The sequence below is a fragment of the Mustela lutreola genome, chromosome Y, assembly GCF_030435805.1.
Source record: "Mustela lutreola isolate mMusLut2 chromosome Y, mMusLut2.pri, whole genome shotgun sequence".
In the NCBI taxonomy this organism is placed as follows: domain Eukaryota; kingdom Metazoa; phylum Chordata; class Mammalia; order Carnivora; family Mustelidae; genus Mustela; species Mustela lutreola.
The window spans coordinates 3036248-3108336 of NC_081309.1; positions in this window are offsets into that span (position 1 = coordinate 3036248).

Sequence of the window (72089 nt, forward strand, 5' to 3'; positions counted from 1 at the left end):
TTTGATTGCTGTTGATAGGAATTTTAATAATATGTTGAACAAGAGTGGTGAGAGTGGGCACCCTTGTAGTTTTCCTGATCTCAACAGGAAGGCTTAATGCTTTGTGCCATTGAGGATGATATTTGCTGTGGGTCTTTCATAGACAGACTTGACAAAGTTCATGAATATTCCTTCTATCCCTATAGTTTGAAGCGTTTTAATCAGAAATGAATGCTTGATTTTGTCAAGTGTTTTTTCTGCATAAATTGAGAGGACCATGTGGTTCTTCTCTCTTCTCTTATTGATTTTTTGTATCACATTGATTTGCGAATGTTGAACCATCCTTATATCCCAGAGATAAATCCCACGTGGTCATGGCGGGCAAAATTCTTAATGTGTTTTTGGATCCTGTTTGATAGGATCTTTTTGAGAATCTTAGCATACATATTCTTCAGTTATATTGGTCTGAAATTCTCCTTTTTGGGAGGGTCTTTGGTTTGGGAACCAGGGTAATGCTGGCTTCGTAGAAAGAGTCTGGAAGTTTTCCTTCTGCTTCAATTTTTGAAACAGCTTCAGAAGAAGAGGTGTCATTTCTTCTTTGAAAGTTTGGTGGAATTCCCCAGAGAATCCATAAGGACCTGAGCTCTTGTTTTGGGGTCATGTTTGATCACTGCTTTAATTTCGTTACTAGTTATCAGTCTATTCAGGTTGTCAAAGTCTTCCTGGTTCAATTTGGGAGTTTTAACATTTCCTGGAATGCATTCATTTCATCTAGGTTGCTTAGTTTTCTGACATATAAGTGCTGATAATAACTTCTGATGATTGTTTCTATTCCCTTGGTGTTAGTTGTGATCTCTCCCTTTTCATTCATAATTTTATGAATTTGGGATTTCTCCTTTTTTTTTTTAAGATTAGTGTAGCCAAAGGTTTATCCATCTTATTGATTCTTCAAAAAAAACCGCTTATAGTTTTATTGATACTTTCTACTGTATCTCTGATTTCTACCTCATTGATCTCTGCTCTAATCTTGATTATTTCCCTCTTATGTGTGAAGTTGGTTTCAATTGTTTTTGATTCTCCAGTTCTTTAAGGTCTAGATATAGATGGTGTAGTCTGCTTTTTTTTTTTTTTTTTTTTCATTTTGTTGAAGGAGTCTGGATGGCTATGTCTATGAATCCTATTACCCCCTTAGGACCGCCTTTTCTGTATCACATAAGTTTTGGACCAAAGTGTCTTTATTCTCATTGGTTTCCATTAATTGTATCAGTTCTTCTTTGATCTCCTGGTTGATCCAAGCATTCTTAAGCAAGGTGGTCTTTAGCTTCCAGGTGTTTGAGTTCCTCCCGAAACTTTTCTTGTAATTGATGTCTAGTTTCAAATCATTGTGATTTGAGAATATTCAGGAAATAGTATCAGTTTTTTGGTATTGGTTGAGTCCTTATTTATGACCCAGTATGTGGTCTATTCTCCATAAGGTTCCATGTGCAGTTGAGAAGAATGAGTATTCTGTTGTTATAGGGTGAAATGTTCTGTATGTATCTATGAGGTCATTCAATGCTCCTGTTTCATTATGGATTTTCTGTTTGGATGATCCATCTATTTCTGAGAGAGGCGTGTTACGATCTCCTACTATTAATCTATTCATATTAATATGACTCTTTATCTTGACTAACAGTTTTCTCATGTAATTGGCTGCTCCCATGTTGGGGGCATAGATTTTTACAATTGATAGATCATCTTCATGGATAGTCCCTTTAAGAATTATGTAATGTCCTCTGTATCTCTGACTACAGTCTTTAGTTTAGAATCGAATCTGTTTGATATGAGAATCATTACCTCGGCTTACTTTTGAGGCCCATTGTCATGAATGATGTTTCTCCATCCCTTCACTTTCAGTCTGGGTATAACTTTCCATTAGAAATGGGTCTCTTTTAGATACCATATGTATGAGTCCTGTCGTTTTATCCAATCTGTAACCCTGTGTCATTGTATAGGCCCTTTTAGGCTATTCACATTAAGAGTGATTATTGATAGATATGTTTTTATTGAATTGTGTTAAATTTGAAGACTTTCTTTCTGTAGATTGTCTCTATATTTCTGTTCAATGCTATTCTTAGGATTTTTCCTCTTTTATAGAACCCTCCCTTAATATTTCCTGCAGTGTTGGCTTGGTAGTTGCACTTTCTTTTAAGCCTTGCCAGTCTTGGAAACCCTTTATCTCTCCATCCATTTTGAATGTCAGTCTTGGTGGGTAAAGTATTTTTGGCTGCATGTTCTACTCATTTAGTAACCTGAAAAATCTTGCCAGCCCTTGTTAGCTTGCCAGGTCTCTGTAAACAGGTCTTACATTATTCTGATGAGCTTTCCTCTGTAAGTAAGGAGGCTCTTTGTCCTAGCGTCTTTCAAGAGATTGTATCTACACTTTTCATTTCTCATTTTTACAATAAGGTGACTTGATTGTTTCTGAAATCTATAATCTTGGGGGGAGACTGTTCTGCATCTAATATATGAATAACACTCTTAGGGGATGGTGTGTCTCGCTCATTACTCAGGCTCTGATAGCAGAGCGTGGGGCGAGAGCACGAGGCTGGGCTTTCACACAGCTCTCTCAAGGGAGGGTGAGTGGCGTGAGCATCTCAGGCTTAGATAGCAAGGCTGTGCATTATGTTGGTGGCTAGGCTCCAAGCACATCACAGGAGATGGACCCCATGCATTCTCGGGTGCACTGGTGGCTCAGAGTCCAAGACCTAGTTTCTTAGCCACACTCTCTCTGTCTCAGCAGCAAGGGAGACCGTCCTAGGTCAGGGGACTTTAGCCCCTGTCCTTAGTCCCTTAATTCCCACAATTTACCCCCATGATTATTTGCACTTTTTCAGTGCTTTCAACCAGACTGCAAGTTAATGCTGGTCCCCAGACACAGGGCACTCTCTTATTGGGGTATTACATTCCAATTGGTCAGCTCTGGTGGCTCGTTCACCACTTTTGTTTATCTTTCAATATCAGTCTGACCTTCCCACTCCGCTCTTCCTACCCTGTAGAGATGTAGACATATAATTCTGTATTGCTGATTTCATGGGTGATCAGAATTCTTTGGTAGGTAATCAGCTCACTTTAGGGTACAGGTGGAAATGGCACCTCCTCCTACTTCCCATTGTCTCATCTCACATAACACTCATAATGAAATATCAAGATATAGGAAGTCGGTCTTTTTTGGATAGCAATTCAATGTGAAATGCCTTGAAAACTCAAATCCCATCACTTTCAGGCATAATACCTGCAAAAACCGTCAAATTTAGTCTTCTTTTATGAACATGCATTCTCACTAAACTGCCTTGAAAGACACACATGTTAGAGTCATATTGTTTGTCCCCTTTTCCCTGCTTTTTCACATGTTTCGTGACTAACGTAAGAGAATGAAATCATACGTTATTTGTCTTTCTGAGTCTGACAGATGTGACGTAGCCCAATGCTCTCCACAACTCTGCAACAAGTGGCAAATGGCAATAATCCATTCTTGCTTATGCATTGGTAAGAGTCTGTGGTGCTTTTGAAAGACAGTGAGATGGTAGTAGTGTCTGGGAACTAGAGGCTTGGGCTTCAGCCATGAACACAACTGGAGGACTAAAATATGAACTGCAACTTGGCAGAAATTGACCCAAAGCCTACAAATCACTCTACAGCAGAAGAGAAAAGAGTTGCATAGACTATGAGAGAAGATTGGAGACATGGTTTAGGAGAGACATGGGCAGTTGGTGCTTTAGAGCCAGTAAGACAATGCAAAAGACAAAATCACAGGAGAGAGGAGCACTCTGGAAACGCACAAGGAAAATGTTTCCCAATACCATTGGCTGTGACAAGCAGAGGATCTGAATGGCACGAGTTTTTGCCAACAAAGGGTCTTGATGCCTGGAGATTTCAGATCAGCAGGCTTGGCAGACATCGACTCAAGGGAACATTGTGTTTCCCCTGGAGAGGACACCAACAAGCAACCAGGTGCAGAGAGCCTGAAAACCATGATCAGATACAATACCAGGAGACACAGTGGGAGATGGCTTCGGGCAATGCATCCGTGAAAGGCAGTGTTCGTAGAGATGACCCAATGGGGGCAAAAGAATATTTGGTCTCTCCACCCAGCAGCATGAAGACTGAGCTACTGGCCAAAGACAGGAGGGTGAGGACATTAGCTGCCTCATCTGCAAAAACGAAGTCCCTAATGTGGAATACGTAGAGGACTGACTTTCTCAGTCCAAATTTCTTAGTCCCAGGAGAAGAGACTCTTCCATAGGATACTAGAAGAAAGCCCTGCCCACATTCTCTCTTTTGACAACAGAATTCTTCAGACCTTTGTTCTGTTGAGTTGGTTGGACATCACCTTTCACAGGCACACCAGAGCACACCAAGCTAAACCTCACCATATTCAGTCCAAACAACAAAACTCAAAATGGCAGACAAGGAGAGCCTCAGCAGAAGACTGCCCTCAAGGACAAGGGACAAGCATAACACAACAGCAGAAGGCATGCATGCCACACAACCCGAGACCCCTCCAGGGCTATCATGAGATAGTGATATCATATGTCTTTTCTCTTTCAGACACGGATAGATATGACGTAGCCCACAACTCTAGCACATGAGGTAGTGGCAAAAATTCATTCTTGTAGGCTTGTGTAAGAGTTTGTGGTGCGTTTGGAGGACAGTGAAATGGTAGTAGTGTCTGGGAACTCCAGTTTGTCTTCAGGACTGAACACAACTTGGAGATTAGCACATCAAGAGCAATATGGCAGTAAATGACCTGAAGGCAACAAACAAAACTCCGCAGCAAAAGAGAAAATAAGTAGCAAATACTATGGGTGAAGTTGGAGACATGGCTTTGGGGAGACCTGGTCTGTTGGTGCTTCAGAGGGCAATGAGCCAACGCAAAAGCCAAAGGCACAGGAGACAGGAGCACATGGGAATCCACAAGGAGCATGTTTCCAGAAGCCATTGGATGTGGCCATCAAAAGGTGTGAATGGCATGAGTTCTTGACAACAATGGGTCTTGAGGCCTAGAGATTTAAGATTAGCAGGCTTGCAGACATAGACTGGAGAGAACACTGAGTTACTCCTGTAGAGGAAACCAACAAGCAAGCAGGTGCAGACAGCCTATAAACCATGATCAGAGACAATACCAGGAGACACAGTGGGAAGATGGTGGATTCTGGCAGTGCATCCGTGAAAGGCAATATGCAGGGAGATGACTCATTGGTGGCAAAAGAAATTTTGGAATCTTGTAAGAGCAGCATAAATACCGAACTACTGTCCAAAGACAGGATGCTGAGGACATTAGCTGCCTAACCTGCAAACACAAAGTCCGAATTGAGCAACACTGGGGGACTCTCTTCCTCAGTCCACGTTGCTTAGACCCAGGAGGACAGACTCTCCCATAGGGGAAAAGAAGAAAACCCTGCCTACATGATCTCTCCTGACCACTGCATTCTGCAGGCATTTGTTCTGATGATTTGGTTCAACATCTCCTTTCACAGGTACACCAGAGCCCACCAAGTTAAACCTGAAACCATTTTACTTAACACCAAATACTCCAAACGGCGGGCAAGGAGAGCCTCTAAAGAAGACTGGCCTCAAAGACAGGGGAAAGCCATAACACAACAGCAGTTGGCATGCTTGCCACACACCTGTGAGACTCTATCAGGGACCAGCCCTTGAGCAATCCATGATCTCTTATTCCAAAAGAAATTACCTTCAGTGTAGAAAACAGAATGGGATTTTTGAATACAGAGAACAAGTCAGAGAATTAGATCCAATGCAAAGATGGACGAATGAATTGATGCCGAAGAAAAAGAGCAAGAAATAATCATGGCCAGGAAATCAAAGTGAAACCTCTACATGTACAATGCCTGCCGAAGGGTTGCAAGTAGTTATTGTCTATAATAAGGAGGTATTAAAAGACAAAGATTGGATCCCATGGTGTGTCCATCAGTTCAGAATAAGCCTTCAGCTCAACACATGATCCCAGGGTCATGGCATCGACTCTGGTCTCAGATTCCCTACTCTGGGAAAAGTCTGCTTCTCCCTCTCTAGCTCCACCCCGATTGTGATCTCTCTGTCTCTCTGTCAAACACATGTATGTTCATCATTTGCCAAAAAGACAAACACAAAAACAAAAAGAGTTTACAAGAATTTATTGGGGCCAGAGAATGGTTTATTTAATTTGGACCTCAGTCCCTATGGAAGGCAGCCAGTTACAGAGCACCTCCCACCATCCTTAAATGCCAGACCTTTGCTCTGTGCTCTGTTGTTAATTCTCTTGTTCTTTGTCTTCCTGTAACTCCTCACCAACCAGTACAATCCATTGTCTATCCCGCTGTCATGACCCTTTGTTTTCACATTGTTCAACCTCTTTTGGCTCCATTACAACAAGACTGTATTCTGCAAGAGGCATTGTTTGGTTATCACATGAAACCACTTGAGGGATGGTAATGAGCAGGTTAAGGCAAGATTGTGCTGCCACTACTCCATTCAGTTCCCCAGTGAGTAGTTGCACCACCCTGTGGGAATGCTCATGGTTCTTTGACATTCAAATCGACTTCAATGAGGACTTTTGGAGATACATGTTGTCATCCTAAAACGGGCATGGAAGCCTTTTAGATGGCTTGGCTTTGGCTATGGGTTTCTTCCAACATGCTCCACGCTTACTCACGTGGACTCCAAATACATGCGTCCATTCTGGGCCTCACGTTCTATGTTGCAGAGTCTGCTTTTGGTGCTTGGTCAGTTTTGATGATTGGAAGACTGTTTTGGCATGATTTCTGGAGACACTGGAAGTTCTCGAGTACTTGCTGTTGAAGACTCCAAACATGTGTTTGGCATAGTTGTGGGTGTTCCCTGGGAGCTTTCCTTGGGTGGCCCTTTTCTCTGTCAGAAGCACCCTGATTGGCTGGGAGGAACATACCTATGTGTGGGACGTGGTGTTCCTCACCTGAGTCTTTCTTTGAGGCCTGATTCTTTCTTGGCCCTTTGTGGGTAAGATGGAATGGTGGATTCTTGCCTTTCTCTGGAGTCCAGAGGGCTGGTGCTGACTGTCATGACCAAAGACTACGTATTCGGCCACAGAGAAGATGATACGGACTTGTTTTGCAAACTGCCTTGGTGAGAGACCCAGGCAGATCCAGCTGTTTGGAAGGGCTTGTGATCCTCTTGGCCCACTCATGACTACTCCAGCCAAGTGTAGTGATCAGGCATGGCTATGACCTCAAAGCTTTGTGACATCACAGAAGCTGATTTCACTGAAGCAGCAGTCCCTCTCTCATAACCTTTGAGTCCTATTCTTTGAGAAAAGCTACTGGAAGTACAGATTAACAGCCCTCTGAGCCTGATCAAGAACTCAAGTAGTTTTGTGTGTTAATTACCCACTTCCCCTTTTTAGACAAAGAGAAAAGAAAATAATGACCAGTATACGATCCTTTGGGCTAACATTTCTCCAGAGACGGCAAGGATTTCCTATTTCCACTGCAATCTAGAGATCTCAGTAAACAATGAGGCCTCTTGGGTATCATCAGATCTCTGTGGGGTTTGTCATTCTGTGGGTGAGAGAGTCCTTTCTCAGCATCTTTTCACTACGGGTCAGTGATGACTAAGGTATGGAAAGTTCCCTTACAAGGAAAAATGTTAGGACATGGATGTATTGTGCTGTGTGTGTCCTCATATTCTACTGTTCTGAAACCGAAGTCATAAGGGATTAAGGCTCTATCTACCTGGTTTTGCCTTAAACACCTTTTCAAAGGCTTCAAGGAGAGAGACATTTTGCATGAGAGCTAATGCTGAAGGAAGAGCCCTGGACAGCACTCCTTTCATCATTAGTTAACTTACCTGATGTGGTATTGAATATAGACATGTTGACTAAGTCTCTTTAATCAGAGGAAAAGGAATGGCCTATATCAATGGCCTGCAATGCCACTCAAGCAGAACTATGGATTGAGCCACAATGACCTTGCAAAGACTAGTGGATAAAGAAGGTGTGGTCCATATTGGCAACAGAGTATTCCTCAGCCATCAGGGAGGAAGAACACCTGGTACTTGCATTGACATGAATGACACAGGACTGGTTGATGCGAAATGAAATAGGCAAGCATAAAAAGCAAATATCATATGGCTTCCCTCCTATGTGCTGCAGGAGAAAACCATAGCCCTTAGTAGATGGAAGGGAAAACTGAAGGAGAAGACGTCAGAGAAGGAGACAAACCAGGAGTAACTCAGGTATCTGAGAACCAATCTGAGGGGAACAGTAATGAGAGACATGCAGGCATGTGGGAACTGGCTAATGGGTCTTGAGGAGTTGTGGCATATCTTAGGATAAACACTAGGTCGTACATGGAACTAAAGCAGCAATGCATGCTGTGTCAAAACGTATTATGGTTGATAGGCTGGCTTTCTCAATATAACAAAAAAATAAAATAAAATCAAACTGGGTCTTTCAAAAGCAGATGAGGACAGACATAGAAAAGGAAAGAATTATATTTTTATTATTCTTACTTATTAAAACAGCATGGAATTTGTTTCCTTATTGGGTCTTTATATTTGGAAAATAGAGTCTCCCAGCCTCCTTCATTTCTCGAATCGATTTGAAGAAATGAGATTGCCTTCATTAAATGTCTAGAAGTGTTTACCAGGAAAATGATTTGGATCTGGCCTCCTGTGTGATGCGAGTTGTTTGATTATGCTTCAAATCCTTTAGTCACTAATAAAGAGCTCAGATTTTGTAGTGTTCCTGACCTAATCTTGGGAGTGTATATGTGTCTGGGAATTTATTCTTTTCTTTTAGTTCTTGGATTTGGTGGCATATGTTGTAGAGGGGTCTTTTAGGTTATTTTTTCCCCTTTCTATTAGATGTCATGTGGTCTCATACTTTCAGTTTTATGCTTGTCTCCCTATTTTATCCAGGTAATGGTTCCTCCAGTTTGTTAACTTTTCAAAACTGACATGTGAGTTCCCCTGATTTCTTCTTATTGGATTGTTTGTATTTCTTTTATTTCAATGATCCTATGTATTATTACACGTCTTTTTCTGTTTAGGATTTTATTTCTTCTTTATTTAGTTTCTTATGGCATCCAGTTAGGTTAATTTTTTTGGTGTTCTTAATTTTTGGAAAAACACGCATTTAACCCTATATTCTTTCCCGATAAAATTGTTTGACATCATCCCAAAAGTTACTTTACTTTCTTTCATTAAAGGTACTTTATGATTTTATTTCTTTGATTCACTGCTTGTTAGGGAGTATGTTTTGTTTTCCACCTATTAGTTTCTGGCTCTGTTTCCCTTTAGTAAGTAATTTATTTACGTTTTCATACTTTTGTGGTCATAAGTACACATTATAGGAATTAAATTCTCTTCTATTAATTAAGGCTGGCATTGGACATCAGCACTGGATCTGTGATAGACAATGCTAAGTCAGCCTTTGGGAAGAACTTTTCTTATGGTCCTCAGAGACACAATCTAATGGTTGTGTCCCCAAAGCTCAGGTGGTCTAGAGAGAGCCCATTACCACGTCTGTTATTACTTACCACCTTTCCATCTGCATGATCTGTCCTGTGCTGAAAGTGGATATCATAGTCCCCAACAATATTGGAATGTGCTGACCATATCCCTTCATTTCTTTTAATATGCTTCCAACATTTAGATACACCCACGTTGCATGTGTATGTTGGCAATTTGTCCAAGTTCCTGATGTTTTGATGCTCCATCAAGACAAAACACTTTCTGGTAATCTCTTGTCTCTCGAAGGCATAATCACTCTATCTGCCATATGCACAATCACTTTGGCTCTCTTCTCCTTGCCAATTGCATAACCAATGTCTTCCAGTTCCCTCACTTTCAAGCTATGTGTATCATTATAGTCAAAAGAAATCTCCTATGGGCAACATATGTTTGAGCTCATTTTGTTAAGTTTCATTTCTTGTTGACTTTTTTTGCCTTTTTTAAAATTTTTCTTCCAGTCCAACAATATGTTTGTAGTCATAGGAGACTTAGTCCTGAATACTTGAACTTATTATTCATAAGTACAGAGTTACCTTTCTCATTTTGGTTGATTTCTGACTTAGATTCTCTTTGCCTTTCCCCCTTATAATATTTTCTTTCAGGTTTGCTTCTTTTGGTGTGATTCCTCAATTCCTTCACATCTTTTGTCGTCTTATCTGTGTGTGTGTGTGTGTGTGTGTGTGTGTGTGTTTGTCTGTGTGCATGTATATGTGTGTGTTGACTGTGTGTTTCACATAACACTTATTTTTTTTAATTTTTTATTATTTCTTTTCTGCATAACAGTATTCATTGTTTTTGCACCACGACCCATGCTCCAGAAATTCATGCCCTCTTTCATACCCACCACCTGGTTCCCCCACTCTTGAATCCCCGCCCATTCAAAATGCTAAGATTGATTTTCAGAGTCCATAGTCTTTCATCGTTTCCTCCCATTCTAGTTTCCCTCAACTCCCTTCACCTCTTTATCTCCCTTTGTCCTCAGTGATATTTGTTATGCTCCACATAAGTGAAACTATATGATAATTGACTTTCTCTGCTTGACTTGTTTCACTCAGCATAATCTCTTCCAATCCCGTCCATGTTGCTACAAAAGTTGGGTATTCGTCCTTTCTGAAGGAGGCATAGTATTCCATAGTGTATATGGACCACATCTTCCTTATCCATCTGTTCGTGGAAGGGCATCTTGGTTCTTTCCACTGTTTGGTGACCGTTGTCATGGCTGCTATAATTATTGGGGTAGAGATGGCCATTCTTTTCACTACATCTGAATCATTAGGGGAAATACACAGTAGTGTAATGGCAGGGTCATAGGGACGCTCCATTTTTAATTTCTCGAGGTATCTCCACACTGTTCATAGTGGCTGCACCAACTTGCATTCAACCAAGAGTGTAAGAGGGATCCCTTTTCTCCACAACCTCTCCCACATATGCTGTTTCCTGTCTTGCTAATTTTGGCCATTCTAACTGGTGTATGGTGGTATCTAAATGTGGTTTTCATTTGATTCTTCCTGATGGCTTGTGATGAACGTTTTTTAATGTGTCTGTTAGCCATTTGTATGTCTTCATTGTTGAAGTTTCTGTTCATATCTTCTTCCCATATTTTATATGATTGTATGTTTTTATGTGTTTTGTTTGAGTTCTTTATAGATCCTGGATATCAACTTTTTCTCTGTACTGTCATTTGCAAAAGTATCTTCTCTCATTCCATGGGCTGCCTCTTTTTTTGTTGACTGTTTCCTTTGCTGTACAGAAGCTTTTGATCTTGATGAAGTCCCAAAAGTTCATGTCCACTTTTGTTTCCTTTGCCTTTGGAGACATATCTTGAAAGAAGTTATTTTTGCTGATATCAAAGAAGTTACTGACTTTGTTCTCCTCTAGGATTCTGATGGGTTCCTGTCTCATGTTGAGCTCTTTTATCCATTTTGAGTTTATCTTTGTGTAGCATGTAAGAGAATGGTTGAGTTTCACTATTCCACTTATAGCTTCCCAGTTTTCTCAGCACCATTTATTGAAGAGACTGTCTTTTTTCCACTGTATATTTTTTCCTGTTTTGTTGATTATTTGTCCATAGAGTTGAGGGTCTATATCTAGGCTCTCTACTCTGTTCCACAGGTATATGTGTCTGCTTTTACACAAGGACTATGATGTCTTGTTGGTCACAGTTTTGTAGTAAATCTTGATATCAGGTAACACAATACCCCCAGTTTTATGTTTCTTTTTCAAGATTTCCTTAGCAATTTGTAGTCTTTTCTTATTTCATACAGATTTTTGGATTATTTTCTCCAGTTTTTTGAAGAATATCGGTGGAATTTTGATTGAAATGGCATTAAAAGAATAGATTGCTCTAGGCAGTATAGATATTTTAACAATGCTTATTCCTCCAATCCAAGAGCATGGAATGGTATTCCATGTATTTGGGTGTTCTTCAATATCCTTAATGAGTGGTTTGTAGTTCCTTGAGTACAGTTCTTTACCTCTTTGGTTGTGCTGTATTCTGTAGGATTTGTAGTTTGCGGGTGGAGTCTTTTGGGTTTTCCATATAATCAATCATGTCATCTGTGAAGAGAGAGAGTTTGACTTTTACATTGCCAGTTTGGATATCATTTATTTCCCTTTGTTGTCTGATTGCTGTTGCTAGGACTTCTAATACTATGTTGAACACGAGTGGTGAGACTGGGAATCCTTGTCATGTTCATGATCTCAGTGGGAAGGTTGCCATCTTTTTCCCAATTAGGATGATATTTGCTGTGGGTCTTTCATAGGTAGATTTGATGAAGCTCAGGAATGTTCCCTTTATCCCTATACTTTGAAGTGTTTTAATAAGGAACAAACACTGGATTTTGTCCAATGCTTTCTCTGCAACAATTGAGAGGACCACGAGATTCTTCTCTCTTCTCTAATTGACTTGTTCTTTTACATTGATTGATTTGTGAATGTTGAACCATCCTGGTAGCCCAAGGATAAATCCCAGCTGATCATGTTGGATAATTTTTTTAATGTGTTGTTGGATAATGTTTGCTAGGATGTTGTTGAGAATCCTAGCATCCATATTGATCATGATATTGGTCTGAAATTCTTCTTTTTGTAGGATCTTTGCCTGGTTTGGGGATCAGGGTAATGCTGGCTTCCTAGGAAGTGTCTGGAAGTCTTCCTTCTGCTTCAATTTTTTGAAACAACTTCAGGAGAATAGGTGTTATTTCTTCTGTGAAAGTTTGGTTGAATTCCCCAAGGAATCCATATGGTCCTGGGATCTTGTTTTTTGGGACTTTTTTTTTTATCACTGCTGCAATCTCGTTACTAGATATCGGTCTATTCAGGTTGTCAATTTCATCCTGGTTAAATTTTGGGCGTTTATAGTTTTCTAGGAATGCATCCATTTCATATAGGTTACTTAGCTTACTGGCATATAACTGTTAATAATAACTTCAAATTATTGTTTCTACTTCCATGGTGTTAGTTGTAACCAATTTTCATTCATTTTTATGAATTTAGGCTTTCTCTCTTTTCTTTTGGATTATTGTGGCCAATGGTTTATTGATCTTATCGATTCCTTAACAAAGAAACAGCTTCTAGTTTCATTGATACATTCTCCTGTATTACTGGTTTCTACCTCATTGATCTGTACTCTAATCTTGATTATTCCCCTCTTATGTGTGGAGTTGGTTTGATTTGTTGTTGATTCTCCAGTTCTTTAAGGTGTAGAGACAGCTCGGGTATTCTGGATTTTTCCATTTTTTGTTAAAGGATGTTTGAATGACTATGTATTTCCCCCTTAGGACAGCCTTTGATGTGTCCATAGGTTTTGGACTGAAGTGTTTTTTTTTCTAATTGATTTCCATGACTTATTTCAGTTCTTCCTTGATCTCCTGGTTGATCCAAGCATTCTTAAGCAAAGTAGTTTCTAGCTTCCATGTGTTTGAGTTCCTTCTGAACTTTTCCTTGTGATTGAGCTCCAGTTTCTGAGCACTTTGATCTGAGAATATACAGGGAATATTCTCTGTCTTTTGGTATCAGTTGAGTCCTGATTTGAGATGCAGTATGTCGTCTATTTTTGAGAAGGTTCTATGTGCACTTGAGAAAAATGAGTAGTCTGTTGTTTTAGGGTCGAATATTCTGTATATATCTATGAGGTCCACCTGGTCCAATGTGTCATTCATGCTCTTATTTCTTTATGAATTTTCTGCTTCAATTATCTATCTACTTCTGGGAGAAGCATGTTAATATCTCCTACTATTAATGTATTCATATCAATATGACTCTTTATCTTGATTAACCGTTTTTTATGTAATTGGCTTCTCCCCTATTCGGGGCATAGATATTTACAATTATTAGGTCATTTGGTGGATAGTTCCTTTAAGAATTATGTAGTGTCCTCCTTTGTCTCTGACTACAGTCTGTAGTTTAAAATATAATTTGTCTGATATGAGGATTGCTACCTCAGCCTTCTTTTGAGGTCCATTGGAATGAAAGATGTTTCTCCATGTCTGGGTGTATGCTTAGCTTCAAAATGGATCTCTCATAGACATAATACGGATGGGTCCTGTCATTTTATCTGATCTGCAACCCTATGTCATTTTAAGGGCACATTTAGGCCATTCACAAGAGAGTGATTATAGATAGATATGTTTTTATTGAAATTGTATTACCTTTGAAGACTTTCTATCTGTAGATTGTCTCAATATTTATGTTCAATGTTATTAGGATTTTTCTTTTATAGAACCCCCTCATAATATTTCCTGCAGTGTTGTCTTGGTGGTTGTATGATCTTTTAAGCCTTAGCAGTCTTGGAAACTTTTTATTTCTCCATCCATTTTGAATGTCGATCTTGATGGATTACGTATTCTTTGCTGGATGTTCTTCTCATTTAGTACCTGAATATATCTTGCCATCCCTCTCTGGCTTGCCAAGTCTATGTGGACAGGTCTAACGTGATCCTAATGGGATTTCATCTGTATGTAAAGAGCCTCTATGTTCTAGCAGCTTTCAAGATATTCTATCTACACTTATGATTTCTCAATTTTACACTCAGGTGCCTTAATTTTTTTTTGAATCTATAATCTTGGGGGGTGACCGTTATACCTCAAGTACATGAATGTTGGATCCAATCACGAGATTGGCAAAATTTTCATGAAGATCTTGTTCCACTATATCTTCTACACTTCTTTCTTTCTCCTCCCCTTCAGAGATCCGTATAATTCTGACGTTGGAAACTTTATTTCCCTGATTCTGTTTTAATGGCTTCTAAGCTGTTTTTTTTTTTTTTCAAGGCTTCCTCCTCATTCTTTCTCTATATGTATTTGTGCTCCAGATTACTAGTTCTATCTTCTTTTGCAGTTAACGTAGCATCTAGAGAATTTAGATTAGATTAGAACTCATTGAGAGCAGTGTGGACCTCATCCCTGGTGGCATTCAGTTCTGCCCTATTCAATTCATTTTGGTCATTCATGGCTTTCTGCAAACTAACTATTGCCTGGATAATTGTGAGCCTGAACTCTCTTTTGACATATTGTCTATGTAGATCGCCATTAGCTCTGTTGCAGAAGGTCCATCCTCTGTATTTTTCTTCTGTTGCACGTTCCTCCTCCTAGTCATTTTGGTGAGAGATAACTGAATGGATATAGCTGGATGTATCGAATGTGGTACAGTCAACGTACACCCTGGAATGCTTCTGAGCAATGAAAATTCCCCATTGAAATGAGTGAAAAAAAGTGAAAAGAGAGAGAGAGAAGAAAAAAAAAAAGTGAAGATAACAGAGAAGGTTTAGCCCAAATGGGCCCAAAGGAAAGATTTATGAAGTTTACTAAAAAAAAAAAAAAAGAAAAAAGAAAAAGAAAAGAAAAAGGAAAAGACTGATAAAATATATGACAAGAGAAAATATTTCTCTTTCATATAATTTTTCAGTCTTTTTGGTAGTCTGTCTATATAGATATATATCTATATCTAGGTAGGCATAGGTATATATCTATATAGACATATATATCTCTATATAGAGATATATGCCTGGATATATATCTCTATATATCTCTATATAGATATCTATATCTATAGATATTTATATCTATCTATATATATATATATATAGAGAGAGAGGCATATATAAATGTCATATATATGCCTGTAGATATATCTAGATATCTAGATATACATAGATATACATATTATAATCTATATATATCTATTATGTAAATCTATATATGTATATATATTATTAGTAGTGATAAATATCTACACATATGTGTATATATATATCTATATATGTGCATATATAGATATACATAATAGATATAGAGATTATATAGAGAGATATATAGAGATTATGGATATATAGAGATATATATATGGATATATAGATATATATAGAGATTATAGGTCATAATATATATATCTATATCTACATTTATAGTTATATCTACAGGCATATATATGACATTTATATACATATATACATTTATATACATATATACATATGTAGATATATAGAGATTATATATCTGTTATGTATATCTATATATAAATTATATATAATATATATTTATCTTTATTTAGATATATATATATACCTAATTAGGCATATATATCTATATATAGATATAGATATAGATGTAGATATTTAAATAAAGGAAGAACCTCGTCAAAAAGAACCCCAAGTAAAAAAAAAAATAAAAAATAAAAAAATAATAAAAAAAAAGAACCCCAAGTATAATAATTATATACTATCAGGACAAACACTAAAACACCGAAACACTGGTGAAACAAAAGATGGGAGAGTGGTGACAAATTCTCAGTGTGGGCAAGGAAGTTTATTGTGACACTTCGTGGATGTATCTTGATATCTTTGATATCTTTGTTAAAAAACTCTACTTTTTTAAGGTAATGGGGGATTAAAAATTGGTTTACCTATAAGGATAGCATTGATTGGGGAAGGGGATTACCTTGAAGTATAACTCATGTGAACATTATAAAATAAAAATAAAAAAGGAATAATCTATTCTTTGGGTGTTGAGTTTGCTAAGTTCTTTATAGATTCTGGACACTAGTCCTTTATCTGATATGTCGTTTGCAAATATCTTCTCCCATTCTGTCATTTGTCTTTTGATTTTGTTAAGTGTTTCCTTTGCTGTGCAAAAGCTTTTGATCTTGATGAAATCCCAATAAGTTTATTTTTGCCCTTGCTTCCCTTGCCTTTGGCATTGTTCCTAGGAAGATGTTGCTGCGGCTGAGGTCGAAGAGGTTGCTGCCTGTGTTCTCCTCAAGGATTTTGATGGATTACTTTCGCACATTGAGGTCCTTCATCCATTTTGAGTCTATTTTTGTGTGTGGTGTAAGGAAATGGTCCAATTTCATTTTTCTGCATGTGGCTGTCCAATTTTCCCAGCACCATTTATTGAAGAGGCTGTCTCTTTTTCCATTGGATATTCTTTCCTGCTTTGTCGAAGATTAGTTGACTGTAGAGTTGAGGGTCTATTTCTGGACTCCAAAGAACAAATAATTCAATCAAGAAATGGGCAGAGGACATGAACAGACTTTTCTGCAAAGAAGACATCCAGATGGCCAACAGACACATGAAAAAGTGCTCCATATCACTCTGCCTCAGGGAAATACAAATCAAAAGCACAATGAGACCTCACTTCACACCAGTCAGAATGGGTAAAATAAACATGTCAGGAAATGACAGATGCTGGCGAGGATGCGGAGAAAGGGGAACCCTCCTCCACTGTTGGTGGGAAAGCAAGCTGGTGCAGCCACTCTGGAAAACAGCATGGAGGTTCCTCAAAATGTTGAAAATAGAACTGCCCTATGATCCAGCAATTGCACTATTGGGTATTTACCCTAAAGATACAAACGTAGTGATCCAAAGGGGCACGTGCACCCGAATGTTTATAGCAGCAATGTCCACAATAGCCAAACTATGAAAAGAACCTAAATGTCCATCAACAGACGAATGGATCAAGAAGATGTGGTATATATACACAATGGAATACTATGCAGCCATCAAAAGAAATGAAATCTTGCCATTTGCGACAACATGGATGGAACTAGAGCGTATCATGCTTAGCGAAATAAGTCAAGCAGAGAAAGACAACTTTCATATGATCTCCCTGATATGAGGAAGTGGTGATGCAACATGGGGGCTTAAGTGGGTAGGAGAACAATAAATGAAACAAGATGGGATTGGTCACCATAAGTGACTCTTAATCTCACAAAACAAACTGAGGGTTGCTGAGGGGAGGGGGTTTGGGAGAAGGGGGTGGGATTATGGACATTGGGGAGGATATGTGCTTTGCTGAGTGCTGTGATGTGTTTAATCCTGGTATTTCACAGACCTGTACCCCTGGGGGAAAAATATATATGTTTATAAAAAATTTAAAAAAAAGGAATAAACTAGACTAAACCAAACTAAATTTAAACAAAAATTTTAAAAATAGGATGCAAAATAAAAACAAATATGTATGTATCAAAAAGTTCAGGTTAGAAGGTTAATATGGAATTTGATATACTGGACATCCCATGTGATGGTAAATAGGTTAAAAATTATCTATATAAAACAAATAAACCAGAATAGTTGGGATGAGTTAAAAATTAATGTTGTATATATGAAGTAGTGGTAGTTTTTCTCTTGTCTTTTTTTTTTTTTTTCTTTCCTGGATAGTTTTCTGGTGTAGAGGCCTGCCCAGTTGGCTTTCAGTCAATAAAGTTCCCTGATTTAAGTCCTCCCATAGGAGTGGGCTCTGAGGAATCGTGTTTTTTTCAGGTCTTTATTCTATGGAAGTATTTATGTTTGTTCAGTTTTTTTTTTTCTCTTGCCTTGACCGCTTTTGATGGTTTTTGGAGGTTTAGGAAAAAGCAACCTGCACCCCGATATTCCTCTCAGAGAAAAGCCTCAGTCTGCGCCCCTGTGGGTGCTTCGTGCCCATTTAATTCATCCTTGACCACTGGCAGAGCAGATTTTGTGCCACAGTCCCAGGGAACGCAGAATTTTCAGCTTGTACCCAAAACCATGGCAGCAGCGTCTTTCTGGGCAGCTCCAGATTGCCAATAAGTTCCAATCAGTAATCCCACACTGAGATTTTTACACTGGTCTGTGCTGGAAGTGCCTGGTCATTCTCTGTGTTCAAGTTATGGGCTTGCAAGCATCTCTCTCAGGGGAGTGTGTGGGGCGCACGTGTGTCTCATGGTCTGATAGTATGGCGCAGGTCTAAGAGCAATGTGCTGGTTCTTCACACACCTCTCTCAGGGGAGGCTGAGGGGTGCATGCCGCTCAGGCTCTGTTAGCAATTCTCATTGATATGCTGTCTGGCGAGGCTCCAAGCCCCTAACACTTGCTGGACCCCATGTGATCATGGGCGTGCTGGTGGCTCAGGGACAAAGACCTGGTTTCTCCAACCAGGGAGCGGTAGTAAGTCTGGGGGCTTAAGAACCTGTCCTTAGTTGCCCTTATTCACACAATTTACCCCCAGTATCATTATCTCTTCTTGAGTGCTTTCAACCAGAGTCCAAGTTAATGGTGGTCCCCAGACTCAGGGCACACTTGTATTGGGGTGTTACTTTCTAATCGGTCACCTTGGGTGGGTCCCTTCCACTTTTGTTTATTTCAATATCAATCCATTGTTCTTACTCCCCTTTTTGTGCCCACTATGTCTCTGCCCTGGTATAGATCCAGACATGTATAATTCTCATCTCAGGCTGATTTCATGGATGATCTGAGTTCTTTGGTAGGAAATCAACTCACATTGGGGTACAGGTTGAAACGGCGCCTCCTCCTACTCCCGCATCATCTTGTCTCATCTCACAAAACACTTATAATGAAATTTCAAGATATAGGAAGTCGGCATTTTATGGGTAGCAAATCAATTTCAATGTGCCCTGAAAATTCACATTCCATCACTTTCAGCCACATTACCTGCAAGTACATCCTATTTAGTCCTCTTTTATAAACACGTATTACCACTAACCTACCTACAAAGAAAGACAAAATTTTATGTGTCTGGTTGGAATTGTATTGCTTGTCTCTTTTCCCCTGCTTTTTCACATGTTTCTTTACTAACATGAGAGAGTGAAATCATATGTTATTTTTCTTTCTGAGACTCAGGGATGTGACATAGCAAAAAGCTCTTCACAACTTTGCCACATGAGGCAAGTAGCGAGAATTCATTCTTCCTTAAGGCTGGATAAGAGTCTGTGGAGACTTTGGAGGACAGTGAGATGGTAGTAGTGTTGGGAAACTCCAGGCTTGTCGTCAGCCATGAACACAACTGGAAGATGACTACATCAACTGCGACTGGTGGAAATTGACCTGAAGCCTACAAATCAAACTCCACATCAAAAAAGAAAAGAAGTCACAGAGACTATGGGAGAAGATTGGCTTAGGGAGAAGTGGGTGCTGGTACTTCAGAGGGCAGTGAGCCAATGCAAAAGACAAAAGCACAGGAGAGAGGAGAACACTGGGAACCCACAGGGAGCGTGTTTCCCAATGCCACTTACTGTAACCAGCAGAGGATATGAATGCAATGATTTTTTGCCAACCTTGTGTCTTGAGTACAGAGTTTTAAGATCATCAGTGTTGGCAGATATTGATTTGAGAGAATACTTTGTTTCTCATACAGAGGACCTCAACAAACAACAAATGATCTGGAAGCCATGATCAGAGACAATACCAGGAGACACACAGGGAAGATGGTGGGTTCTGGCAGTGGATCTGTGAGAGTCAGTGTTCGTTTAGATGACTCGATGGGGGCAAAAAAAAAAAAAATGGGGCTCTCACATAAGCAGCATAAAGACCGAACTACTGGCAAAGAAAGAACGGCTAGAACATTAGTTGCCTCACGTACAAAAACAAAGTCCCAACTCTGGGACATTAGGGGGACTGTGTTCCTCAGTCGAAGTTGCATAGTCAAAGAAGAATAGACTCTTCTGTAGGGGACTAGAAGAAAGCCCTTCCACCATGCTCCCTTCTAACCACAGAATTCTGCAGGAGTTCATTCTGTTGAGTTGGTTGAATGTCTCCTTTCACAGGCAAACCAGTGAACAGCAAACTAAACCTCACCATATTCAGCACATAAACCATACACTCAAATGGAAGGCAAGGAGAGCCCCTGCAGATGACTGCCTTAAAGCCAGAGGACAGCCACAACACAAGAGCAGAGGGCATGCACCCCACAAACACCCGAGACTCCCTCAATGGCCAGCCCTTGGCCAGTCCATGATCTCTTCTTCCTATAGACATTACCCTCAGGGTAGAAAACAGAATGGGCTTTGTGAATAGAGAAAAGATGACATAGACCTTGATGGAAGACTCAATTGATGCTGAGGAAAAGAATAAGAAATGACCATGGCCAGGCAATCAAAGTGAAACATCTAAATGTAACAAGCCCGATGGAGGTTAAAAGCAGCACCCAGGATACTCACTGTACATAGAAAAACACAGAAGACGTCAGGGAGTCTCGAAGCACAGAGATAAAAGTTATGAAAAAAAAAAAATAAAACATAGGGTCCCTGATGAAAAGATTGGTAGCAGACTGGATGCAAGGCCAGGAAGCTGGCAGAAGCAGAGGATCAAATTAGTGATCTGGAAGAAAAATACTGGAAAATAAAGGAAGATAAGCAAAAGAGAGAAGGAAGAATGATGGATCATGACAATGAGCTTAGGGAAATCATCGACTTCAAAGAATGGAAAGAGTTGCCTATTCTAGGAGACCTAGGAGTGAGAGAATAAAGAAGGCCAAATATTTCCTTGAGAAATCAGAGATGATAATGTCCCTCACTGGGAGAAGAAACAGAGTTCCATATTAAAAGGCACAGAGGACTCCCATCACCATCAACAGATGCAAAGCAACACAAGACATACTGCCATTCCCCCTGCAAAATATAGCAAAGGAGGAATTATCATTACTCAAATATGCATGGGAGATTAGTGTCTCCATAGTTAAGTCACTGACTTCAAGACTACAAGTTATACCAGCTCTCATAGCAGGTCAGATAGAGCAAGCAACACCAGTCCAAGCCAAAATCCATATCCCCAGCATTTGTGAACAATGACAGAGTCGTGGTCCTTGTCTAGAACTCAGAGCTATTAATAAGACAAAGATTTGGTCCTGGGGTGTGTTCATCAGTTCAGAAACTGAGCCTTAAGCTTAGCTCATGATCCCAGGGTCATGGCCTCATCTCTGGTCGCAGGTTCCCTGCTCAGGGACTACTATGATTCCCCTCCCCAACTCCACCCCTTGAGAGTGATCTTTCTGTCTCTCTCTTAAGTAGGTTCATGTATATCATTGACCTAAAACAAACAAACAAACAAAAAACAAAAAAATCAAAAAGCAAAACAAAACAACAACAACAACAAACAAACAAACAAAAAACCAGAACAAAACAAAACCAGTTTACAATGATTTACTAGGGTCAAAGGATGGTTTATTTAATTTGGACCTAGGTCCCTATAGAATGCAGTCAGGTACAGAGCACCTCCCACCCTCTTAAAATGACAGGCCTGCGCTCTGTGTTCCCTTGTTCATTCTCCTTTCTTTGTCTTCTTGTATCTCTTCACCTACCTGTATCATACACTTTCTGAACCGCTATAGTGGCCCTTTGTTGTCATACTGTTCATCCTTTCCTGGCTCCATTAGAAAATGCCCATCTTCTGCAAGAAGCACCGATTGGTTATTGCATGAAACCATTTGGGAGATGGTGAATAGAGGGTTAAGGCAGGCTTGTGCTGCCATATCTCCATTGAGTTACCTAGAGGGTAGCTACACAACCCTGCGAGAATGCTCAAGGTTCTTTGACATTTGTATCCTCTTCCATCTGTCATTTGGAGATAAACGTTTTCATATTGAAACGGGCAAGAGTGTCATTCAGATGGCTTCACTTGTGCTATAGGTGTCCTCCAACATGCTCCATACTTGCTCCTGTGGACTCCAAGTAAATGAGTCCATCCTGGGCTGAGGTTCTAGGGTGTAGAGTCTGCCTTTGGTTCTTGGTCAGTTTTGAAGATTGGGAGGCCATATGGCACGATTCCTTTTTGTTTTTTTAACATTTTATTCTTTTTAAAATTATGTTCTGTTAGCTAGCATATAATACATTATTAGTTTTTGATGTAGTGTTCAATGATTCCTTAAAAAATGTTTATATTTTATTTTTTGTTTGTGTTTTATTAATTATATTTATTTATTTTCAGCATAAAAGTATTCATTATTTTGGCACCACACCCAGTGCTCCATGCAATCTGTGCCCTCCATAATGCCCACCACCTGGTACCCCGACCTCCCACTCCCCGCCACTTCAAACCCCTCAGATTGTTTTTCAGAGTCCATAGTCTCTCGTGATTCACAACATCTTCCAACTTCCCAATTCCCTTCTCCTAACTCTTCATGTCCTCCATGCTATTTGTTATGCTCCACAAATAAGTGAAACCGTATGATAATTTACTCTTTCTGCTTGACTTATTTCACTCAGAATAATCTTTTCCAGTCGCGTCCATGTTGCTACAAAAGTTGGGTATTCATCCTGATGGAGGCATAATACTCAATTGTATAAATGGACCACATCTTCCTTATCCATTCATTCGTTGAAGGGCATCTTGGTTTTTTTCCATAGATTGGTGATCATGGCCTTGATGCTATAAACATTGGGGTACAGATGGCCCTTCTTTTCACTACATATGTATCTTTGGGGTAAATACCCTGTAGTACAATTGCATGATCATAGGGAAGTTCATTTTTAATTTATTGAGGAATCTCCACACTGTTCTCCAAAGAGGTTGAACCAACTTGTATTCCCACCAACAGTGTAAGAGGTTTCCCCTTTCTCTACTCCCCCTCCAACACATGTTGTTTCCTGTCTTGTTAATTTTGGCCATTATAACTGGTGTAAGAAGATATTTCAATGTGGTTTTAAATAGAATCTCCCTGAGGGATAATGATGATGAACATTTTTTCATGTGCCTGATAGCCATTTGTATGTCTTCATTTGAGAATTCTCTGTTCATAATTTCTGCCCAATTTTTTATATGATTGCCTGTTTTGTGTGTATTGAGTTTGAGTAGTTCTATATAGATACTAGACATCAACCTCTTGTCTGTTCTGTCATTTGCAAATATCTTCTCCCAGTCCGTGGGTTGCCTCTTTGTTTTCTTGACTGTTTCCTTTGCTGTGCAGAATATTTTGATTTTGATGAAGTCCCAAAAGTTTATTTTTGCTTTTGTTTCCTTTGTCTTTGGAGACATATCTTGAACAAAGTTGCTATGGCTGATATCAAAGAGATTCCTGTGTCATGTTAAGGTCTTTTATCCATTTTGAGTTTGTCTTTGTGTACGGAGTAAGAGAATGGTCGAGTTTTATTCTTATACATATAGCTGTCCAATTTTCCCAGCACCATTTATTGAAGAGACTGTCTTTTTTCAATCGTATATTTTTTCCTGTTTTGTCGATTGACATAATTGACCATAGAGTTGAGGGTCCATATCTGGGGTCTCTACTCTGTTCCACTAGTCTATGTGACTGTTTTTATGCCAGTACTATGCTGTCTTGGTAATCACAGCTTCGTAGTAAAGCTTGAAATCAGGTAACATGATGCCTCCAGCTTTATTTTTGTATTTCAACATTTCCTTAGCAATTCAGTGTCTCTTCTGATTCCATACAAATTTCTGGATTATTTGCTCCAGTTCTTTGAAGAATACTGGTGGAATTTTGATTGGAATGATATTAAAAGTATAGATTGCTCTAGGCAGTATAGACATTTTAACAATGTTTCTTCTTTCGATCCAAGAACATTGGATGTTCTGCCATCTTTTTGTGTCTTCTTCAATTTCTTTCATGAATGTTCTGTAATTCCTCGAGTACAGTTTTTTTTACCTCTTTTGTTAGGTTTATTCTTAGGTATCTTATGGTACTTGGTGTTATAGTAAATGGAATCGATTCTCTAATTTCCCTTTCTGTATTTTCATTGTTAGTGTATAAGAAAGCCACTGATTTCTGCACATTGACATTGTATCCTGCCACGTTGCTGAATTGATGTATGTGTTCTCATAGTTTGGGGGTGGAGTCTTTTGGGTTTTCCATATAAAGAAGCATGTCATCTGCGAAGAGAGAGAGTTTGACTTCTTCATTGCCAATTTGGATACCTTTTATTTCTCTTTGTTGTCTGATTGCTGTTGCTAGGACTTCTAATACTATGTTGAAAAAGAGTGGTAAGAGTGGATATCCTTGTCGTGTTCCTGATCTCAACGGAAAGGCTACAATCTTTTCTCATTGAGGATGATATTTGCTGTGGGTCTTTCATAGGTAGATTTGATGAAGCTCAGGAATGTTTCCTCTATCCCTATACTTTGAAGTGCTTTAATAAGGAACAGATGCTGGATTTAATCAGATGATTTTTCTGCATCAATTGCTAGGACCATGGGGTTCTTCTTTCTTCTCATAGTAATTTGTTGTATCACATTGATTGATTTGCAAATGTTGAACCATCCTTGTAGCCCAGGGATGAATCCCACCTGGTGATGGTGGATAATCTTTTTAATGTGCTGTTGGATCCTGTTTGCTATGATCTTGTTGAGAATCTTAGCATCCATATTGATCAGTGATATTGGTCTGAAATTCTCCTTTTTGGTAGGGTCTTTGCCCGGTTTGGGGATCAGGGTAATGCTGGCTTCGTAGAAAGAGTCTGGAAGTTTTCCTTCTGCTTCATTTTTTTTTTTTTAATTTTTTTTTTATTTTTTTTTTGGGCCATCTTTTTTTTTAATTTTTTATTTTTTATAAACATATATTTTTTTATAAACATATATGCTTCATTTTTTTTCAAACAGCTTCAGGAGAATAGGTGTTATATCTTCTTTGAAAGTTTGGTAGAATTCCCCAGGGAATTTGTCAGGTCCTGGGCTCTTGTTTTTTGGAAGGTTTTTGATCACTGCTTCAATCTCGTTACTAGATATCAGTTTATTCAGGTTGTCGATTTCCTCCTGTTCCAATTTTGGGAGTTTATAATTTTCCAAAATGCGTCCATTTCATCAAGGTTGCTTAGCTTATTGGCATATAACTGTTGAAAATAACTTCCGATGATTGTTTCTACTTCCTTGGTGTTATTGGTGATCTCTCCATTTTCATTTATAATTTTAAGAATTTGGGCTTTATCTCTTCTCTTTTGGATTAGTGTGACTAGTGGCTTATTGATCTTATTGATTCTTTCAAAAAACTAACTTCTATGTTTATTGATACATTCTAATCTTGATGATTTTCCTTCTTATGTGTGGAGTTTCTTGGATTTGTTGTTGATTCTCCAGTTCTTTAAGGTATAGAGACAGCTGCTGTGTTCTGGATTTTTTAATTTTTTTGAGGGAGGATGGCTATGTGTTTCCTCCTTAAGACCTGATTTCCTGTATTCCATAGGTTTTGGACCGAAGTATCTTCATTATCATTGGTTTCCATTAATTGTTTCAGTTCTTCTTTGATCTCCTGGTTGATCCAAGCATTCTTAAGCAAGGTAGCCTTTAGCTTCCAGGTGTTTGAGTTCCTTCTGAAATTCCTTTTGTGCACTTGAGAAGAATGAGTGCTTTGTTGTTTTAGGGTGGAAGGTTCTTTAGATATCTATGAGGTCCATCTGTTCCAATGTGTCATTCAATGCTCTTGTTTCTTTATTGATTATCCTGTTTCAATGATCTATTTCTGAGAGAGTTGTATTAAGATCTCATACGATTAGTGTATTCATATCAATAAGACTGTTTATCTTGATTAACAGTTTTATTATATAATTGGCTGCTCCCATATTGGGGGCATAGATATTTACAGTTGTTAGATCATCTTGGTGGATAGTACCTAAGGATTCTGTAGTGTGCTTCTGTATCTCTGACTACAGTAATTAGTTTAAAATCTAATTTGTCTGATATGAGCATCACTACCTCAGCCTTCGTTTTAAGTCCACTGGCATGAAAAATGCTACTCCATCCCTTAACTTTCAGTCTGTGTGTATCTTTAGGTTAAAAATGGGTCTCTTGTAGACAACATATGGATGGGTCCTGTCGTTTTATCCAATCTGCAACCCTGTGCCATTTTATGGGTGCATTTAGGCCATTCACATTGAGAGTGATTATTGATAGATGTGTTTTTAATGACATCATGTTTCCTTTGAAGTCTTTCTTTCTGTAGATTGTCTCTATATTTCTGTTCAGTGCTATTCTTAGGATTTTTCCTCTTTTATAGAACCGCTCTTCATGTTTCCTGCAGTGTCGTCTTGGTGGTTGCATAGTCTTTTAATCCTTGCGGGTCTTGGAAACTCTTTATCTCTCCATCCATTTTGTATGTCAGTCTTGCTGGATAAAGTATTCTTGGATGCATGTTCTACTCATTTAGTGCCCTGAATATACCTTGCCAGCTCTTTCTGCCTTGCCAGGTCTCTGTGGATAGGTCTGACACTATTCTGATTGGCTTTCCTCTGTAAGTAAGGAGCCTCTATGTACTATTGGCTTTCAAAAGGTTTTACCTTCAATTATGATTTCTCAATTTGATTATCACGTGCCCTTTTTTTTTTCTTTTTGGAATCTATAATCTTGGGTGGGGACCGTTCTGCTTCCAGTACATAAACTTTGGTTCCATTCACGAGATTGGGAACATATTCATGAATAACTTGTTCCCCTATATCTTCTAGACTTACTTCTTTCTCTTTCCCTTCAGGGATTCAAATAATTTTGACGTTGGAATGTTTCATGACATCATTTATTTCCCCGATTCTGTTTTTTGTGACTTCTAAGCTGTTTGTTCCAGGCTTCCTCCTGATCCTTTCTCTCTATATGTTTTTCCTCTGATCACTAATTCTACCTTCTGTCTCAGTTACCCTAGCTTTTAAAGAATTTGTATTAGTTTGGAACTCATTGAGAGCATTGTGAACCTAATCTCTTGTAGTTTTCAGTTCTCCTCTAACATTGTGAACATCATCCCTAGTTGCTTTCCTATAGGCCCTAATAAATTCCATTTTGTCACCCATGGCTTTCTACAACCTAGCTATTGCCAGGATAATTGTAAGCCTGAATTATTTTTCTGACATAGTATCTAGGTTGATAGCCATTAGCTGTGTTGCAGAAGGCCCATCCTCTGTATTTTTCTTCTGTTGGGCATTCCTCCTCCTACTAGTTTTGGTGAGAGATGACTGAATGGATGTAGCTGGATATATCGATTGTGGCGCCATCAAGACGCACCCTGGAATGCTTCAGCAATCAGGATTCCCCACCCAATTGAGAGAAAAAAGAAAAGAAAAGAGAGTGAGTGAGAGAGAGATACAGGAAAAAAGGGAAGAGAAAAGATAATTTCAGCCCAAATGAGCCCCAAGGAAAGATTTATTAAGTATACAAACAAAACAGACAAACAAAAAGACTGATAAAAATATATGACAAAAGGAAAAAAATATATATGCAAATAAAGGAAGAACCTCGTCAAACGAAATCCAAATATAAGATTTATATAGTATCAGCACAAACACAAAAACACAGAAACACTAGAGGAAGAAAAATAATGGAGAGTGTTTACAAATTATCAGTGTGGGCGAGGAAGTTTGTTTTCGTTCTTCCTGGATGTATATTATGTCTTTGTTAAAGGACTCATCTTTCGTAAGATACAGGGGGATTAAAAATTGGTTTTCCAATAAGGGTAGGATTGATTGGGGAAACAAGATTTCCTTGAAGCTTAACTCTATATGAATAATGGAAAATAAAAATAAAGATGAATAAACTAAATTAAACTAAAATTAAAAAAATAAAAAAAATTGAAATTCAAGAGAAAATCACAGGTGTATGTATCAAAAAGTTCATGTTAGAAGGTTTTTATTAAATTTGATGTACTGGACATCTCACTGTGATGGTAAATAAGTTAAAAATTATCTATGTAAAAAAATGAACCAGAATAGTGCGAACGTGTTAAAAATGAAAGTTGTATCTATGAAGTAATGGTGGTTGTTCTCTTGTAGTCTTTTTTTTTTCCCCCTTCCTGGTTGGTTTTCTGGGGGAGGGGCCTGCCAGGTGGGTTTTCATTCAATTATGCTCCCTAAGTAAAGTCCTCCTGCCCCCCTCAAGGGGGCGCGTTATGAGGAAACCGGTTTTTTCAGGCTTCTGTTCTCTGGAGATTTTTATGTTGTTCACTTTATTTTTTCTCTTGCCTTGACCACTTTTGATGTCTTTTTGGAGGTTTAGAGGAAAGCAAACTGCACCCCAACCTTCCTCTTAGTTAGAGGTCCCCTGTGGTGCAGAGCCCATGTAAATTTCCCCCTTGGCTGCTGACAGAGCAGGTTCTGAATCGCGGTTCATAGCGATTCAGGATCTTGTGCCTGTACCCCAAACCACCGCAGCAGCAGCTGTCTGAGCATCTCCAGACCGCCAGAGAGGTTCTAAGCAGCAATTGTACAATGAGATTTTCCTGCTGGCCTGGGCTGGGATTTCCTGTTCTTTCTGGGTCTAAGAGCACTGGGCTTGCGTGCACCACTCTCAGGCGATGGTGTGGATTTCCTGCACAAGTCTCAAGCTCTGATAGGAGGGCGCAGGTCCAGGAGCACAAGTTTGTGTCTTCATGCACCTCTCTCAGGGAAGGGTTGGAGCATGCACTTGTCTCTGACTCTGATACAATGGCGTTGGTCTAAGAGCGCCAGCTGGACCTTTGCACACCTCTCTCAGGGGATGGTAAGGGGCAGGCGTGTCTCAGGCTCTGTAGCACAGCTTGGCATTCTGCGTCTGGCGAGGCTCCCAGACCTTCACAGGAGTCAGACCCCATGCGTTCTCGGGCGCGAGGGTGGCTAGGGACCAAGACCTTGTTCCTCTGCCACACTCTCTCTGTCTCAGCACCAGGGGTCTGTCCTGGGTCTGGGGAATTAAGCCCCTGTTCCTAGCTGCCCCAAATCCCACAATTACCCCCACAATCCTTTGCTCTTCTTGATTGCTTTCAACCAGTCCCCAAGTTAATGATGGTCCCCTGATTCAAGGCACTCTCGTGTTAGGGGTATACTTTCCAATCGGTCGCCTCTAGTGACTCACTCCCCCTTTTGTTTATCTTCCATTATCAGTATCAGTCTGATGTTCCACTCTGCTTTACCTGCCCTTTGATGTCTTCTGCCCCTGTAGAGATTCAGATGTGTATAATTCTGATCTCAGGCTGATTTCATGGATGATCATAGTTCCTTGGTAGGTAAATAGCTCATTTAAGGGTACAGGGTGAAATGTCACCTACTTCTACTTTCCCGCCATCTTGTCTCCCTAAATATGGTCCTCTTAATACTTCATAGATCTAGAAAAAACAAAAACAAAAACACTGCTCTGCCTTTGTTCAGAAAAGCAGGGGATACAGATTTTGGCTTGGGCGGTGTAGCTTCTTCTCTCTGGACCTGCTTCAAGAGCTGGTTGAAGCATGTCTTCTTGGAGTCAGTGACTTGGCTATGGACAAACTATTCCTCCATCACTAGCTTTTGCAGGGGAATGACACTATGTCTTGAGTTGCTGTGCTTCTTTGAATGGTGATGGGAGTCCTCTGTACCTCTGAAGCTGGATCTCTGTTTCTGCTTCCGGATGAGGGACATTTTCAGCTCTGATTTCTCAAAGACATGTTCAACCCTCTTTTTATCTCTCACTCCTAGTTCTTCTAAAATAGGCACCTTATTACATTCCTTAAAGTCTATGAGTTCCTTAAGCTCATTGTCATGTTCCATCATTCTTCTTTCTCTCTGACTTTGCTTCCATTTTGTTCAGTGTTTTGTGTTTTTTTTTTGTTTTTTTTTTTTTCCATGTCACTAATCTGATCCTCTGCTTCTGTCAGCTTTCTGGACTTTGCATCCGGTCAGCTACCAATCTTTCATGAGGAACTCTTCTTTTTATTTTATTTCATTTTATTTTATTTTTATCAGTATTATCTCTGTGGTTCGATACTCCCTGATATCTTCTGTGTTTTCTGATGTACAGGGACTATCCTGGCCACTTAATTCAATGCTTCTTTGGACATGTTATATGTAGAGGTTTCACTCTGATTCCCTGGCCATGATCATGTAGTCTTTTCTTTCCTGGGCATCAATTGATTCTGCCATCATTGCATTGGATCTAGGTCTCTCTCTTCTTCTCTGTATTGGAAAAGCCCATTCTGTTTTCTAGCCTGAGGGTAATTTCTTTAGGAAGAAGAGATCATGGAGTGCCCAAGGTCTAGCCCTTGAGGGAGTCACAGGTGTGTGCGTTTGTGGCACACATGCCCTCTGCTGTTGTATTGTGGAAGTCCCCTTTCCTTGAGGCCAGTCATCTGCAGAGGCTCTCCTTGTCTGCATTCGGTGTATTTCGTGTCTGGGCTCAATATCCTGAGGTTTAGCTTGGTGGGCTCTGGTGTGACTGTGAAATGATACGTTCAACCCACCCAAGAGAATTAAGACCTGCAGTATGCTCTGGTCAGGAAATAACATCTAAACAGGGCTTTCTTCTAGTTCCCTACGAGAGAGTCTGTTCTCCTAGGTCAGAGCAACTTGGACTGAAGAAGGCAGTCCCCCATGTGTTACATAGTTGGAATTTTATGTTTACAGGTTAGGCAGCCAATGACATCACCATCCTGTCTTTGGCCAGTAGCTCAGTCTTGATGCTGCTGGTGTGAGGCCAAAATTTCCTGTGCCCCATCGAGTCACCTCCATAAACACTGCCTCTCACGGATGCACTGCCAGAACCCACCATCTTCCCACTGTGTCTTCTGGTATTGTCTCTGATCATGGTTTTAAGGCTGTCTGAAGCTGGTTGCTTTTTGATGTCCTCTGAAGGCAAACTCAGTGTTCTCTCAAATCGATGTCTTCCAAGTCTGCTGATCTGAAAACTCCAGGCCTCAAGACATTTTTTGGGCAAGAACCCGTGCCCTTGAGACCCTCTGCTGGTCACAGCCAATAATATTGGGAAACATGCTTCTTGTGAGTTCCCAGAGTGCTCCACTTTCCTGAGTCTTTGTCTTTTGCATTGTCGCACTGGGCTCTGATGCACCAAATGCCCACATCTCCCCTGAGCCATGTCTCCAATCTTCACCCATAGTCTCTGCGACTACTTTTCTCTTTTGCTGTGTACTTTTCTTTGTAGGCTTCTGGTCAATTTCTGCCATATTGCAGTTGAAGTGGTAATCTTCCAGTTGTGTTCAAGGCTAAAAACAAGCCTGGAGTTCTCAGACACTACTACCATCTCACTGTCCTTTTAAGGCACCACAGATTCTTACCAAAGCATAAACAAGAATAAATTCTTGCCACTTGCCTCATGTGGCAGTGTTGTGGAGAGCAATAGGCTACGCACATCTACCAGTCTTAGAAAGACAAATAACAGATGATTTCATTCTCTCATGGTAGTCAAGAGACATATGAAAAAGCAAGGAAAAGGGACAAACAGTACGACTATAACCAGGCACACAAAATGTGGTGTTTGTTTGAAGACAGATTTCTGAGAATATGTGTTTATCAAAGAGGACAAAAGATGACATTTTTTTTGTAGGACATATGGTTGAAAGTGATGGAATGTGTGTTTTCAAGGCATGTCAAATTGAATTGCTACCCATAAAAGATAGACTTCCTATAACTTGAAATTTAATTATAAGTCTTATGTGAAAAAACACAGCCTGAGGGTAATTTATTTAGGAAGAAGAGATAATGGAGTGCCCAAGGGCTGGCCTGTGAGGGAGTCTCAGATGTGTGTGTGTGTGTGTGTGTGTGTGTGTGTGTGTGTATCACACATGCCCTCTGCTGTTGTGTTGTGGCTGTCCCTGTCCTTAAGGCCAGTCATCTGCAGAGGCTCTCCTTGTTTGCCGTTTGGTGGGTTTGAAGTCTGGCTGAATACACTGAGGTTTAGCTTGGTGGGCTGTGGTGTGCCTGTGAAAGGAGACGTTCAACCCACAAAACAGAATGAAGGCCTGCTGAATGCTGTGATCAGGAAAGAGCATGTGGACAGGGCTTTCTTCTAGTCCCATATGGGAGAGTTTGTTCTCCTGGGTCAGAGCAACTTGGATTCAGGAAGGCAGTCCCCCAACTGTTCCAAAGAAGGCAGCAAATGTTTCACAGTCCTGTCTTTGGCCAGTAGCTCGGTTTTGATGCTGCTGGTTTAAGAGCCCAAAATTTTTTTGTGCCCCCATTGAGTCATCTACATGAAAACTGCCGCTTATGGATGCACTGCCAGAACTCATGATCATCTGACTGTGTCTCCTGGTATTGTCTCTGATCATGGTTTCCAGGCTGTCTGCAGCTAGCTGATTGCTTGTTGGTGTCCTCTGCAGGAAAAACTCAGTGTTCTCAATCATATCAAGTCAATGTCTGCCAAGCCTGCTGATCTCAAATTTCCAGGCCTCAAGACCCTTTGTTGGCAGGAACTCGTGCCCTTCAGACCCTTTGCTGGTCACAGCCAATGGCATCATGAAACAGGCTCCTTGGGTGTTTCCAGTGTGCCCTGATCTCCTGTGCCTTTGTCTTTTGCATTGGCTCACTGCCCTCTGATGCACCAACCACCCACATCTCCCCTGAGCCATGTCTCCAATCTTCTCCCATAGTCACTGTTACTCTCTCTTCTTTTATCCCTTTCTTTGGAGTTTACTTTGGAGGTTTCAGGTCAATTTCCACCAATGTGGTGTGGATGTGTATCGCGCCCTCCCTTCCTGCAGAGAAGACACAACACCAACACACACACAGGTCGATGCACAAGCTCTTGTTTATTTCCTGATCTATCTTTATGCCCCCCCCGTGGGGAAGTTCCTTTGCCTTATATAGGGCACAACAGCCAATCACAGAGGTATTCACGTGAAAAGGAGGTATAGAGCCAATCACAGAGGTGTTCATGTGAACAGGAGGTATCTGGGGCTCGTAGGCAGTGGTGGCATGCGGTGTTCATGTGACGAGCACGAGGTCACGTGGGGCCAGGGCAGATGTTTTTAGGCTGTCCGTGTTGCTTGGGCTATGTAGCCGGCGCCATCTTAGGGGCATGACTGTCGCTATCTTAGGGGCGCGACCCCGGCAGCTCCCCCTTCTTTATTTATTTGTATGGATAAGGGACCGTGCCTGTCTTAGGTTGGGAAGATCAACTTGCGCCCTTACCCGTCATCAAATATTGCAGAGCATGCTGCAGCTTCTGTCTTAGGTTGGTACGTCATTATCGTCCTCATTACCCATCATTGACTACCGGTCCAGCATGCTAAGCCATACTTGGGTTGAGCTACCATGCTCTATGGCTACCAAGGCTTGATGTACAGCCTGCCCGTCTCTGGCTAATGTTCATTGGAGGGCCTTTATCCAACGCAGTGCCAGGAGGAGGACAAGGAGCACAATACAGCCGAGTGCAATAGTCCCAAACCAGGATTTTCAAAAAGCCACCACTGCCTGCAGACTTTGTAGGAATTGGGAGGCCTAGAGAGGGTTGACTCTTGTGGCATTGATCTGCAGAATATCCATCCGGAGAGAAGCTGTCAGATTGTGGAATTTGGCTGACCAGATGACATTGAGCATCTGAGATAATTCTTGGGAGAGGTTCGCTGCTCAGGAGAGATTAGAATACAATTTAGATGTGATGCATATGCCCGATAAGGGCTGGGTACAACTGGTGGAGAGAATTTGTGACATTAGGTTCATTTGTTCCTGGAGGAGATCTACCCTTTGATTGAGGATCATTATGATTGATATACAAGGGGGTTGAAAGGAAGAAGAATAGTTAAAATGAACAAAGGAGCAAAAGCTCCCAGGAAGGAGTAAGGAAGTGATGTTGTAAGCTGCTTCAGTGTTCTTGTATGGTAGAGATGGAAAGCCGATACTTGCATTGGTAAAAATGCAAAGGAAAAACAAAGGAAAAACTGCCGAGTCGTTAGAGAGGGGCAGAGGAGCAGGCCAGGCTTGCACCATGGCCCATAATTGTACTTATCTATTCCACCATGGTTGACAAAATCCATTCATTTTATCTCTAACAGGAGCAAATTACTTGATTATAACCCTCCATTATCTCAATAAACTTCTCATTCCTAGACCTGCAAAGTTAGCAAAGTCAAGTACAGAATACCTAAGATGGTAGAAGAGGTAAAAAGGCATAGAGATGTTGGGTAGTCCCTCAGTTCTGGATACTGCTTAGCAGAGTAATATCAAATGAGCAATGACAGACAGCAACTATCCTAATCTAGGTCAGTACAACAACCAAAATACTTTGTAAAGTAATTCTTTGGTTCTTTTTGGAAATAAAATCAAACTCTTCTGATTAAACAGCATGTGAGGAGCATAAGAGCAACTGAAGTGTTTAACAATATTTACTTATCTAACATCTTTTACCAAAAAATTGTACTAAAAATAATACTAATCATAACTAATAACTGAGAAAAGTACTAATATGAACTGGTACTAACATAAACTGCAAAGGCCAAGAACAGAAATTAGGAGTTGTTTGATACTGAATAGTATATGTGAACTGAAGACTCTGCTGACTTGTATAACACCAATTATACTTTCCTTTGATAAACCCAAACTTAGGCACAAGAACTCAGTGTTAACAGGATTTCACCTTTTCTTACTATGTTTTATTTGTATTTGTACCTAAATTTTACTGAAACATAATTTATTGAAATTTAATTTTTAAAAGATACTACTTTGAAAATGGTCTTACCCAGAGAAAATTATAGTGACATATATTTTAGATATTACATTTATTATTATGTTTAATTTAAATATTAGATTAAAAGTCTATAGTATCACATATACCAATTATTTAAGCTGTCTTTCCATTTGAGATGAAAGGCTTATGCTAAGCTATAGTCCTCACCTTCCCTGTGACTAAGAGCTGAATTGCGAGATATATACCTACAAGAAGTGGAAATCTATAGCTATGAAGAGTTCTGTGTAAGTGTGTAAAGTTAAGGGACCTATAAAAGGATTGAACTCCCATCCTTAGCCACATTAGCACCATGCTCCAACTGAGTTAACTGGTTCAAAGTGTTAGATAAGACAGTGATAACTAAAGACATAGGAACAAAGAAAGGTTCTATTTCATCATCTTAAGGTTTCACAGAGATGATGCAGGTTTACTATTCAAATTCCCACCCCTGAAAAACAATTTCTTAAATAACTCTCAAGAGGGGTTTCATTAACTTTCAAAAGTGCCCACAAGGGGCTCTCCATTCGGAGTCTAAAAATTTCCGACCCCATTATCTTTACCTTTACAGTCGCGATCCGCGAACATACAGCTGCTGTCCCTTTGTGGTTGCTCTTCAGCAAACTTCTAACCTTTCCTTTGTGGTCGTGCTAGTGATGAACGTGCAATATGATGAGGGGGAAAAGGTACTCATGTATTGCCTTCTCTCACCTTATCCCTAAAATGCTAAGTTTATAAAGCTGCACAACTTCTATTCCATGAAATCTTCCTGTAAGAACTTCCACTTCTAAAAATCAAGTAAACAAAATGGAAACATTGTATTTCACTCTGACAAAACTGTTCAATGTGAGATCAATACACATAAAATTAAAAAGTTAAATATACCTCATTATCAGGAAATCAGAACATATCTCAACCAGTATCAGAATTTCTACCTTCACTGTATCTTTGCTATTTTTAAATATACTCACAGTTCCCGGGTTTCGGCACCAAATGTCGTGCCCTCCCTGCCTGCAGAGATGACGCAACACCAACACACACACAGGTCAATGCACAAGATCTTGTTTATGCACTGGTCAATCTTTCTCCCCGTCCTGCGGGGAAGTTCCCTTGCCTTATCTAGGGCATAACAGCCAATCACAGAGGTGTTCACATGAACAGGAGGTATACAGCCAATCACAGAGGTGTTCACATGAACAGGAGGTATCTGGAGCTCATAGGCAGTGGTGGCATGTGGTGTTCATGTGACGAGCACGAGGTCACATATGGCCAGGGTGGATGTTTTTTAGGCTGTCCATGCTTCTCGGTCTATGTAGCCGGCGCCATCTTAGGGGTGCGACCCCGACAGATGTGGTAATGTTCCAGTTGTTTTCAAGGCTGAAGGCAAGCCTGGAGTTCTCAGACACTACCATCTCACTGTCCTTCAAAGGCACCACAGATTCTTACCAAGGCATAAACAAGTATGAATTCTTGCCACTTGCCTCATGTGGCAGTGTTGTGGACAGCATTGGACCACGTCACATCTATCAGTCTCAGATGGACAAATAACAGACGATTTCACTCTCTCATAGTAGTCTAGTGACATATGGAAAAGCAAGGGAAAATGGGACAAACAATACGACTCTAACCAGGCACACAAAATATGGTGTTTGTTTGAAGGCAGGTTTCTGAGAATACACGTTTATCAAAGATGACAAAAGATGACATTCTTTATAATAAATGTGGCTGAAAGTGATAGATTATGAGTTTTCAAGCCATGTCAACTTGAATTGCTATCCATAAAAGACCGACATTATACCTCTTGAAATTTCATTATAAGTGTTATGTCAAACACTCACAGAAAGCACACACACACACACACACACACAAGCACACACACACAGATAAAACACACAAAAGGTGGGGAGGAAGTGAGGAATTGCACTAAAGGAAGCAAACCTCAAAGAAAATACCATACAGCGGAAAGGCACAGAGAATCCAAGTCAAAAACCAACCAAAATGAGAAAGATAATTTCTTACCTATAAATAGTTCATTCAAGTATTCAGGCCTAAATTCTCCTATCACTGCAAACAGATTGGTGGACTGGATGAAATTAAAAAAAAAAAAAAAGGCAAAATGGTCCACCAGAAAACACAAATACTAAACAAGCTCGACCTTCTGTTGCCCATAGGAGATTTCCTCAACTCTAAAGATACACTTAGCTTGAAAGTGAAAAATTGGGAAGACATAGGTTATACAATTGGCAAGGAGAAAAGAGCCAAAGTGATTGTGCCTATGGAAGCTAGAGAAATTTTTTGCCTTTGAGAGACAAAAGATTACTGAAACATGGTTTGTCTTGATTGTCGCGGTGGGTGCGATAAGAGAGAGCAGCTTTGAAGGATAGGATAATGAAGAAAGGGGATGTGGAAAACAGGAGGGACACAGGCGAATGTTTATTTTTCAGAGCTCTGATTTAAACCACACAGTAAGGGAATCACCTCATGTACATCTGGTTCTAGTTTCAATTTTGTCCTGAGAATAGCTGGCCATGCATAGATATCAGACAGCCTTGACCTTTGTGGTTTGGACTCTTAGGCCATAACTCAATATTCACAGAACACAGAAGCCTTATTAGCTTAGTCTTGAGATTACAGCTTCAATGGAAACAAGACAAACCTCTCAATGTTCTCATAACAATCACCCGGGAGACACGGTGGCGCTCTATCTCGCCACCAGTGATGATCCTCGGTTGAAGAGGTTCCCTGGACCTATTGCTTTATTGGGTTAACCCCTTCTAGGCACAAGGCCCCCAACATTTTCCCCTTTTTGTTTTCAATGTAGAAAATAGAATTGTGCCTGTCTTAAAGCAGCTGACCTCTTCCACCTATTACACATACAACACCATATGATTGCAATTAGTACATATAAAATGAGCAATACACAGAATAGCCAAAACGAATGTTGTAAAATGTTCCCAGGGTTAGACCCCCTGAGAGTTTTCAGGAGTTGTTCAGCAATATATTACAAGGGTCTATAATGTCCAAGTGTGATTGTCTGATGGCGTTAATTTGCTATTGTAGCTCAGCCAGGTCCAGGCTCAAATTGGTATGATGCCAGAGGCCATGCAAATGTCTCTGAGCATTTTCCCAGGAGTGGTTTCCCACGGTTAATGGCTTAACACATATGTTGATATCCTTCATGACATAAGACATATCAATGACATTTGAGTCCAGAGCAAAGATAATTGATTTCCCAAATATTCTACTGCGTTTTTGATGCCATCTAGTTTACTCAATATATTTATATCAATGGCCTCCTGAGTGGAAAATCATGAGATATATTTTGAGACAGAGTATTGACATGTTTTGCAGTGTGAAGGCTCTGAGATAATGCCAAAGAAGAGGCCATGGCTGTGGCTATTAGGGAAACTAAAGCTGTAATACCTGTTATAAGTAACCCAACAAATCGATGTGTTCACTTTAACTGTTTTTCTAATTCCAAAGTGAACTTATATCCATAGTTAGCATACCAAGGTCTTGTAACTTCTACAGGCAATAAAACACAAGGTGGCTGCATAACTAAAAACATTGTAGGTAGATCAGACCTATGTAAACTGAAAGCAGGCAAACAGTCAATATACAGCAAGGACAGTGAAGCTTGTACATAATAGTTTCATTAACAGTATATCTTGATATTGTTCCTGCCCCAACAACCAATAGGAAGGGTCAAGAGACACAAGCTCCTAAGGCCAGCTTTCCAGTTGCTGGGTAATAAGCAGACAGATGTGCATCTGTGGTAACAGGTCCCATAGCACCCACAAGCTTCCAAAGCTTTGGATGAAACATACCCTGTGGTGTAGAAAACATGCTATCAGGGATAGCATTAAGATGAACATTAAGAGAATCAATACCAGCAGTCTGAGACCTTTGGGAGTTAAGATTTTTGTTCTTAGACAAGTCAGTAATAGAGACATCAGTGATACCATGAGGAGTAAGAACCTCTGGATGTCTCTACAAACATTCTACACAAGGAGGATAATTGTTGCACCAGGTACTATAAGTAGCACAACAAGGATGATCTAAAGGAGTCATGCCGACCATCAAATGAATGGGCAAAGTTCCTGATTGTACCTCCAGCAGGGTCCCATGTTCTTCCTTAGCTCCTGCTTTAGCTATGGACATCTCTGCTTCTTCCTTATAACTCATGATGAAACCTAAGTATTTTAAAGTATGTGAGGAGTTAGAAGCAGTTAGGCACCCATACATTGGTTGTTGAATATCTTGGGGAAACTGAAAACAAATCAGTGTGACTGAGGTGAGGCCCGTCCAATTAAATTCATGAGCAGCAGTATCAGGTGAGACACTATCACTTATGCCTCCAAAAGCCCAAGTAAAGTTTGTCTGGATCCTTGGAGACAGATTACTCCAAATAACCACCTGAAAAGTAGGTGGATCGGGCATGTAGTCCCAATAAGTGTGAGCCTCTGAGGCAGCAGTTAACAAAGCAAGGGATGCTAAGAACAAATTGGCTGGAGTAAGAGGCTTATCTGTGGATTTTACTAATGCCACAGCCCGAGAAGAAAGGGCTTTCATGGTTCCCCAACTAGGTGTTGCTTGACTGAGAACATCGTCTCCTGGGCTAATTCAGTTGAAGTTTGGCCATCTTCGTCTTTATCAGGGAGAAATCGCACCCATCTTACAGGAAGCCAGTGTGGCGCTTCCTCATCCTATGGAAAAATACAAACAAAGTCCTGACCCCCTCCTAAGGACAGGATCAGGCCCACACCACACGTGAGTGAGGGAATCCTTCCACTGGGCATATGGAAGTGGTGATAAATCAGGAGTCCAGAAGCGCTAGCTGCAGTCTTCTCCACAGTATATACATTCAAAAAATTTAAAACATATAAAGCTTGAGATAAATGAACATGAGGTGTATATTTAAGTTTACCCCATAAGATCTTTCCCTTTTTTAACTTTTTCAGAGCATTTTTGGAACTAGCATGACTGTTTCACAATGGCTTGACCTTTAGAATTTTATGGAATATCTGTAGAATGAGCAATGTGGAAAGTAGAACAGAATTTTTGAAAGGCCATAGAAGTGTGTGTAGGGCCATTGTCAGTCTTAATGGCTTTAGGACGACCTCCAGTGTGCAAATGCCTGAAATAAATGATTCTGCACATCTGTACAACTTCTCCTGAATGTGTGGTAGCAAAAGTATATTCTGAAAAAGTGTCCATAGAAACATACAAATATGATAACTGACCAAGGGTTTATATAAAGTAATATCCATCTGCCAAAGAGAATTAGGAGTTAGTCCACAGTGATTAATTGATTAATATGGTAGGGTATGGAAAGTTGGACAGGTTTGACATGATTTAACAATTTGTTGTGCTTGTTCTTTGGTAATCTTAAATTTCCGTAGTAATGCTTGTGCATTTTGGTGAAAAATTTTGTGACTTTTCTGTGTTTTTTGTAAGGGAGTAAAAATAGCACGATGAGTTAAAGCGTCCACTTAGAGCATTACCTTTGGAAAGTGGACCTGGAAGGACTGTGTGGGCATGGATATGGAAAATGAAAAGAAGTTCAGTTCTGGTTGTCAGTAGATGTTGAATCTGTGAAAACAAATGAAATAACTTTTTTATCATTGCTAAGAATAAAGGCAGAGATTAATCAAGGAATAGTTTTAGCCACATATTGACTCTCTGTGTATATATTATTGGTGAAAGGGTATAGTTGAAGAGCATGTTGGAAGGCTTTTAATTCAGTGTGCTGCACTGAAGAAGTTTTATAATGTAGTTTAGTAGTAGAACTATGTAAGGTGGAAATTAAAATGATTCCAATGTCTCCAGTTTTACTTACATCTATAAAAACTGTCGGGGCATGAATAATTGGGGTTGTCTGGACAAGGCTAGGAAAAATGACAGCAGTCAGAGTAAGAAACTGTAAAAGTTTATCATTAGGTAAGTGGAATATAATCTCTCCTGGTTAAGAGTCCAAAGCAACTTGCCAATCAGTATCTTGCATTTGTAGAGTGGATAATTGTTCTTTTGTAATTAGTGGCACAATGATAAAGTAAGATTCTTGTCCCAATAATTGAACAAACCTTGTGCATGACTTGGTTATCAAGTGGATTGATAACTTTTAAATAATGAATGGCAAGATTAATTCATTCCAAAATTCCTGAAGATTGCCACAAAATAGCTATAGGTAAAATTTGTGGACATAATATGATCAAATCTATTGATTCAGTTGTGTAAACTTGAGTTAATTGTGCTTGTGAGATAGCCTGTTCTACCAGAGATAGAGCAGTTTTAGCTGCCTCAGTTAGTTGCTGGGGCAAACTTGGATGAGAATCATCTCTTAAAATCTGAAATAGCATTTATTAGAAAATTGTAATTGTTTAGCAGTAAGTACTAAAGATGGGCGAAGCCAAATAATATCACCTTATAATTTTTGGAAATCATTAAGAGTTGTCAAATGCTGTGTTCTCATTTGGATTTTTTATGGTCTTATTTTCTTATTATAAATGACCTATCCTAGATAATCAAAAGGTTGCTGTCTTTGAATTTTCTCTAGTGCCACAACTAGACCATACAGATCCAAAAAAATGTAACAAATCTTTAAAGACCTGTTACAACAGTATCTCAGTTTTTGCTGAAGGCAAAATATTATCCATGATATTTTTCTCAAAAAGGAGTCAGGGCCCGAGAAACATACTCTTTACCCAAAGTAGGACTGTTAGCCATCCCTTGAGGCAAAACAGTCCATTGATATCTATCATAAGGTTTTAAAAAATTGTACTAAAAAAAGCAAATTTATCACTATCCCCTGGGGCTAGAGGAATGGTAAAAAAGCAATCTTTCAGATCTATTACTAACATTTGATGATCAAGTGGAATAGGAGTTGGAGATGGTAATCCACGTTGCAGGTCTTCTATTGGTTGTAGCACAGAATTAACTGCCCTGAGATCTTATAATAATCTCCATTTGCCAGATTTCTTTTTAATAACAAATATTGGACTATTCCAATGACTAGAAGATTTCTGTAGGTGACAAAGAGCATATTGTTCAGCCACTAACAGTTTTGCTACCTCTAACTTCTTTTTAGGTAAGGGCCTTTGATCCACCCACACAGGAGTAGATGTTAACCATTGCAGAGGCATAGCATGTGATCTAGTCAATGGCCCTTCTGAAAACCCATGCCATGTCTATCAGTTTTAGGTGGTAATGATAGAGGCTCAATAGGGCCTTGTAAGTCTTTCCAAGGCCTTTGCCTATTTCATACCCCATTTTGTGCATCATTTGAATAACTATACAAGATTGAAATTCTTTAGGAATGGGAGGTGTCTTTAACACTAGTCCCATATCAGCTAGTATATCTCTGCCCCAAAGGTTCAAATCTATATCTAATATAACATTTATTAGAAAATTGTTGAAAAAGGTTGAAAAGGTTGTTTTCAAAATTGTTGAAAAGGTTAAAAAGTGCCATGATGGCCTTCAGAAGTTTGCCCAGCTAAGTGGTTAGAGCTCATTTTTGGAGTTGATGCATACTCCCTTTATGGGAGTGGTGGTGCTTTTGAGGAGCCATTGAGAGGGCCAATCCTTGAGTGCTGTGACTGACATATCATCTCTGGTATCAATCAAGCCCTGAAATGGATGACGATGGATATATAGGGTCAGAAATGATTTATCAGATGTAAAAATTCTTATCCAATAGGCATCTGTTGAGTCAAATCCTTGTTCCCCTCGTTGAGGTTTTACACTTTGGTTCTGTGTTTGTACTCTAGGTAAAAAGATTAATTGTGTTATATGTATTTTAGGTTGCAAGGCCATGACCCTAGAAGAGAGGGATACCATCATTTTAATTTCTCTTGTGTAATCCTCATCTATAACTCCAGGATGAACAATTAACCCCTTCATAGTCCAGCTAGAACAGCTTATTAAAACTCCCCAAGTTCCTTTTGGCAAGGGGCCCCATATTCTGGTAGTGATTTCTTCAGAGGTTTCCCCAGCCTCAAGGTAAACAGCAACATGTGGGGCTAAGTCAGGTTCAGCACTGGAGGGGATACCTCGGAATAATTTGTTAATAATATGTTGACTCTGGGTAAGTCTGCGGTTTTTGCTTGGGGAATTGCAGTAGGACGGCTGATATTGTTTGGCAGGGCTGCAGTGGGCCCCATTTGAAGTTTCCCTGAAGGGTTTGGCCAAATTTATCTGTTTTGATCGACACTCATTTGCCCAATGATAACCTTGCTGGCAACGAGGACATACAGTTTGAGGCTTACTCTTTTGATTATTGGGAGGAGTAGGCATACCTTTACTTTGCCCTTGTTTAGATAATTGGGGGCCTTGAGCACTAAAATGTTAAAAATTGCCATATTGAAAACATGCTTGATTATTAAATTGTCCTGCCTTAGATTTAATAAGGCGTCACTGCATTTCTTGAGGGGAAATTCCTTTTAATATTGCAGCCATATTAACTCCTTGAATAAAGGAAGGCCCAATTTCAGCACACAATCGAATGTAATCCTCTAAAGTGCCTGTTTATCTCCAAGGGCGTATAGCAGCCTGACATGCAGAGTTAGCATTTTCATAAGCCAATTGTTTGACTATAATAGTCCCAGCTTCACCATCCAATACAATCTTACCTACAGACTTTAAGAGACAGGCCACAAAGTCCCGATAGGGCTCATCCAGTTCCTATCGAATTTTAGATAATTCCTCAGTTCGGGCCCCTGTAGTAGGTAATCTCTTCCAAGCCTTAAGAGCACATTCATTAATTTGAGTGTATGCAATCTCTGGATAATTTATTTGAATGCCAACATAGTCATAATGTCCAGCTCCTACTAATATATTATAAGTAATATGAATCTGTGTTCTTCTATTATACAAGGACATTTCATTAGCTCTTTCAGTGAATTCAGCGTTCCATAATAGGAAATCTCCACCTGATAAACATGCTTGAGCTATGACCTTCCAATCATCAGGACACAAAGTTTCCCTTCCCAAATTATCTATTAGAGGTAAAGTAAAAGGAGTGGTAGGACCATATTGAGCAGTGACGGTTTCAATTTCTTTTAAGACTTTGAAATTTAGAGCTGTGTAAATTCTTTGTCCTTGTTGGTTGGCAGTAACAGGGAATACAGAAAACTCTGCATTATCTTCCCCTTTTTTCTGTGCTTGATATAAAGCATTCTGTAATGGTGTTACTCCTGATACTATATTTGTAGAGGTTTCACACTGATTGTCTGGCCATGATCATTTCTTGTTCTATTTCCTCGGCATCAATTAATTCTTCCATCTTTGCATTGGATCTAGGTCTCTGTCTTCTTCTCTGTATTTCAAAAGCCCATTCTTTTTTCTAGCCTGAGTGTAATTTCTTGAGGAAGAAGAGATCATGGAGTACCCAATTGCTGGCCTTTGAGGGAGTCACGGGTGTGTGTGTGGCATGCATGTCCTCTGCTGTTGTGTTGTGGCTGTCCCCTGTCCTTGAAGCTAATGTCCTTTGCCACAATTTCAGAGGCAAAGAGGCTCTCTTTGCTTGCCATTTGGTGTTTATTGGGGTCTGGGCTGAATATACTGAGGTTTAGCTTGGTGGGCTCTGGTGTGCCTGTGAGAGGAGACGTTCAACCAACTCAACAGCACAAAGTCCTGCAGCATGCTGTGGTCAGGAGAGAGCATGTGGGCAGGAATTTCTTCTAGTTCCCTACGGGAGAGTCTGTTCTGGAATAGAGCAACCTGGACTAAGGAAGGCATTCCCCCAAGTGTTCCACGGTTCAGATTTTTGTATTTGCAGATTAGGCAACCAACGTCCTCACCATCCTGTCTTTGACCAGTAGCTCGGTATTTCTCTCTTGTCATTTACTTTTATCAGTCTTTTTGTTTGTTTTTGTTTGTATACTTCATAAATTTATCCCTTAGACCAATTTGGGCTGAATATATATATATATATATATATATATATATATATATATGAATAAGTCTAAGTCTAAGAATTATATACTATCAGTACAAACACAGAAACATTGGCAGAAAAAAAAATGGGAGAGTGGTTATAAATTCTCAGTGTGGGTGCGGAAGGTTATTGTGATTCTTCTTGGATGTATCTTGATATCTTTGTTAAAAAAAATCAACTTTCCTAAGATAAAGGGGGATAAAAATTGGTTTACCTATAGGTGTACCGTTGGTTGGGGATAGGGGATTACCATGAAGTTTAACTTTATATGACTATTAGAAAATAAAAATAAAAAGGAGTAAACCTGACTAAACTAAATTTAAAAAAATAATAAAAAAATAGAATGCAAAGGAAAAACAAAAAGTGTATGTATCAAAAAGTTCAGGTTAGAAGGCTAATATGGAATTTGATGTACTAGACATCTCAGTGTGATGGTAAATATGTTAAAAATTATCTATATAAAACAATTAAAACAACTAGTGGGAAGGAGTTAAAAATAAAATTTGAATCTATGAAGTAGTGGTGGTTGTTCTCTTGTGGTCTTTTTTTTTTTTTTTTTTTTTTCCTGGTTGGTTTTCGGGGGAGGGGCCTGCCACCTGGGTTTTCAGTCAATGATGTTACCTGAGTTAAGTGCTCTCACCCCTATCAGGGGGGTGGGCTCTAAGAAAACCTGTTTTTCTGGCTTTTGTTCTCCTGAGGTTTTATTGTTTGTTCAGTTTATTTTTTCTCTCGCTTTGACTACTTTTGATGGTTTTTGGAGGTTTAGAGGAAACTAAACTGCACCCAAGTTCCCTCTCAGATAGAAGCCTCAGTCTGCTCCCCTGTGAGTGCTGCAGAGCCCATATAATTCCCCCTTGGCCACTGGCAGAGCAGATTTTAGTCACCGTCCCGGGGGACGCCGGATCTTCTGCTTGTACCCAAAACCAAAGCAGCAGTGGCTGTCTGGGAAGCTCCAGACTGCCAGAAATGGTTCAAGCCACAACCCCACACTGAGATTTGCCCACTAGCCCGGGATGGGGGTGTCTGGTCATTCTGTTTCTAAGATTGCCTAGCTTGAAAGCACCTTTCTTCGAGGAGGATGTGGTTCACGTCTGTCTCAGGCTCTGATAGAATGGCACAGGTCCAAGAGCACGAGCTTAGGCATTCATGCACCTCACTCATGGAAGTGTGTAGGGCAAACACGCGTCTCATGCTCTTATAGTATGGAGCGAGTCTAAGAGCACTGGGCAGGGTTTCACACACGTCTCTAAAAGGAGGGTGAGTTGTGCATGTTTCTCAGGCTCTGTTAGCAAGGCTCGGTGTTCTGCTGTCTGATGAGGCTCCCAGCCCCTCACAGGTGCTGAACCCCACAGGATCTTGGGTGTGCTGGTGGCTCAGGGACCTGGTTTCTCCACTACACTCTCTCTGGCTCAGTGCCGGGGGGGCTGTCCTGGTTCTGGGGATTTAAGCCCCTGTCATTAATGTCCCATTTCCCACAACTTATCCTCTTTATATATTGCTCCTTTTGAGTGCTTTCAACCAGAGTCCAAGTTAATGCTGGCCCCAGATGCAGGGCACTCTTGTATTGGGGTATTACTTTCCAATTGGTCGCCTCTGGTGGCTCCCTCCCAATTTTTTTTTTTATCTTTCATTATCAGTCTTATGTTCCCACTCTGATTTCATGCCCAGTGGTGTCTTCTGTCCTTGTAGAGATCCAGACGTTTGTAATTCTGATTGCAGACTGATTTCATGGGTGATCAGAGTTCTTTGGTAGGAAATCACCTCACTTTAAGATACAGGTTGATACAGCACTACTCCTACTTCCCCGTTATCTTGTGTCCTCTCACATAACACTTATACTGAAATTTCAAGAGATAGGAAGTCGGCCTTTTATGGATAGCAATTCATTTTGATATGCCTTGAAACCTCACTTTCCATCACTTTCAGCCATATTTTCTGCAAGCAATGTTCCCTTTAGTCTTTTATAAACACATATTCCCATTAACCTGCCCTAAGGAAACACAAAATTTTGTGTGTCTGGTTAGAGTTATATTGTTTGTCCCCTTTCCCCTGCTTTTTCACACGTTTCTTTACTATCATGAGAGAGTTAAATCATACGTTATTTGTCTTTCTGAGACTGAGCGATGTGACTTAGCCAATGCTCTCCACAACATTGCCACATGAGGCAAGTGGCAAGACTTCATTCTTGCTTATGGCTGGATAAGACTCTGTGGTGCCTTTGGAGAACAGTGAGATGGTAGTAGTGTCTGGGAACTCCAGGTTTGTCATCAGCTGTAAACACAACTGGAATATGACCACATCAACTGCAACTTGACGGAAATGTACCTGAAGCCTACAAATTAAACTCTAAAAGAGAAGAAGTCACAGAAACTATGAGAGAATATTGGAGACATGTTTTAGGGAGACGTGGGTGATTGGTGTTTCACAGGGCTGTGAGCCAATGCAAAATACAAAGGCACAGGAGAGAGGAGCAAATACAACAAAAACAGCAGGCAAGGACAGCCTCTTCAGATGACGGCCTTAAGGTCAGGGGACAGCCACAACTCAACAGCAGAGGGCATGCATGCCACACACACCCGAGACTCCCTCAAGGGCCAGCCCTTAGTCACTCCAAGATCTCTTCCTCCTAAAGACATTACCCTCAGGAAAGACAACAGAATGGGGTTTGAGAATAAAGAGAAGAATATAGAGACCTAGATCCAATGCAAAGATGGAATAACAAATTGATGTTGAGGAAAAAGAATAAGAAATGATCAAGGCCAAGCAATCGAAGTGAAACCTCTAAATATTATAAGCGCTTTGGAGGATTGAAAGCAGCAGCCAGTATAGTCAGTGTACATCAGAAAAACACAGAACAAATCAGGAAGTCTCGAGCCACAGAGATAAAGCTGATAAAGAGAAAACAAAATATAGGGTCACTGATGTTTAAAAGATTGGTAGCCGACTGGATGCAATGTTGAAGAAGCAGGCAAAAGCAGACAATAACATTAGTAACCTGGACGTAAAAGACTTGAAAATAAGGAAGCAAAGCCAAACAGAGAATGAAGAATGATGAACATGACAATGAGCTTAGGGAAGTCATGGACTCCAAGGAATGTAAAGAAGTGCCTATTCTAGATCTAGGAGCGAGAGGATAAATTCCAAAAATTTCTTTGAGAAATCAGAGATGAAATGTCCCTTATCTGGGAGCAGAAACAGAGATCCAAGTTCAGTGGCACAGAGGACTCCTCTCACCATCAACAGAAGAAGAGCACCACAAGATATAGTGTCATTCCCCCTGCAACAGCTAGCAAGGGAGGAATTCTCTTTATCCAAATATGGGTAATTCTCTTTACCCAAAGAGAATGGGTAATTCTCTTTACCCAAATACAAAATAATGTGTACCCATATATTACACATATGTAGTGTGTCCATAGCCAAGTCACTGACTTTAAAACAGGCTATACCAGCTCTTGAAGCAGTTCAGATAGAGCAAGCAACACCATCCCAAGCAAAAATCCACATCCCCTGCTTTTCTGAACAATGGCAGAGCAGTGGATCTTGTCTAGAACTCTGAGGTATTAAGAGGACAGCAATTTAGTCCTCAGATGTGTCCATCAGTTCAGTGGCGGATTGCAGCTCAACTCATGATCCCAGGGTCATGGTGTCGACTTTGGACTCTGGTTCCATGCTCAGGGGCAAGTCTGTTTCCCCTTCCCAGATCCACCCCTGAGTGTGATCTTTCTGTCTCTCTCTCAAGTACGTGAACGTTTATAGTTTGACTAAAAAACAAAAACAAAAACAAAACCAGTGTACAATGATTTACTGGGGCCAGAGGATGATTTATTTAATTTGGATCTATATCATTATTGAATGCAGCACCTCCCAACATGCTTAAATGCCAGACCATCGCTCTAAGCTCCATTGCTCATTCTCCTGTTCTTTGTCTTCCTGTATCTTCTCACCAACTGTTGCATCCACTCTCTGTCCTGATTTAATGGAATTTTGTTGTCACATTGGATGTGGATGACCTCTCCTGGCTCCATTAGAACATGCCCATCTTCCGCATGAGGCACGTGGGGGATGGTCTTGAAAGGGTTAAGGCAGGCTTGTGCTGCCATATCTCCACTCAGTTCCCCAAAGCATAGCTGCACCACCCTGTGAGGAATGCTCAAGGTTCTTCAATATTCGAATCCTCTTCAATGTGTCCTTTTGGATATACATATTTTAATCTTCAAATGGGCAAGAGTGTCTTTCTGATGGCTTTGCTTGTGCTATAGGTTTTTTACAACATGCTTCACACTTCTTCCTGTGGACTTCAAGCACATGTGTCCATTTAGGCCTCAGGTTCTAGGGTGTAGAGTATGCCTTTGGTACTTGTTCACTTTTGAAGATTGGGAGGCCTTTTTTTCCCATAATTTCTGAAATGCTAGAGGTACTCATGTCCTCACGTGAAAAATTCAGACATATCTTTGGCATGGTTGTGGGTGTTCCCTGTGAGGTTTCCTTGGGTGGCCTTTCCCTAGTCAGAAGTACCCTGATTGTGTGGGAGGACTATACACATGTGAAAGACATGGAGTTTCTCCTCTGAGTCTTTGTTTGAGACCTGATTCTTTCTTGGACTTTCGTGTGTAAGTTGGAGTGGTGGATTCTTGCCTTTCTCCAGAGTCCAGATGACTGGTTCTGACTGTCACGACAATAGAATATGAATTTGACCATGGAGAAAGGAACACCAACTCGCTTCACAGGTGGATTCAGCAGTTTGGGAGGACTTACGATTTTCTTGGCCCACAGATGACTACTAGAGGCAAGTGTAAATCAGTCGTGGTTTGGGAGGGAGAGGTTGCTAGGACATCAAAGTTTTGTGACATTACAAAAGCTGGCTTCACCAAAGCTGAAGTCCCTCTCTCATGGCCTTTGTGTCCTATGGCTTTAGGTAGGAAGCACCGGAAAGGACAGAAAAAAACAAATGAGCCTGATGAAGAACTCAGGTTGTCTTGTGTATTAATGTGCCACTTCCCATTTCTAGACAAAGAGAAAAGAAAATGACATATGGGATACCAACCTTTAGACCAATATTTCTCCATAGACAGCAAGGATTTCCTATTTCCATTGCAATTTCTAGAGATCTCAAGAAACAGTGAGGCCTCTTGGGTATCATCTCTGTGAAGTTTGTCATGCTGTGGGTGAGAGAGTCCTTTCTCAGCATCTTTCCCCTTTGGGTCAGTGAAGACTAAGAGACAGAAAGTCCCTTTTCAAGGAAAAATGTTAGGGCATGGATGTATTGTGCTATCTGTGTTTTCATTTCCTACTGTTTGAAAACACTAATAATAAGGGATTTGGCTCTGTCTACCTGCTTTTACCTTAAACACCTTTGGCAAGGATTTAAAGAGCGCGACATTCTGCATGTGAGCTAACACTGAAGGAAGAGCCCTGGACAGCATTACCTGTCATCATAAGTTAATGCTACCTGCTGTTGTAATAGGTATATCTATGTTGACTAATTCTCTTAAATCATATGAAAAGGAATGGCTTCTATCGATGGCATGCAATGCCCACTCGAGCAGAACTGTGGGTTGAGCTTCAATGCCCTTGCAAAAACTAGTAGATAAAGAAGGTGTGGTGTGTATTTGCAACAGTATTCCTCAGACACAAGGGATGATGAACCCATAGTTATTGCATTGACAATAATTTCACAGGACTGGGTGTTGAGAAATGAAAAAGGCAAGCAGACAACGGGGAATGTCTTATGGCTCCCCTCCAATGTGTTCCAGGAGGAATACCATGGCCCTTAGTAGACAGAAGGAAAAACTGAAGGGGGTGAAGTCAAAGAAAACAAACCAGGGTGTCTCAGGGCTCTGAGAATCAAGCTGTGTGTAACAGAAAATAGAGACTTGCAGGGAATGAGGGAACTGGCTAATGCATGTTGATGAGTTGTGGAATTTCTTAGGATGAACTCTAGAGTGTATATGGAACTAAAGCTTCAGAAAATTCTCTGTCATAAACATATGATGGATGTTAGGATGGCCTCCTCAACAGAACCAAAAATATAAAAAGAAAAACAATCTGGCCCTTTCAAAAGCAAATGAAGACAGACATGGAAAAGGAAAGAATTATATTTCTATTATCTTAACTTGTTAAAAAGGCATTGTAGTTTGTTCCCTATAATGTCCTCATATGAATTGGGTCTTTATACTTGAAAAGTAGAGTGTACCCACCACATCCATTTCTGGAATCGATGAGAATAAATGACATTGCCTTCATTAAATGTCTAGAAGAGTCAACCATGAAAATGATTTAAATCTGGCCTTCCGTGTTTTGGCAGGTGTTGGATTACTGTTTCAAATGATTTAGTCACTTATAGAGAGCTCAGATATTGTACGTTTTCTGACCAAATCTTGGGAGTTGATATGTGTCTTGGAATGTATCTTTTTCTTTTGTTCTTAGATTTGCTGGCATAATTTTGTAGAGGGGTCTTTTAATTTTTTCCCCTTTCTATAAGTTGTCATGTGGTCTCATATTTTCAGCGGTATTCTTGTCTCCCTGAGTTTTCCAGGAATTGGTTTCTCCTTTTGCTAAAGTTTATTAAAGTTCTTTTCTTCTTTTTCTAGTTCCTTATGGCATCAAGTTAGGTTGTTTTTCCTATGTGTTTTTAATGTTGGGAAATACACACACTTAACCATATATTCTTTCTCCATAAATTTTGTTTTGACATCATCCCATATATTTCTTTACTTTCTTTTGTTCAAGGTACTTTCTATTTTCTTTCTTTGATTTATTGCTAGTTTGCCACTGTGTTGTGTTTTCCACCTATTATTGTCCAGGTGTGTTTCCCATTCATAAATGATTTCTTTCCATTTTCATATCTTTTTGGTCATAAGTATACAAGATAGTATTTGATTTCTCTTCCATTAATCACGACTTGATTTGGACTCCAGCACACAATCTGTGATAGACAATGTTAGGTCTGCAGTTGGGAAGAATGTGCCTTCTGGTCCTCAGAGACACAATCTAAAGGTTGTATTCCCAAAGCCAGGTGGTCTAGATGACCCAAGATGACGTCTGTTATTCCTTACCAGCTTTCCGTTTGGATGGTCTGTCCTGTGCTGAAAGTAGATATCATAGTCCCCAACAATATTGGACTGAGGTCCCCATCTCCTTTCCTTTATGTTCATATGCTTTCAACATTTAGACACACCCATGTTGGTGGTGCATATGTTGGAAATTCTTCCAAGTGTCTGATGTTTTAATACTCTATCAAGACAAAGCAGCTTCCAGTAATCTTTTGTTTCTCAAAGGCATAAACTTTTTCTCTCTGCCATAGACACAATCACGTTGGCTCTCTTCTCCTTGCCAATTGCATAACCCATGCCTTCCCCAGTTTATTCACTTTCAAGCTATCTTTATAGTCGAAGGAAATTTATATTTGCAAAATAAGGTCGATCTTTTTAAATTTTGTTGTTTTCTTGTGGACCATATTTTACCATTTTTTTTCTTTCTTTTCTTTCTTTATTATTATTATTATTATTATTATTTTAATTTTCATCCAGTCCAACAATCTGCTTGTACTGATAGGAGAATTTATCCTGAATACTTGAATTAACTATTGATAGGTAGTTGGATTCTGGTTAGGATTTTCTGTGCTTTTCCCCTGTATGGTATTTTTGGGAGTTTGCTTTGTTTAGTGTGATTCCTCACCTACTCCCCATCTTTTGTGTGTCTTCTTCGTGTCTTCACTCTGTGTGTGTGTGTGTGTGTGTGTGTGTGTGTGTGTGTGTGTGAGTGTTCTCTGTGTGTGGTCACATAACACTTTTGATTAAATTTCAAGAGATAGGAAGTCGGTCCTTTCTGGTTAGTAATTCAATTGGCATGCTTTGAAAATTCACATTCCATCAATTTCAGGCACATTTCCTACAAAGTCACCTTTTGTCCTTTTTTATAAACACGTATTCTCACAAACCTGCCTTCAGACAAACACCAAATTTTGTGTGCCTGGTTAGAATTGTGTGCTTTATCCCTTTTTCCTTTGCTATTTCCTATGTCTCTTGCCTACCATGAGAGTAAAATTATATGTTATTTGTCTTTCTGAGACTGATAGATGTTAGGTAGCTGAATGCTCTCCGCAACATTGACACATTAGGCAAGAGGCAAGAATTCTTTCATGCTTATGCCTCGGTAATAATCTGTGGTGCCATGGAGAACAGTGAGATTGTAGTAGTGTCTGAGATCTCCAGGCTTCTCTTCAGCCATGAAGACAACTGGAAGGTTACCACATCAACTGCAACATGGTGGAAATTGACCTGAAGCCCACAAAGCAAACTCCACACCAAATGAGAAACGAATTCACAGAAACTATGGGAGAAGTTTGGAGACAAGTCTCTGGGGAGAAGTGGGTGGTCGGTTGTTCAGAGGCCAGTGAGCCAATGCAAAATACAAGGACACAGGAAAGCGGAGCACACTGGAACCCACAAGGAGCATGTTGCCCAATGCCATTGGCTGTGACCAGAAGAGGCTCTGAAGGACATGAATTCTTGCCAATAAAGGGTCTTGAGGCCTGGAGATTTCAGATCAGCAGGCTTGGCAGACATCGACTCGAGAGAACTCTGTGTTTCTCCTGCAGAGGACACCAACACTCAACCAGGTACAGACAGCCTGGAAACCATGATCAGAGACAATACCAGCAGACACAGTGGGATGATTGTGCATTCTGGCAGTGCATCCATGAGAGGCAGATTTCGTGGAAATAATTCAATGGGGTCACAAGAAATTTAGGGCTCTCGCATCAGCAGCATTAAGACTGAGCTACTGGCCAAAGACAAACAGTGAGGACATTAGCTGCCTAAACTGCAAAAACAAAAACCAAACCATGGAACACCTGGGGTCTGTCTTCCTTAGTGCAAGTTGCTAAGTCCCAGGAGTACAGATTCTCCCGTAGGTGATTAGAAGAATGCAAGGCCCACATGTTCTCTCCTGACCACTACGTTCTACAGGATTTTGGTCTGTTAAGTGGATTGAACGTCTCCTTTCATAGGCACACCAGAGCCCACCAAGCTAAACCTCAGCCCAGACCCCAAACACACGAAGTGGCAGGCAAAGAGAAACTCTGCAGATGAATGGCCTCAAGGACAGGGGACAGCCACAACACAACAGCACAGGGCTTGTGTTCCACACACACAACCAAGATTCCCTCAAGGGCCAGTACTTGAGCACTCCATGATCTCTTCTACCTAAAGAAATTAGAAATAGTTTCTGATGAAAATATTGGTAGCAGACTGGATGCAAAGTCCAGGAAGCTGCCAGAAGCAGAGGATCAAATTAATGACCTGGAAGAAAAAGACTAGAAAATAATGAACAATCTAAAGAGATAAGGGAGAATGATGGAACATGACAATCAGCTTAGGGAAGTCAATGACTTCTCCAAGGAATGGAAAGAGGTGTCTATTGTAGGTGAACTAGGAGTGAGAGAAAAAAAGAGGGTTGAACATTTCTTTGAGATATCAGAGCTGAAAATGGGATTAGAAAGAGATCCAGATTCAGAGGCACAGAGGACTCCCATCACCATCAACAGAAGCAGAGCACCACAAGACATAGTGTCATTCCCCCTGCATAAGCTAACATTGGAGGAATTCTCTTTATCCAAATATGCATGGGAGATTAGTTTGTCCATAGCCAAGTCACTGACTTCCAGAGGAAAAAGTCCTGGACAGCAGTCCTTGTCATTTTTAGTTAACTCTACATGCTGTGGTAATGGGTATAGCCATGTTGAAAAAGTCTCTTTAATCAGAAGAAAAGGAACGGTGTATATCAATGGACTGCAATTCCCCCTGGAGCAGAATTTTAGATTGATCTGGGGGCCTTGCAAAGACTAGTGGATAAACAAGGTGTGGTTCGTATTGACAACAGAGTATTCCTCAGCCATCAGGGAGGATGAACCCATGGACACTGAATTGACATGAATTCCACAGGACTTGGTGATGCAAAATGAAAAAGGCAAGCAGACAAAGAGAAATATCATATGTCTTACCTCATATATGCCCCAGGAAGAATACCATGGGTGTTAGTAGAAAGACGGGAAAATTGAATGGGAAGAAGTTAGAAAAGGAGACAAACCAGGAGTGACTCAGGACTCTGAGGAATCAATCTGAGAGTTACAGAAAATAGAGACAAGTAGGGACTGAGAGAACTGGTTCACGGGTGTACAGAAGTTGTGGCATATATTAGGAGGAGCACTAGATCATATATGGAACTAAAGCATCCGTAAATACTCTGTCAAAAACGTATGATGGATGATACGCCTACTTACTCAACATTAAAAAAAAAAAAACTAAATAAAAACAAACTGGCCCCTCAGATGGTTTGAAGTGGCGGGGGGGTGGGAGGTTGGGGGAACCAGGTGGTGGGTATTAGAGAGGGCATGGAAGCATGGAGCACTGGGTTTGGTGCAAAAATAATGAATACTGTAATGCTGAAAATAAAAAAAAAAAACCTGTCTCTTTAAAAAGCAGGTGAAGACAGAGAAAAGGAGAAACTATATTTTTATTATCATTACTTATTAAAATGGCATGGTATTTATTTCCTATAATGTCCTTATCTGAATTGGGTCTTTATAATTGTAAAGAGGAGTTTCCCCGCGTCCTCCATTTCTGGAATTGATAGGAAGTTATGACATTGCCTTCACTAATTTCTAGAAGATTTGACCAGGAAAATTATTTGGATCTGCCTTCTGTGTGTTGGCAAGTGTTTGATGATTGCTTCAAACGCTTTAGTCAGTACTAGAGAGCTGAGATTTTGTAGGTTTCCTGACCTAATCTTGGGAGTTGATATGTGTTGGAATTTATCCTTTTCTCACAGTTTCTGGATTTGCTGGCATAATTGTGTAGAGGGGTCTTTTAGATTATTTTTTTCTTTCTATTAGTTGTCATGTGGTCTCATACTGTCAGCTATATGCTTGTCTCCCAGTTTAATCCAGGTAATGGCTCCTCATGTTTGTTAAAGTTTTCAAAACTGACATGTGAAATTCCACTGAGTTTTTCCTACTTGTTTGTCTTTATTTATTTTATTTCAATTATCATATTATTATCTTATTTTTTCTGCTCACTTTAGAGTTCATTTCATCTTTTCCTAGTTCCTTATGCCATCATTTAGTTTGCTTTTTTTTGGTGTTTTTAATTTTTGGAAATAAATGCATTTAGCCTTATATAACCCTAACCATCACTCTGATCTCCCTTGTTCATTCTCTCTTTTATTTATTATTTTTTTTAATTTTCAGCATAACAGTATTCATTATTTTTGCACCACACCCAGTACTCCATGCATTCCATTCCCTCTATAATACCCACCACCTCATACCCTGACCTCCCACCTCCCACTGCCCCCTCAAAACCCTCAGATTGTTTTTCAGAGTCCATAGTCTCTCATGGTTCACCTCCCCTTCCAATTTCCCCCAAATCCCTTCTCCTCTCTAACTCCCCATGTCCTCCATGGTATTTGTTATGCTCCACAAATAAGTGAAACCATATGATAACTTGAATCTCTCTGCTTGACTTATTTCATTCAGCATAATCTCTTCCAGTCCTGTCCATGTTGCTACAAAAGTTGGGTATTTATCCTTTCTGTTGAGGCATAATACTCCATAGTGTATATGGACCACATGTTCCTTATCCATTCATCCATTGAAGGACATCTTGGTTCTTCCCAGTTTGGCGACCATGACCATTGCTGCTATAAACATTGGGGTACAGATGGGCTTTCTTTTCACTAAATCTGTATCTTTGGGGTAAATACCCAGGAGTTCAATGACAGGGTAATAGGGAATTTCTATTTTTAATTTTTTTGAGGGATCTCCACACTGTTCTCCAAAGAGGCTGCACCAACTTGCATTCCCACCAACAGTGGAAGAGGGTTCTCCTTTCCCCACTTGCTCTCCAACACATGTTGTTTCCTGTTTTGTAATTTTGGTCATTCTAACTGGTGTAAGGTGATATCTCAATGTGGTTTTAATTTGAATATCCCTGATGGCCAGTGATAATAAACATTTTTCATGTGTCTGATAGCCATTTGTATGTCTTTATGAGAGAAGTGTCTGTTCATACTTCTGCCAATTTTTTGATATGTTTGCCTGTTTCATGTATGCTGGTTTGAGGAGTTCACTATAGATCCTGGTTATCAACCTTTTGACTTTACTGTCATTTTCAAATATCTTCTCCCATTATGTGGGTTTCCTCTTGGTTTCTCGACTCCTTCATTTGCTATGCAGAAGCTTTTGATTTTGCTGCAGTCCCAAAAGTTCATCTTTGCTTGTGTTTGCTTTGCCTTTGGAGACATACCTTGAAAGAAGTTGCTGTGGCTGATATCAAAGAGATTACTGCTTATGTTCTCCTCTAGGATTCTGATGGATTCCTGTCTCACGTGTGGGTCTTTTATCCATTTTGAATTTATCTTTGTGTACAGTGTAAGAGAATGGTCAAATTTCATTCTTCTACATATAGCTGTACAGGGTTCCCAGCACCATTTATTGAAGAGACTGTCTTTTTTCCACTGTATATTTTTTCCTGTTTTGTCGAAGATTATTTGACCATAGAGTTGAGGGTCCATATCTGGGCTCTTTACTCTGTTCCACTGGTCTATGTGTCTGTTTTTATGCCCTCATCATGCTGTCTTGGTTATCACAGCTTTGTAGTAAAGCTAGATATCAGGTAGCGTGATGCCCCCAGGTTTTTTTTGTTTGTTTGTTTATTTTTCAACATTTCCTTAGTGATTCGAAGTCTCTGGTTCCATACAAATGTTTGGATTATTTGCTCCAGCTCTTTGAAGAATACCGGTGGAATTTTTATTGGAATGGCATTAAAAGTATAGATTGCTCTAAGCAGTAGAGCACAATGTTTTTTCTTCCAATCCAAGAGCATGGAATGGTTTTCTATCTTTTTGTGTCTTCTTTAATTTTTTTCATGAGTGTTCTGGAGTTCCTCAAATACAGATCTTTTACCACTTAGGTTAGGTTTATTTCCAGGTATCTTATGGTATCTTGTGCTATAGAATAGATTCTCTAATTTCCCTTTCTGTATTTTCATTGTTAGTGTATAAAAAAGCCACTGATTTTGACGTTGTATCCTGCCACGTTGCTGAACTCCACGAGTTCTAGTAGTTTGGGGGTGAGTCTTTTGTGTTTTCCATATAAAACATCATGTTGTCTGCGAAGAGGTAGTTTGACTATCTAATTTGGATACCTTTTATTTCTCTTTGTTGTCTTATTGTTGTTGCTAGGACTTCTAATACTATGTTGAACAAGAGTGGTGAGAGTGGGCCTCCTTGTTGTGTTCCTGATCTCAACGGGAAGGCTGCAAGCTTTCTCCCATTGATGATGATATTTGCTGTGGGTCTTTCATAGATAGATTTGATGAAGTTCAGGAATGTTCCCTCTATCCCTATACTTTGAAGCATTTTAATCAGGAATGGATGCTGGATTTTGTCAAATGCTTTTTCTGCATCCATTGAGAGCACCATGAGTTTCTTCTCTCTTCTCATATTAATTTGTTGTATCAAATTGATTAATTTGCAAAATTTGAACCATCCTTGTAGCCCAGGGATGAACCCCACCTGATCATGGTGGATAATATTTTTAATGTTTTGTTGGATCTGGTTGGCTATGATCTTGTAAGAATCTTAGCATCCATATTCATCAGTGATATTGTTCTGAAATGCTCCTTTTTGGTATGGTTTTTCCTGGTTGGGGATCAGGGTAATGCTGGCTTTATAGAAAGAGTCAGGAAGTTTCCTTTCTGCTTCAATTTTTTGAAATAGCTTAAGGAGAATAGGTGTTATTTCTTCTTTGAATCTTTGGCAGAATTCCCCAGAGAATCTGTCATATCCTGGGCTCTTGTTTTTTGGGAGGTTTTTGATCACTGCTTCAATCTCCTTACTAGATATTGGTCTATTCAAGTTGTCAATTTCTTCCTGGTTCAATTTTGGAGTTCATAGTTTTCCAGGAATGCATATATTTCATTTAGGATGCTAAGCTTATTGGCATATAACTGTTGTTAATAACTTCTAATGATTGTGTCTACTTACCCGATGTTAGATGTGTTCTCTCCTTTTCATTCATAATTTTATGAATTTGGGCTTTCTCTCTTTTCATTTGGATTAGTGTGGCCAATGGTTTATTGATCTTATTGATTTTTTCACAAAACCAACTTCTAGTTTCATTGATACATTCTCCTGTATCTCTGGTTTCTACCTCATTGAAATCAGCTCTAATCTTGATTATTTCCCTTCCTATGTGTGGATTTAGTTTGATTTGTTGTTTATTCTCCAGTTCTTTAAGGTGTAGAGACAGCTGCTCTGTTCTGGATTTTTCACTTTTTTTGAGGGAGATTTTGATGGCTATGTATTCCCCCCATAGGACTACCTCTGTTGTATCCAATAAGTTTTGGAATGAAGTGTCTTCATTCTCATTGGCTTCCATGAATTGTTTCAGTTCTTCCTTGATCTCCTGGTTGATCCAAGCATTCTTAAGCAAGGTGGACTTCAGCTTCCAGGTGTTTAAGTTCCCTCAGAACTTTTCCTTGTGATTGAGCTATAGTTTAAAAGCATTGTGATATGAGAAAAGGCAGGTATTATCTCAGTCTTTTGGTATTGTTTGAGTCCATATTTGTGACTTAGTATGTAGTCTACACTTGAGAAGGTTTCATGTACATTTGAGAAGAATGAGTATTCTGGTGTTATAAGATGGAATGTTCTGTATATATCTATGAGTTAGATCTGGTCCAATGTGTCTTTGAATGCTCTTGTTTCTTTATTGATTTTCTGCTTTGATTATCTATTTCTGAGAGAGGCATGTTCAGTTCTCCTATTATTAATGTATTCATATAAGTATAATTATCCTGATTAACAATTTTCTTATGTAATTGGCTGCTCTCATATTGGGGGCATAGGTATTTAAAATTGCTAGATCATTCTGGTGGGTATTCCCTTTAAGAATTATGTAGTGTGTTTCTGTATCTCTGACTACGGTCTTTAGTTTAAAGTCTAATTTATCTGATATGAGAATCACTACCTCAGCCTTCTTTTGAGGCCCATTGTCATAAAGATGCTTCTCCATCCTTTCACTTTCAGTCTGGGTGTATCTTTAGGTTCAAAATGGGTCTCTTGTAGACAACATATGGATGGGTCCTGTCGTTTCACCCAATCTGCATCCCTGTGCTATTTTATGGGTGCATTTAGGCCATTGACATTGGGAGTGATTATTGAGAGATACGTTTTTATTGACATCATGTTACCTTTGAAATCTTTCTTTATGAAGATTGTCTCTATATTTATGTTCAATGCTATTAGGATTTTTCCACTTTTATAGAACCTCCTTAATATTTCCTGCAGTATTGGCATGGTGGTTGCATAGTCTTTTAAGCCTTGCCTGTCTTGGAATCTCTTTATCTCTCCATCCATTTTGAATCTAAGTCTTTCTGGATAAAGTATACTTAGCTGCATGTTCTTCTCTTTTAGTGCCCTGAATATATCTTGCCAGCCTTTTCTGGCTTGCCTGGTCTCTGGACAGGTCTGACATTATTCTGATGGTCTTTCCTCTGTAAGTAAGGAGCCTCTTTGTCCTAGCGGCTTTCAAGAGATTATATCTACAATTATGATTCCTCAATTTGACTATCAGGTGTCATGATGTTTTTTGGAATGGACAATCTTGGGTGGAGACCGTTCAGCCTATAGTATGTGAATGCTGGTTCCATTCATGAGACTGGAAAATTTTCATGAAGAACTTGTTCTACTATATCTTCTAGACTTCTTTCTTTTTCTTCCCCCTCAGGGATTCCAATAATTCTGACGTTGGAACGTTTCATGGCATCATTATTTCCCTGACTCTGTTTTATTGGTTTCTAAACTGTTTGTGCCAGGCTTCCTCCTGATCTTTTCTCTCTATTTGTTTGTCTTCCAGATCACTAATTCTGTCTTCTAACTTACCCTAGCTTTTAGAGAATTTAGATTAGATTGGAACTCATTGAGAGCATTATTAACATCATCCCTGGTCACTTTCAGTTCTGCCCTAATCAGTTCCATTTGGTCATCCATGGATTTCTTCAACCTAGCTATTGCCTGGATAAATGTGAGCCTGAATTCTCTTTCCGACATATTGTCTATGTTGATAGGCATTAGCTCTGATCCAGAAGGTCCATCCTCTGTATTTTTCTTCTGTTGGGCAATCCTCCTCCTAGTCATTTTTGTAGGAGATGACTGAACAAATATAGTTGGATATATCAACCGTGGTGTAGGCATGGTGAACCCTGGAAAGCATCTGAGCAATCAGGATTCCCCACCTAAAAGAGAGACAAAAGAAAGAAAAATGAAAAGATAAAGAGAGTGACAGGAAAGAAAAGGAAGATGAAAGAGAAGGCTCAGCCCAAATGGGACCTCAATGTATGATTTATGAAGTATATAAACAAAAACAGAAAAACAAAAAGACTGATAAAAGTATATGACATGAGGAAAAAAAAAATATGCAAATAAAGGAAGATCCTCGTCAAAAAGAACCCCAAGTATAAGATTTATATACTATCAGGACTAACACAAAAACACAGAAACAGTGGTGGAATAAAAAGATGGGAGAGTGTTTGTAAATTCTCAGTGTGGGCGAGGAAGTATGTTTTGATTCTTCCTGGATGTATCTTGATATCTTTGTTAAAGGACTCAACTTTCCTAAGATAAAGCGGGATTAAAAATTGGTTTACCTATAGGGGTAGTATTGATTGGGGAAAGGGGATTACTTTGAGGTTTAACTCTATATGAATATTAGAAAATACAAGTAAAAAAGGAATAAACTAGACTAAACTAAAATTTAAAAAAAAAAAGAATAGTGGTAAGGAGTTGAAAATAAAAATTGTCCTATGAAGTAGTGGTGGTTATTCTCTTGCAGTCTTTTTTTTTTTTTTTCTTTCTTGGTTTGTTTTCTGGGGGAGGGGCCTGACACATGGGTTTTCAGTCAATGATGGGCCCTGAGTTAAGTCCTGCCCCCCCCAAGGGGGTGGGCTCTGAGTAAACTTTTTTTTATTTTTTTTTTGAGGCTTTTGTTATCTGGCAGTTTTTCCGTGTGTTCATTTTTTTTTCTCTCACCTTGACCTCTTTTGAAGGTTTGTAGTTTTAGATGAAAACAGAATGACCCTAACCTCCCTCTCAGAGAGAAGCTTCAGTCTGGCTGCTGAGCTCAGATGAGTTCCCCCTTTGCTTCTGGCAGATCAGGTTCAGAGTCATGGTCTCTGTGGATGCAGGATCTTTTGCTTGTACCCAAAACCACAGCAGTGGCTGTAGTCTGGGAGCTCCAGACCGCCAAAGAGATTCCAAGCAGCGATTGAACACTAAGATTTTTCCACTGGCCTGGGCTTTCTGGGTCTGAGAGCACCCAGTTACTGTGCACCTCTTTCAGGGGCAGCTTTGGGTCGCGCGCACGTCTCAGGCACTGAGAACGGGGCGCAGGTCCGAAAGCACCAGGCTGGGCTTTTGCGCACCTCTGTCAGGGGAGACATTGGGATGATCGTCTTAGGCCCTGAAACAATGGTGTGCGTTGAAGAACGCCTGCTGGGCCCTTGTAACTCTCTCAGGGGAATATGAGGGATATGCATGCGTATCTCAGGCTTTGTAACAGGGCTCACACGTTCTGCCATCTGGCATGGCTCCCATCCCCTCACAGGAGCCAGAACCCATGCATTCTTTGGCGCACTGGCAGCTTAGGCACCAAGACCCGGTTTCTCCACCACACTCTCTCTGGCTCAGCGCACCTCTGTCAGGACCTGTCCAGAGACTGGGGACTTAAACCCCTGTCCATAGCCGCCCCAATAACTACAATTCCACCCCCTGTGATTCTTTGCTCTTTTTGAGTGCTTTCAACCAGTCTCCAAGTTAATGCTGGTCCCCAGACTGAGGGCACTCTTGGATTGGAGTATTACTTTCCAACCGGTTACCTCTGGTGGTTACCTCCCCATTTTGCTCATCTTCCGATGTCAGTCCACCCTTCCTACTCTGCTTTACCTTCCCACTGGCATCTTCTGCACCAGTAAAGATCCAGACGTGTATAATTCTGATCTCAGGCTGATTTCATGAGTGATCAGTGTTCTTTGTTAGGTAATCAGCTCACTTTAAAGTACAGGTTGAAAAGGCGCCTTCTCCTATTTCCCCGCCATGTTGTCCCCTCTCCCCAATTATTTCCCTTTCTTTTTTTTTCCTTTTCTTTTCTTTTCTCTTCTTTTCTTTTCTTTTTCTTTCTTTTTTTTTTTTTTTTTAATTTTCATCCAGTGCAACAATCTGTTTTTATTGTTGGGAGAATTTAGTACTAATACTTGAAATAATTATTGATAGCTAAAAAGTTAACTTTCTCCTTTTTGTTGGTTTCTTACTTGGATTCTCTCTACCTTTCCCCTTTATGGTATTTTCATTGGGGTTTGCTTCCATTTCCTCGATTCCTCACTTCCTCCTCATCTTTTGTGTTTCTTATCTGTGTGTGTGTGTGTGTGTAGGTTGTCTTTTGTGATTCATATAACACTTATAATTAAATTTCAAGATATAGGAAGTCCGTCTTTTATGGATAGCAATTCAATTTGACGTGCCTTGAAAACTCATATTCATCACATTTAGTCACATTAAAAACAAAGAATGTCACCTTGTGTCCTCATTATAAACATGTATTCTCACAAACCTGCCTTCAAAAAATACCAAAATTTGTGTGCCTGATTAGAGTCAATTTGTTCATCCCTTTTGCCCAAGCTTTTTCACAATTCTATTGACTGCCATGAGAGAGTGAAAATTTATGTTGTCTTTCTGATACTGATAGATGTGCCGTAGTCCAATGCTCTCCACAATTATGCTAAATGAGGCAAGGGGCTAGAATTCATTTTTGCTTATTGCTGGCAAAGAGTCTGCAGAGTTTTTGGGGGACAGTGAGATGGTAGTAGTGTCTGGGAACTCCAGGCTGTCTTCAGCCAATCACAACTGGAAGATTAACACATCAACTGAATCTTGGTGGAAATTGACCAGAAGCCTACAAATCAAACTTCAAAGCAAAAGAGAAAAGAAGTTTTTAAGAGACCAAGAGAGAAGATTTGAGACATGGCTTAGGGGAGATGTGGACAGTTGTTGCTTCAGCGGCAGTCAGAAATGCAAAAGACAAAGGCACAGGTGATGGGAGCACACTGGGAACCCACAAGGAGCATGTTTCCCAATGCCATTGGCTGTGAACTGAAGAGGGTCTGAAGGACACGAGTTTTTGCCAAAAAAGGGTCCTGAGGCCTGGAGATTTCAGATACACAGGCTTGGCAAACATCGGCTCAAGAGAACACTGTGTTTCTCCTGGAGAGGAAATCAACAAGCAAATAGATGCAGACAGCTTGGAAACCATGATCCGAGGCAATACCAGGAGACACAGTGGGAAGATGATGGGTTCTGGCACATGCATCTGTGGGAGACCATGTTCGTGGAGATAATGCAATGGGGGCACAGAAAATTTGGGGCTCTCGCGCCAGCAGCATAAAGACCCAGCTACTGGCCAATGACAGGACTCTGGGGAAGTTAGCTGCTGAACGTGCAAACATGAAGTCCGAACCATAAACGACTTGGAGGACTGATTTCTTCAGTCCTAGTTGCTTAGTCCCAGGAGAACAGACTCTCCCGTAGTGGACTAAGGAAACCCTGCAAAAGCACTCTCTTGATCAGAGCATTATGCAGGCCGTCATTCTGCTGAGTGGGCTTACTGTCTCCTTTCACAGGCACACCAGCCCAGGAAGCAAAACCTCAGCTTATTCAACCCACACCACAAATACTCCAAATGGAAGGCAGAGAGAGCCTCTGCAGATGACTGGATTCAAGGATAGGGGACAGCCACAACACAACAGTAGAAGTCATGCATGCCATACACACACCCGAGACTCCCTAAAAGGCCAGCCCTTGGGCCCTCCATGATGTCTTCTTCCTCAGGAAATTATCATCAGGGTAGAAAAAAAATGTGTTTTCGAATACAGAGAAGACAGAGACCTCGATCCAATGCAGATATGTAAGAATCAATTGATGCCAAGGAAAAAGAACCAGAAATGATCATGGGCAGGCAATTGGAATGAAACCCCTGCATATAACAGCCCGATGGAGGTTGGAAATCAGCGGCCAGGATACTCACTGCAGAAAATAAAGAGGATATCAGAAAGTATCGAATCACAGTGATAAAATAGATAAAAATAATAAAATTAAATTAAATTAAATTAAATTAAATTAAATTAAATAAAGAGGTCCTGATGAAAAGATTGGTAGCAGACTGGATGCAAAGTCCGGGTAGCTGGCAGAAATAGAGGGTCCAATGAGTGACGTGGTAGAAAAAGCTGTAAAATAAGGAAGCAAATCCAAAAATAGAAGGAAGAATGAGCTTAGGGAAGTCATCAAATCCAAGGAATGGAAAGAGGTGTCTACAGTTGGAGAACTAGGAGTGAGAGAAAAGAAAAAAAAAAAAAAAAAAGAGGGATGAGCAGTTCTTTGAAAACTCAGAGCTGAAAATGTCTCTTATCTGGGAGCAGAAACAGAGATCCAGATTCAGAGGCATAGAGGAATCCCATCACCATCAACAGAAGCAGAGCACCAAAGGACATAGTGTCATTCCCCCTGCAAAAGCTAGCAGTGGAGGAGTTCTCTTTACTGAAATATGCGTGGTAGAGTAGTGTGTCCATAGTCAAGTCACTGACTTCCAGAGGACAAGCTATACCAACTCTCAAAGCAGGTCAGATAGCTCAAGCAACATCTGGCCAAACCCAAATCTGTATCCCCTGCATTTCTGAACAAGGGCAGAGCAGTGGTTCTTTTCTAGAACTAGGAGATATTATGAAAACAAAGAAGGGGTTCCAGGTGTGCCCATCAGTTCAGAGGAGGATTTCAGCTCAATTCATTATCCCAGGGTCATGGCATCGACTCTGATCTCAGGTTCCCTATTCAAGGGCAAAAGTGCTTCTCCCTCTCCACCTCCACCCCATGATTATGATTTCTCTGTCTCTCTGCCAAATATGTGAATGCCCATATTTTGACAAAAAAAAAAAAAGCGCAAAACCAGCTTTCAAGATTTGGTGGGCGAGAGGATGTTTTATTTAATTTGGACCTAGGTCCCCATGGAATGCAGCCAGGTACAGAGCACCTCCCACCATCCTAAAATGCCAGACCTTCGCTCTGAGCTCCCTTGTCCATGCTCCTGTTCTCTGTATTCCTGGATCTCCTCACCAACCTGTAGCACCCGCTGTCTGTTCTGCTGTAGTGGTCCCTTGGTGACACAATGTTCTTCCTCTCCTGGGAACTTTAGAACATGCCCAACTTCTGAAAGAGGCACTGTTTGGTTATCGCATGAAACCATTTGGGGGATGATAGTGAGGCAGGTTTGTGCTGCCACATCTCCACTCAGTTCCCTAGAGGGCAGCTGCACCAGCCTGTGGGAATGCTCAAGGTTCTTTGACATTCGAATCTTCTTCAATGCGTCTTTTTGGAGACACAGGCTGTCATCTGAAACGGGCACGAAAGTCGTTCAGATGGCTTCACTTGGGCTATGGATCTCTTCCAACATGCTCCACTCTTACTTCTATGGAATTCAAGTACATGAGTCCATCCTGTGCTCAGGGTTTAGGGTGTAGATTATGACTTCAGTGAAAGGTCAATTTTTAAGATTGGGAGTCCATTTTGGCATGATTTTTGGAGACGCTCCAGGTACTCGTTTCCTCGCTGTTGAAGACACCAGATATATCCTTGGCATGGTGTCGGGTGTTCCCTCTTAGCTTTCCTTGGGTGGTCCTTTTCCTGTTCAGAAGCACCCTGATTGGGTGCTAGAGCCATACCCATGTGCAGGGCGTTGCTTCCACCCATGAGGCTTTTATTGTGGCCTGGTTATTTCTTGGCCTTCCATGGTAAGATGAAAAGGTGGATTCTTGACTTTCTCCAGAGTCCAGAGGGTTAGTGCTGACAGTAACGACCAAAGACTACAAAGTAGACCATGAAGTAGGTGATATCGACTCACTTTGCAAACTGCCTGGGTGAGAGACGCAGGCGGCTCCAGTGGTTTGAAAAGGCATTGGATCCTCCTGGCCCAACAATGACTACTCCAGCCACGTGTAGTGATCAGGCATGGTTTGGGGAGGGGTGGTTGCTATGACCTCAAAACTTTGATATATCACACAAGCTGGCTTCACGTAAGCAACAGTCCCTCTCTCAAGAACTTTGAGTCCTATGGCTTTAGGTAGGAAGCCGCGAAGGTCAGAAAAAGAACTCTCTGAGCCTGGTCAAGAACTGGGGTTGTCTTGTTTGTTAATTTCCCACTTCCTTTTTCTAGACAAAGCGAAAAGAAGATGACTTTCAGTATACCATCTTTAGGCCAACATTTCTCCAGAGACGGAAGTTATACATACCTATTTCCACTGCAACTTCTAGAGATCTCAAGAAACAGTGGGGACTTTGGGTGTCAGCAGCTCACTGTGGGGTTTGTCATGCTGTGGGTGAGAGAGTCCTTTCTCGACATCTTTTCCTATGGGTCACTGATGACTAAGGGATGGAAAGTCCCTTTTCAAGGAAAAATGTTAGGGCATGGATATATGTTGCTGTCTGTGCCCTCATCTCCATGGTTTCTGAAATACGAGGCATAAGGGATTAGGGCACTGTCTCCCTAGTTTTCCTTTAAAGACCTTTGCAAATGCTTCAAGGAGAGTGACATTCTGCATGATAGCTTACCCTTAAGGAAGGCCCCTGGACAGCATTCCTTGTCATCATTATTGAAGTCTACCTGCTGTGGTAATGAGTATAGCCATCTATGCTTTTATCCTCATTTAACCCAGAAAATGGCTCCTCCATTTTGTTAGTTTTCAAAACTGACGTGAGTTCATCTGATTTTTTCCTTTTGTTTTGTCCATATTTCTTTTGTTTTAAGGATCATTTGTATTATATACTTTTTTCTTTTCACTTTTGAGTTCATTGCATCCTTTTCTAGTTTATTATGCTGTCTGTTGGGTTGCCTTTTTTTTCGGATATAAGTTTCCATAAGTTTCTTTAATTTCCTTTGTTCAAGGTACTTTCTGATTTTCCTTTCGATTTTCCTTCTTTGACTCATTGCTAGTTCGGGAGTGTGTTGAGTTTTCCACCTATGAGTGTCTGGCTGTGTTTCCCATTCATGAGTGATTTCTTTCCATTTTCATACCTTCATGGTCATAAGTAAATAAGACAGGATATGAATTCTTTTCTATTAATTACGACTAGATTTGGACTCCAGCCCAGGATTTATGATAGACAATGTTAGGTCTGCCCTAGGGAAGCACTTCTCTTATGGTCCTCAGAGACACAATCTTATGCATGTTTCCTCAATGCTCAGGTGGTCTAGAGAGCCCATGATGCATGATGACTTCTGTTATTCCTTCCCACCTTTTTATCCAGATGATCTGTCCTGTGCTGTAAGTGGATATGATAGTCCCAACTATATTGGACTGAGGTCCCCATCTCTCTTTCTTTCTGTTAATATGCTTCCAACATTAAGATATACCCACGTTGGTGAGGTATATGTTGGCAACTCTTCCAAGTTTCTGATATTTTTTTGTTCCATCAATATAAATCACCTTCCCATATTTTTTTTGTCTCTCAAAGGCATAAAATCTCTTTAGCTGCCATAGGCGCCATCACTTTGGCTCTCTTCTCCTTGCCACTTGCATGATCTAGGTATTCCCAATTCCTTCACTTTCAAGCTATGTGTATATTTATAGTCGAAGGAAACCTCCTTATCGGGATAGGAGAATTTAGTCCTGAATACTTTAAGTAATTATTGATATGGAAGGAGTTAACGTTCTCATTTTCGTTTTTTTTTTTTTTTTTTCTTGGATTGTCTGTGTCTTTCCCCTTTATGGTATTTTCTTTGTTGTTTGCTTCCATCAGTGCGATTCCTCACGTCCTCCCCATCTTTTCTGTGTCTTGTGTGTGTGTGTTGTCTGTGTGTCTTTCACATAACACTTATCATGAAATTTCAAGAGATAGGAAGTCGGCCTTTTAAGGATAGCAATTCAATTTTATATGCCTTGAAAACTCACATTCCATCCCTTTCAGCCACATTTCCTGCAGAGAATATCTCATGTAGTCCTCTTTTATAAACACGTATTCTCCTTAGCCTGCCTTCAAAGAAAGAGCAACTTTGGGTGCCTGGTTAGAGTCGTATTCTTTGTCCCCTTTCCACTTGCTTTTTACCATGTTCCTTGCCTTCCATGAGAGAGTGAAATCGTATGTTATTTGCCTTTCTGAGACTGATACATGTGATGCAGCACAGTGCTCTCCACAATTCTGCCACATGAGGCAAGGGGTAAGAATTCCTTCTTGCGTATGGCTGGGCAAGAGTCTGTGGTGCTTTTGGGGGACAGTGAGATGGTACTAGTGTCTGGGAACTCCAGGCTTGTCTTCAGCCAAACACAACTGGAAGATTCCCACATCAACCGAATCTTCATAGAAATTTACCTGTAGCCTACAAATCAAACTTCAGAGCAAAATAAAAAAGAAGTCACAGAAACTATGGAAGAACATTTGAGACATGGCTCAGGGGAGACGTGGAGGTTGGTGCATCAGAGGCTAGTGCACCAAAGCAAAGACAAAGGCAGAAGTGAGAGGAGCACTCTGGGAACCCACAAGAAGTATGTTTCTCAATGCCATTGGCTGTGAACTGCATAGGGTCTGAAGAGCACGAGTTCTTGCCCACAAAGTGTAGGCGGGGAGATTTCAGATCAACAGGCATGGCAGATATTGACTTGAGAGAACACTGTGTTCTGCAGAGGATACCAACAAGCAAAAAGGTGCAGACAGCTTGGAAACCATGATCCGGGACAATACCAGGAGACACAGTGTGAAGATGGTGGGTTCTGGCAGTGCATGCGTGGGAGGCCATGTTCGTGGAGATGATTCCATGGGGGCACAGGAAATTTTGGGCTCTCGCACCAGCAGCATAGAGACCGAGCCAAAGACAGGATGCTGAGGACGTTAGCTGCCAAACATGCAAACACAATGTCTGGACCATGGAGCACTTGGAAGACTGCTTTCCTTAGTCCTGTTGCTTAGTCCCAGAACAGACTCTCCTGTAGTGGACTAAAGAAACCCTGCCCATAAGCTCTCTCCTGACCACAGCATTCTGCAGTCCTTCCTTCTGTTGAGTTGGTTGAATGTCTCCTTTCACAAGAACACCAGAGCCCAGGAAGCTAAACCTCAGCATATTCAGTCCAGACTGCATATACACCAAACTTCAGGTAGGGAGAGCCTCTGCAGATGACTGGACTCAAGGACAGGGGACAGCCACAACACAGCAGCAGGAATCATGAATGCTTGGTGAGGACATTAGCTGCCTAACCTGCAACCAGAATTCCCAGCCGTGGAACACTCCACTGTCTCTCCCGCTGTAGTGGCCACTTGTTGACACATTGTTCATCCTCTCCTGGCTCGATTAGAACATGTTCATCTTCTGCACTGTTTCCTAATTGCATGAACCATTTGAGGGATGGTCATGAGAGGGTTCAGGGAAGGCTTGTACTGCCACATCCCCATAGAGTTTTCAGGAGGGTAGCTGTACCACCCTGTGGGAATACTCAATGTTCTTTGACATTCCCATTCTCTAAAATGTATCCTTTTAGACATAGAAATTGGCCTGGCTTTCTGAGTGTTGACAGGTGTTTGATTACTGCTTCAAACGCTTCAGTCACTGCTAAAGAGCAGAGAATTTGTAGGTTTCCTGACCTAATCTTGGGAGTTGCTATGTGTCTGGGAATTTATTGTTTTCTCTCAGTTTGTTGATTTGCTAGCATAATTTAGTGGACGAATCTCTGATGCTATTCTTTTTTCCTTTCTATCAGTTCTCATGGGGTTTCATATTTTCAGCTGTGTGCTTGTCTCCCTGTTTTACCCGGGTAATGGCTCATCCGGTTTGTGAACGTTTTCAAAACTGACGTGTGAGTTCTCCTGAGTTTCTCCTATTGGACGGGTATTTCCTGTATTTTGATAATCATATCTATGATTTAATTTTTTCTGTTACCTTTGAAGTTCAGTTCTTCATCTTCTTGTTCCTTCTGGTTCCTTAGGTTACTTTTTTTCGTTGTTTTTAATTTTTGGAAATACACTCATGTATCCCTGTATGGGTTCCCCATACAATATTTTGTCATCATCCCATAAGTTTCTTGACTTTCCTTTGTTCATGGCTCTTTCTGGTTTTTTTTTTTTTTTTTCGATTTTCTTTCTTAGGTCCATTGCTAGTTCATGAGTGTGTTGTGTTTTCCACCTTTTAGTGGCTGGCTGTATTTCCTATTCGTAAGTGATTTCTTCCAATTTTCATACCATTGTGGTCATAAGTATACAAGATAGGATTTGAATTCTCTTCCACTTATTATGACTTGATTTGGACTCAGCACAGGATCTGTGATAAACAAAGTTAGGTCTGCCCTTGGGAAGAACTTATCTTATGGTCCTCAGAGACGCAATTTTAAGCATGGATCCCCAAAGCTCAGGTGGTTTAGAGAGCCCATGAGGACGTCTGTTATTCCTTACCAGCTTTCCATCCGATGATCTGTCCTGTGCTGTAAGTGGATATCGTAGTCTACCACAATATTGGTTTAAGGTCCCCATTTCCCTTCCCTTCTGTTAATATGCTTCCAATATTTACATACATCCATGGGGGTGGTATACGTTGTCAGTTCTTCCAGGTTTTTGATGTTTTGATGCTTCATCAAGACAAAACACTTTCCAGTTATCTTTGTCTCTCAAAGGCATAAAATCTCCCTAGCTGCCATAGGCACAATCACTCTGGCTCTCTTCTCTTTGCCAGTGACATAACCTATGTCTTCCCAATTCCTTCACTTTCAACCTGTGTGTATCTTTATAGTTGATGGAAATTTTTCTTGGACAACAGAAGGTCGAGCTTGTTTAGTATTTGTTGTTTTCCTGTGGACCATTTTTGCCTTTTTCTTTTTTATTTTAAATTGTCCAACAATCTGTTTATAGTTACGGAAGACTTTAGTCGTGAACACTTGAACGTATTATTGATAAGTAAGTAGTTATCTTTCTCATTTTGGTTGGTTTCTGACTTGT